The sequence below is a fragment of the Notamacropus eugenii genome, chromosome 7, assembly GCF_028372415.1.
Source record: "Notamacropus eugenii isolate mMacEug1 chromosome 7, mMacEug1.pri_v2, whole genome shotgun sequence".
In the NCBI taxonomy this organism is placed as follows: Eukaryota; Metazoa; Chordata; class Mammalia; order Diprotodontia; family Macropodidae; genus Notamacropus; species Notamacropus eugenii.
Window position 1 is genome coordinate 41,222,809 of NC_092878.1, and position 72,089 is coordinate 41,294,897.

Consider the following 72,089-nt stretch of genomic DNA (forward strand, 5'->3'; position numbering starts at 1 on the left):
TCCCTTCCCTTCCTTTCCTCTCCTTTCCTTTCCCATCCTTTCCTTTCCTTTTTGCCTTTTATTTCAGTGTTTTATTTTTAATTAGTTAGTTTTTTGGTTTAGAATATTCAGTTCCACAGGCTTTTGAGTTTTACATTTTCTCCCCCTCACTCCCTTCGCCCACCCAAAGACAGCCTGTGATCTGATATACATATGCATTCATATTAAATATACTTTCACATTAGTGATGTTGTAAAGAAGAATTATAACCAATGAAATGAACTACAAGAAAGAAGAAATAAAACAAAACAAAAAAGAGAGAAAAAGCAAATAAAATGCTTTGATCTACATTCAGACTCCATAATTCTTTCTCTGGGTGTGGATAGTATTTTCCATCATGAGCCTTTTGGAGTTGTCTTAGAATCTTGCATTGCTGAGAAGAACCAAGTCTATCAAAGTTAACCACTAAAATGCTCCCCTGGTTCTGCTTTCCTCACTTTGTCGAGTCCTTTTTAGGACTGCTCATTCACTTTTGGTGTCCACCTTTCACTCAGCTCTTACCTGTAGCTCCAATAAGTTGTAGCAAGCAATAGCCACACAGTACAATTATCTTGGTAAATGGACTAAACCAAGTTGAGATTAACTGACAGGTCTCAAACCTGTTGGTGAATTAGGGAGATGTCTGCCCCAGGTTTGTGAATAAAAATTTCCCCCAGTGGAATGGGTGGATAAGAACAATTTATTGCAGTATACCTGTGAAGGCATCTGAAGCAGGTGCTGTGGAGCACTTAGAGCTTCTTCGGACATTGAAGACACCAAGGTTGATCCACTACATCCTAGGCCCTCACTAGCCATCTTGAATTTTGTCTTCCTGCTGGAAATTTATGATGCTGGAAGAGAGAGCAAGGTTGATAACTTTGCTCAACTCTACCTCCCTTATATCCAATTCACATACAAGTCAAGAGATCCCTGATGATGTCATTGATCCTCTTGAAAAATGAAGGACAAACAATGGGATAATGTAAAAATTTCTATTTATGTGTAGGTTGAATTAGATGGTCTGTGATGTATCTTCAATTCTGAGATTGTCTAGGACAAGTCACACAGATTACACATGGAAATGGATCTATTTTAGGCATAAATACCTATACATATAGATAGGTGGATACAGGCATGGGTATAGATCTAGATAAATATCAATATAGATATAGACACAGATACATGTACACAAACACATGCACATATATACATACATATGGGGAGAGAGAGAGATAAATATGGGTATAGATACAGACATAGATAGAGAAAGATTTAGACATAAGAAAATGGAGGAAAGGAGAAGAGAGAGAGAGTAAGAGGAAATTACCATATACACACATACACATATGTGGGTGAGTGAAGGTATACACACACATACACACACACACACACACACAAATACTCAAATGGCTCCATAGTCTCATCAGTTAAGATATTTCTTCCAACAGCACAAACCACAGACCACCCGTACCACTCCATCTAGCACACTCTTTTCCATATTTTCCTACAAGTTTGCATAAGAGGTCCAAGGAACATGTGGGAAGTCTTCTCCTCTTTCTCCTAACAACAGGGGAATATTACTGTAATATTCTAGCTTTTTATCTGTTATCCTTTGCCCTCACCACATAACTAACTATGGATAGGCTAGAATTGGGATAAGAGCTCAAGTGCTAATGGTAGGATGTGAAGAGAATTTTTTCCCTTAAAGTAGATTACATGGAACTTAGACCTGGACCTCCTAGCCATCTTAAGAGAGAAGCCTCTCTGAGGAACTAAAGGAGTTACACATCCTTTACCTCCAAGGCTTCTCAGGTCTGATGAAGCCTCTAACTCCAAGCAGGCCCACTTATACATATATTTGCTATATATCTTTGCATGGGCGGTCAAATTAAACAGCTTTTTCATCCTGTACTAAGATGTTGGGTGTTTTATTTTGTCAGAAAGGAACAGATTTCTAGTTTACCCCAGAAAGTGTTACTATGAGTGGCAGGCTCTGCTGAAATGATTTAGAATTTATGGTAATCAGGAGGGCAAAACCACCAAATGAATAGACAACCTAACAGGACTCCAGAATATGGTAATGACGTAAAAGAGTGTCAAACTCAGGCCTACTACTAGTCAACAACCAAAGTAGATCCATTTTAACTCTTTGATCACTGTTACTTTTTAATTATCATTAATGTACCTCCATACTGCTTTCAATATAGTGCCTTGTGGTTAAAAGTATAATTCTTCTCTAACTCAGAAATGGAGTAAGGAAAATGTTTCTTGTGGTTTCTGAGAATGAAGGGTTGGAAAATAATCACCTACATCAATACCTATCTACCTTGATGACACCAGAGGCCAATGGAGAGACAGTTTCTAGGTTATAAGGTTAATATATTTCATCCTAAGTGGGGGTGCTATTTGAAGCAGTGGATGACATAGGTCATTAGGAGAAAGGAGGTAGATTGTGGTAAGCCAGAACTGAATTAAAAATAATTCAGCTAGTGAGAGCTTGAGAGGAACTTATCCCCTAAGTAAACTATCCATGGTATAGGAGTGAGTTTCTGAGTATATGGCCACCTGGAGTACTGTGCCTTCTCTGAGAAGAACTGCCTTCTTATCTCAGGTTTCTCAGACCTGAAAGAAAGCCTAGATATCTATAATCTGCCTCTACCCTGTGTATTTTTGTGCAACTGCTTAAGGAAAGTAGCTGTTTGATTACAAACTTAGACTGTGTTTTCTTTTCTATAGCACAACACAGATTTTAGTTTCTGCCCTAGACACTGAGTCATCTTCTTTTCCTATAGTACTTTCTATAACATTTCACTAATAACATATTTTACTCCTACTTGTCTTCAAAATTCTTCATTGATGATAAATTTTCATGCCCATCATGTATGGATTTATAACAGTGTGTTCCTACCACTGTGGCATAGGAGATCTTTTATTTAATCCAAGTTGAAAAGGCCATCCCTGTGGATGGTAAGATTCTCCAGATGGTCCTTCCTGAACATGACAAGGATTGTGCTGCTATTTGCTTCACAATCTAGAAAACTTCAGAATCTTGTGGAAGGGATCTGTAATTATTCAAGAGTTTTGGGCCAGTCGCTTGAAGAGGAAAGACCCAGTGAATGAAGAATTGCACATCTTATGACATGAAGTTGAATGGACCAGCTCTAGAACCTGTCCATCAATTTGTATAACCAGGAGGGACAGTAAAAATGAACAATGAATTGGATAGAAGCAGGAGAATAGAACAGATTGCCTTTAGGATATTGCTAAATTCCTTTAATGACCCCAATTATGTTGATGAAAGATCTACCAGTACAAAAATTTGCAGTTTATACTCTTGTGAGCTGCTTGACACACTGATGCTAGTTTTCCTTCCATTATACCACATGCATATACATAAATACTTGTAGTATATATGTATATGTATTTATCCTTCCTAATATTCTACATCGGCACTACTCGTGATGATGGCCAAAAGGAAGCCAGTCGAGCAAATGCTGTGGAATGAGATGCACATTCTCAAAAATGGCCTAAATGTTCTTTTCTTTTTCTTATATTAATTCACTTTTCTGGGAAGGGGATGGTGATAGATTCACTTTAAAAAGAGGGTCAGAATTTTCTTTTTCATTCACAGAAGTGAAAATGTGCCTAAGAAAACACAAAGAAAGGAACTTTGTTACAACTTGATAAATTTAACTTAAAAACAAACTGTAAATAACATTCATAGTTTTTTAAGGTAGCCTTTTTCTTGTTCATCTTTGCATGTTAAAACATCTGTGTTGGTTGATGATTGAAATAAAAAGTAAATTAAATTTCAAAACAGGAAGATTTTTAAAATGTAGACAGTGACAACAGACTATGTCTAATTTCTGAGTAAAGAGGCTGTCCATTTGAACATTAATTCTTTAAGCAGTTTACAAAGTGAAAAAAACTATATATTGTATATATCTAGATATATATATATATATCTATATATATAACATGTATATGTGTATGTATATACATGCATAATTAGATGTGTATACACGTATCCTTGTACATAATATTTATGTATGGATTTGGCAAAGCAGTATTTAAGCCTTACAAAGTACAAATACACACATATTCATCCTATTCATTATATCACCTAAGAAAATCTAGCCTTCACTCAGGCTGGACTCATCTGGTTTAAAAAGCATTCTGGCTCATATTGCTTCCTTAGCTAATGAATAAGAACCAAAGAGTACATACACGTATGGATATCCTTGCATTTTTGTGAGCTAATTAAAAGCTCACAACTCTCAACAATTCTATGGAAGAAGCATTGTAGAGGTTAGCAAACCACTATTTTGTGCTCTTTGTCTTTGTAAAAATGCTTGCCAACTGTTTGCCCTCCTAATTACTGATCACTCAATTACCATTCAGTTTTAATCGCGTTGTCTATTAAACAGGTTCTAGACCTGGGGAGTCAGCAACTGCATTATTTAAACCACCTAATGACGTGCTATTTGCAAAGGGTCAAGGCTTATTAATGCAGCATTTCCCATTCACCAGAAAGTTTGAATGCTCTGAATTTGAAGCATTCTTCTCAGTAAAGTAACAAAAATATCACTTTTTCCCTTCTGTGGGAGGTTTAGAGAGGTAAGAAAAATAATGGGTTTTGTTGAAGTCTTGGGTGTTGATGTGTGTGTGTGTGTGTGTGTGTGTGTGTGTGTGTGTGTGTGTGTAGATTAAACAATATTTTCTGAATTCAATTGGAGACCTTAAGAAATGGAGAAGAGCCTAGTTTTGGCTCTAATCAGTATATAATGCATACTTTAGACATTTTTCTAGCTGATCCCTGGTAGACTTCATATCTTTGAAGGAGGATTCTGAAGGGCTCATTAGAGTTTCTCCTGACTGAATACTTTCTCTGGATGTAAGATAAGCAACAGAAGGAATATTTTTTTTGGCAGCCTGGAACTGATTTTTTTCTTCCTCAAGAAGGAATTGTGGTATTCCAGATCTCACATCAATCTGCTTTCCATTGTTAAATACTCTTACCTCCGATCACATGGACTCAATAAAGGGAACTCTATAGGACACTGAACTGGCATGACCAGTTGGAAGATATGAAGAGTTCAAATAAAACTGTTGTTGTTCTTATTCTGCATGATGCCAAATAATTGTTTGGACTGGTTTCCCTCTTCTTCCCCACCCCCAAACTGATCAAGGATTACAGTGAATTGAGTGGATTATTTTATGATGTATAAACATTTCTTCAAACAATGTAAAAACTGTGCAACCCTACGCTGTTCCACAGAACATCAAGGAATATTTTCATCCATTAAAACATAGGTGGGGAAGGGAAAGGGGGGAGTTACCTCCCCAGGAAGCAGAAATACTTGGTGGAGCTTGGTGATACCCTATTTCATGGTACAAAGGAAATGATATAAACTTGACACAATAATTGTGGGATGTGCTATCTTTCTAGCGCTAATATTGAAAACACATTGGAGACCTTACCAAGACTTATTAGGATCATAGATATCTATTCAGTTTTATTAAGTCATACAAGAATAATGACATAATTGGAACAAATTTGAGTGTGATTTCTAGGGGTTTTGAAGTTCTGCAAAGGAAACTGATTTCCCTGGGGCCACATGGCATTATTTCATCTCTTCTTCTAATGATTTGATTCAGTTGGAATTTAATTCAACACCAATTTTTTAAGCACCTTACTCTTTTCAATGTTAAAAGATGTAACTTCCTTGAGCTATTTTTCATGTTTCTTTTCTATATCCATTGCCTAGCATAGTGCTTTCTGCAGTGTCAGTACTTATTCAAGGCTTGTGGGATTGGTGAATTTCTTGAATAAGAAAGACATGGTCCCTTTCTTCAAGGAGCTTAGAGTATAACAGACTGTTAGAACTTTGGAAGGAAAGGTATACATAGGAAATAGTTGGCATATGGAAGTTGTCAGAAAGCAAGATTTCATTTCCTGTACCATAGTTGATGATACCAAGACAATGTGTTCCTGGTAAAGCAGTGTGGTAGATAGTATGGAAGAATGCTAGATCTGGACTTGGAAGAATGAGTTTGAACCTTACCTCTTGTCTGTGTGAACTTAGTATAGTCATTTCTATTGATGTGATCTATAGAATGATGGGAATAGATCAATGCTATTAACATGATGTTTGTCAACTTAAAAAAATTTATAATTGTATTTCAATATGATTACTTCCCTTTGTAATCCTGTTTATCGTATCTTAAACAGGTAAAAACATTCTCCTGACAAGGTGTTCATGGGATTCATCAGATTACTGACAGGATCTGTAACACAAAAATGTTTAAGAAACCCTGATTCAAATAATTTTAAAGTCCCTTACAGTTCTAAGCTCTTTGAGCTATTTCAGAGAGATAAGAAGAAAAAAGTGAAAAGACCTAATTGTACAAAAAATACTTATAGCAATTCTTGTTGTGGTAGCTAAGAACTGGAAATTAAGGGGATTCCCATCAATCTGGGAATGAATGAACAAATTGTGGTATATGATTGTAATGGAAAATTTTTGTGCTACAAGGAATGACAAGCAAGATGATTTGAGAAAAAAACATGGAAATACATGTAAGAATTGATACGAAGTGAAGTTAGGAGAACCAGGAGAACATTGTAGACAATAAAGTCAATACTGTGAATGACTTAGCTATTCTCAGTAATAAAATGACCCAAGAGAATCCCAAAGGACTCATGATGAAAAATGCTATCCACTTTCAGAGAAAGAATTAATGATGTCTGAATATAGACTAAAGCATGCTTTTTGCCTCCCTCCCTCCCTTTCTTTCTTTCTTTCTTTCTCTTTTGTTTTCTTTCTTCCTTTTCTCTTTTGTTTTCTTTCTTTCTTTTCTTTCTTTCTTTCCTTCTTTCTTTCCTTCCTTCCTTCCTTCTTTCCTTCCTTCTTTCTTTCTTTCTGCCTGCTTACACAAAATGATTAATACAGAAATGTTTTACATGATTTCACAAATATATCAGATTGCTTACTGTATCAGGGAGAGGAGAGGAAAAGGAAAGAGGAATAGAATTTGAAATTAAAAATTAAAAAAACAAATGTCAAAATTTGTTTTTGCATATAATTGGGGGTAAATTAAATATTATTTAACAATATTTTTGATTGGTTCATTCATATGTTGAAGTATGATAATGCATATCAGTACTGTGAAGAAGAATCTGGTAAATTATTTATCAAAATAGTTATGAGAATTTTAGATAGGAAGAGAGAGAGGAAAAAACCATGACAGTAAAATGGTGCAGACACCCTAGAGCCTGTCTGTAGGTTCTTTAAAGTGCTTCGTACTGTTCTGTGTACCTGTGACAAGAACTGGGAGCATCTCTTGTTGAAGTGGAAAACTAACAAGGCAAGACAAAGCAGATCTCCAGTGAGTCATTCACTCTTCTATTTAGTTACCACAACCCATTGTGGTGCATCTCATATTACATAATGATGTGCTTACTTTATTGAGAAAATTCCTGTCATTTGCTCTTATTTTGGTCATATATATATATATATATATATATATATATATATATATATATATATATATACATATATATATACATATATATGTACACACACATACATATGTATATATATGTATGTGTATGTATATACACATACATACACAAAACATATAACATACATGTACATTTGCTTAAATACATGTGCACATATCCATGTACATTTTTGTACACATTTAATGAGTGATGGCTAAGAGAAAAGAAATTAAGCAGTCTGACCCTTTCATTACATAAATGACAAAATGGTGACCTATAAAGATTGTGACCTATAATGGTGACCTATAAAGCCTCCCTCATTACAATTGCTCCTTGAGGTCAAGGGATTTGTCTCCACCTTTCTATTTGCATCCCTAGAACTTAGTATATATAGCACTTTGCAAAAAAAAAAAGGGGGGGGCTTAATAAATACTTTTTAATTCATTAATTTTCATTTACTCATTCATTCATTTATAGTTTAAAATCACAAAGCTGGGAATGTTAGGGAACAATTCAGTTCTATTCCCACTCAGTGCAAAGTTCTATCCTTTTTATCAGTGGTGTCAAGATCAAATGGAAATACCAAATTCTATCTAAACACGTCCCTGTAGGCTACATATTATCTTAGAAAACTGCATCTTTACTGTCCTATCTTTTCTATGTTCTATTGTATTTTTATTTATTTTTAAAAATATTTACCAATTATATTTTAATACGGTTCAGGATGCACTTAGGAGTGTTGGCTACATAGCCCTCAGCAGTGTATTTGACAGCTTTGCTTTATGCCATAGTCAGTCTTCTCCATAAACTCCTACCTCTTCTCTTATTTATTACCTTGGGTGGAAGGCCCTTTCTCACCTTCTAGGAGTATAAATTGTGGGTTTTCAAGCTGGATCTAGAGCTTTGGTACACACATTGATATTCCCTCAAATACTCTTAATTCCCTTTTCTTTAATCTGTATAGCTCCTGTGACTTTAATTCCACTCCCCCTGAGCTACAACCTGTAGGTTTATCATATGCACCTTGTTATCACCCACAAGTGTTACATTTCTATGTCTAAGAATTCTTAATTTCCCTTTTCTAATTATCTACTCTTTTCTTTTCATTTCTTTCTAACTCCTCCAAAACCAACTATTTATCCTCACTCTGACCTCCAATTCCTCTCTCCTGAAGTATTATCCCAGGCCATCACTGCTCTTCTAAATAGACCTTTTCATTTCCCAGATGGAACCTCTTGAGGAACCATTTGAACTCTACACAGTCATCTACTTGTAAATATCTCATTCCCTTGTCTTCTTGCCTATTGTGACTTGCAAAACCCCAATGGTGGAGTACTCCTATCATCTGTCTTCTTGGCCCTTATTCATGGGCTACTAAATGGAACTAGAGGAAATCCTGAAGCCAGTTGTTTCCAGGACAGATTTATGCCAACGTATCTCAATTTGGCCCTCATTCTAGAAGGACAACACTACTACTTTTCCCTAATTGGTTCACCATAGTGAATGTTCTAAACCTTTACTTCTCTTTTCAAACTTCTACCACACTTTCCTACCTCATCTTCTCATCTGAGGACCTCGCCTCATAGTTAACCACCACCCTCAAAAGAAAGAGGCTACTCACTGAGAGCTAGCTACCTCTTCTACCTTCCTCCTTTCTCACATTCTTCTGATAACATCCCTCACTACCTCCACCATTACTCCAGTCTCCGATGAGACAGTGTTTTTTCTCATCAAAGCCAACCCCTTTACATGAATTCTTAATCCCAATCCATCTTGTCTTCTTCAGTACATTACCCCGTCATTATTCCTACTCTCTAAACTTCAACGTCTCCCTATATGCTTTCTTCCCTACTGCCTAGAAACACAACCAAATCTTTCATTCTTCAAAAACACTCACTGCATCTTTCTATGACTTCCAACTATCATATTATCTCACTTCTCTACTGCTCATCTAAATTTCTTGAAAAAGTTCAATGACTGCATCTATTTTTCTCTTATTTTTTTTTTCATAAACTCTTTACAAAATGGCTTCTGACCTCAGGTTTCAATTGAAACTTTTCTCTCTACCATGTTACTGATAACTCTGAATTGTCAAATGAAATGGCCTTTCCTTGGATCTCATCCTTCCCAACCCACCTCTCTGAAGCAACTAGCAATCTACTCTAGGTTTTTAAGATGTTCTCTCTGAATTTTCCTCTTTTTTTTTCTCTGACTACTTCTTCTCAGATTCCCCTTCTGAATTTTCATCCATACCATGCCCACTAACTGTAGGAGTCCCCTATAGTCCTCTGTCCTGAACCTTCTATTTTGCTTCTGTGCTTTCCCATTTATTGATCTCATTAGCTTATGTAGGTTCACTTAGCAACTCCATGAAGCTGATTCACAGATCTAAATATCCAGCACAAGCTTCTCTTGACTTCCAGTTCTGCATCAGTTATTTTCCATTTGACATTTCAAACTGGATGTTCTGTAGCATATCAAACTCAACATTTACAAAACAGAATTCGATATCTCCAACCTTGCTATTGTTGTCAATGATACCCCCAAGTCTTCAAGTTCTGTAGGTTCATGGTGATCTTATCAGCTCCCATGAGTTCAATGATCATCTCTATGTCAGTGATTCTCATAAACATTTCCGGCCCTAACTTCTTTCCTTACTTCTAGTATTGTAGCTCCAACTGGTTATTGGATATCTTGAACTGGATGTCCCACTGACATCTTAAATTCAAAATGTTCCAAATTGAACTAAACATCTTTTCCTTTATCTTTTCCTCAAAATCCTTTCTTGCTCTCAGATTCCATTTTACTGTTGAGAGCACCACTATCCTTGAAGTCACATGGGCTATCAACTTAGGCACCATCCTTGGTTCCTCATTCACACTTATCACACCTTGTTTCTAGTTCTTTTTGATTCTACCTTCACAACATCTTTCTTATATGCCCCTTTCTCTCATCTTACACAATTGTCTCTCTGGTGTAGGCCATTATCACCTCGATCTTAGACTATTGCAATAGTCTTCTAGGTGGTCTCCCTCTCTTACATCTCTCCCTGTAGCAGTCAGTCCTTCACTAAACTGCAAAGGTGATATTCTTAAAGTTCATGTCTGATCATGTCACACTCCATTTAAATAAGCTTCAGTGACTTTCTATTACCACTCAAGTCAAATATAAACTCCTGTTTGGCTTTTCATGACTTTTTGGCATCACTCTCATTTCTCTACCCAATTATTCCTATACTTCTCTTACTTGATTTTCAAAATCTTTCTCAGGCTTTTACATGGCCTGCAACCAATTTGTATTTTTCTTGGAGGGTTTGACTGTAGGAGCTTTGATTTTGTTGTCTTTAGGCTGTATGTTTTGATCTTCCTTGTCACCAAAGTAAGATTCTATAGCTTGATTTTTTTTTTCTACTGTTTGGTCATTTTTCTAGCCAATTACTTGACTTTTTAAGCTTTTTGTTAATGTAGGACTCCGTTTCCAGAGTGGAGAGTGCATGGTCCCAAACTTCAGGGATTTTGTGCAGCTGTTTTCAGAGATATTTCTAGGGATCTGTAAATTTTTAGTTGTTCCAAGGTTGTATGATCAAAGGAGAAATGTTTACTTCTTTCCTAATCTGTGCTCTCTTCTGTGAATGACTACAAGCATTCTTTTCTCCCTTAAAATTGTGAAGAGGATACCCTCTCTACCACTGCCACAAGTTTCACCACACCAGCATTCCTCCTCACCCCAGGACTACCACCCAGGACTGTAACTCAGATCCAAGCAAGGGCAAAGAAAAAGAATCCTGCCTCAGTGCCAGCAAAGAGATCCCTGCAGTCCCCCTCTGATCAATTTCTTTCCCCCCATTGTCTGTGAGTTGAGAGCTCCAGAAACAGCTGCTGCTGACCTTACCACCACAGCCACCCCCCTGGGGCTGGGGATGAGCCGGGCAATGCTCTTCTCTCATCTGTGTCCCACAAATCTTTCCTACTGACCTTCTAAGTTGTCTTTGGTATTTGTGGGTTGAGAAGTCTGGAAACCACCACAGCTGCCAGTGATTCAGTCCCCTGAAGCCTACTCTGAATGTTACTCCAACCTGGTCTGTGTCAGTGTGGAACACACTTGACTTGGCTCCTCTTTCAGACTGATGCAACAGACCTTTCCTGTCAGCCTTCCAGATTGTCTTGGGCTAGAAATTTGTTTCATTCTGTCATTTTGTGGGTTCCACTGCTGTAGAATTTGTCTAGTCATTTTTTACAGTTATATGAAGAGGTTTAGGGGAGAGCTCAAGGAACTCCCTGCTTTCACTCTACCATCTTGGTTCCGCCCCCTTTTTGGCTTTTAAAGCCCTTCATAACCTGACACTTTCCTTCACTTTCAGTCTTCTTATACCTCATTCTACTTCTCCAAGTATTCAACATCTACCTTACAGAGTCTTTGACTTCCTTTAGGGACCCAATTCAAATACCACTTCCTGCAGCTGTTGCTGTTTGTCCTTCATTTTCAAATGTGAAAATGTCTTTAATATTGTGTATGTACAGGACCCATATAAGATTACATGCCATCTTGGGGAAAGACAGGGTAGGGAGGAGGAAGAAAATTTGGAACTTGTGGAAGTGATTGTTGAAAACTGTAAACAAATAAATTAATAAATTTTGGGGAAAGAATTTACAGTCTTAGACATATAATGTGGATACTTTTTTAGCAGGCAAAGCAATTTTATTAAGACTATAATCAATAATTAGCTCCTGTTTGGGCTAGTGAATTGACTAACACCATATTATAAGTTCTAATATGTTGGGAAAACAGGCACTCTGATATGTATTGAGACAGAGCAATGATAATGGATTAACTAATTTTGTGCAAGAGGACAGATATGATGTTTTTGGATAGGTTGAATAAAACAATGGCACTTTCTGATATTTCTGTTCCCCTAGCTTCCAGGAACATACAGAATGAAAGGAAATAAGATTATCTGATAAAAGTCTTAGAGAAAATGTGAAAACTGAGTTGCATTGGGGCAAAATTGACTGTTTGGATGGTGCAAATATCTGCATAGGGACTAATTAAATACTTAGAATTGCCAAGGTATTCAATATGGTCACTAAAGTCCTCTTCCATTTCTTTATCATACTTTAGAGGTGACCTTGAGCTCTTGGTAGCTAAGCCAGGGCGGAGTCTGTCACCTTCTCACATTAACAATACTAGAATAGGTTAATTTGTGAACATGGGTTTCAAAAGTAGAGGAAATTTTAGAGTTGAAATGATACACCAGAAGGTGGAGATAGGGAAGGGAGAGTTAAACCAACCCTTACCTTGATCTTCTAGGAAAGACCTGTGGCATGGAGGTGATGTTGATGTTTAAGAGTAGAATTAAAGATTATAAAGCCCAGGGGGAAATGAATGATAAAAAATTATAATCAGATAAAGGAATTTCAGAATCTGTATATCTGTCACTTGAGGCCCCAGTGAACATCAGAGAATCCGACCAACAAATGATGATTTTGGCCAAAGGAACTCATCAAAGATATCAACTAAGAAAGGGAGAGAAGTTATGGTCTATTCTGGGAGAAAAGTAGCGAAAGCATTAAAATGATAGCTTTTTAAAGTAATAAAAGAATTATTTTTGTATGAGATGCTAATATCAGCTTGAAAAACAGTACTTTTAGATACCAAGGGTAGAACCTGGAGATTTTCGTTCCAACTATAATCAATCAAATTATGTGTTGGGCCAACATATTACAGTTAGAATTTATTATAGCCTAGTAGTCTGAAATAAAGGAAACATTAAGACTGATGACAATGATGAAAGCCAGGATTTCTTAACCTGGAGATGCCCTCGAGGAATCCATGAGTAGATTTCAGGGGCTTCATGGACTCAACTGAAAAGGAATTGCATCTTTATTTTCTACCTAATTGGCTTGTATTGTAATCATAAGCTTTGATTTTTTGAATTTCAAAATATTATTCTGAGAAGGGGTCCATAAGCTCCATTAGACTGCCAAAGGGGTCTGTGGTACCAAAAAAAAAAAAAGGAAAAAATAATAAGAACCCCTGCTCTAAGCTAAAAAGTCAGATTTCTACAATTTTTCTCATTGTATTAGTAAAAATCAAAGAGAATACTTCAAAGTCCAAAACATCATGATGTACATTTATGGTGATCTCTGCACAATAGAGCAAAATGTCTACCTAACCCCTTTGCTCTACTCTCCCCCATTCTCATTAAATCAAATGAGTTTTCTCAGCTTTGCCTCTTTTCTCTCCCTGCTGTCTCCTGCATGCCCTGACCACATGCGATATTTCCTAGCAGGGGTTCTCAACTTCTACCAAATGTCCAAAGTACAAAGCAAAACTGAAGGCACGTTACAGAATCTTCTGATCATTTTTTATTGGTTTCCTGTCGCCTTCAGAAAGCATAACCACACACCTCTTCTATCTCCTTGCTGTTCAGCTTCAGTTTCTTTCCCCTTAATTTCCTCCCCTGACAAAAGCGGAACATGATCTAATGGTTAGAGCACCAGATGTGGCAGGAGTTCATTTAGTGGTCCTATTCCCAGCTCAGTGATGAAGTCACCATGTGACCTTGGGCAAGTCAGTTAGCCTCCATTTCTCCACCTGTGGCAGAGTATTAATAACACCTACATCACCAGGGGTTATGCAAACCCATTAGTAAAACATCATTATTGGTCATCATTATGCACCTGAGTGCCACCCAAAACAATTCCTCTTTCTCTAATTGAGGTGTGTGTGTGTGTGTGCATATGTGTGTTTTCCTGTGGATTTATTTTTTTTATGCATAGGGAGGGACCATTGTGTTATCTCCCCTCCTGCTCTAGACAGCTATTAGGAATGGCTGCTGTATTTGGGTAATTTTGCTTATTGGAAAAAATAAAGCCATACAACAACCTAGATGTTGACATTGAGAAATTAAAATGATGATTATTAGGCTGGGCTCCCATTCATTGTAAAGTGACGGGCTCATTTTTCTTTTTTCAAAACTGCCAACTAGCTAGCCCCCTTGCTTCTGAAAACAGCAAAGTTTTAAGGAAGCAAAGAACATTACCCCAGACACAGTGCAATAACTCTAATAAACTGCACCTGTGGATGACTCCCTGGTTTATTTATATACTGTATCACAGGTCATTAACAGAAAATAACCCACTGAGATACAACATTCTTGTTTACAGTGAGGGTCTGGTGGTGACAGCAGGAATATAAAACACAAAATCAACAGGGAACAGTGAACTAATAAAAAGACAAGGGTCTATAAAGCATAGAAAAAAACAAAGCCAACTGTGTAGGCAAAAATAAAATAAAATAAACTTCCATCATAAAACAATCAAAAGCTACGGTATATTTATAGAGACCAGGGAACCCAAAGACCCGCTGAGCTGGGATATTTATGGGTGTCAGATTGAAAGTCAGAAAATATGTGAGCTGTTGAGAATCAAGCCTTGATCAGTAACCTGTATACCTAGCAAAGTAGGATTGGGTCTCGCCTCCTCATTCCAGCCAGCAAAACCTTCCCCAAGCAAGTGGAATTCCAGATTCCTCATGTGAGAGATTCTGAAGGTGACCTTTCAAGCTGGAGAGATTTGGGGTTTTAGAGGATATATGTGGGTCAAGAAAAGGTGTAATAAGAAGAACACTATATCATGGAAGAAGCACTCAATTTGAAATAAGGGCTGCTTACGTTGCTGGTCCCAATCTTTGTGGCTGTGTGACTTTTAACAAGTCTCCACCTCTCTGGTACTCAGCTATAAAATAAGTGAGTAAAGCAAAATGATCTCTGAAATGCAGTCAAATCTAATATCCTCCTGAGAGCTAAATTAGACTGAACTGGATCACTCTCTTATTGCCAGTCTATAACTTTAGTGACCAGAGCCTTCCTTAAAGTTAGCCAACTGTGCAACATCACTTGTACAATTTTAATGTGGTTAGATATTGTTCAGTCATTTTTGAGTCATGTCCAATTCTTCTTGATCTCATTTGAAATTTTTTTTGTCAGAGATATTGAAATCATTTGCTATTTCTTTCTCCAGCTCAATTTCACAGATGAAGAAATTGAAATAAAAAATTAAAATTGAAATAAAAATTGAAATAAAATATTAAGTAACTTGCCCAGGGTCACATAGCTAGTAAGTGTCTGAGGCCAGGTTTGAACTCAGGAAAATTAGTCTTCCTGACACTAAGCCCAACTCTCTGTTCACTGTATCACCTACTGCCCTCTGGGTTGGTATTCCCCTAATTTGTACTCAAACTGGCGGGTTAGATCCTGAACAGAAGTTAGCTACTGTCTCAGGTTCCAGAGGTAACCTGGTGGGTGTGCACTTCTAATAATATAGCTCAAAAGCTCCACCACTGTTTCCCATTCATAGTTATGCCATTAGGTACAACTAGTTGTTAAAAATTGGCCCAAGTAAAAACAGAAGCTGAAAAACATCTCCCCTTCCCCCTTTAAATAAACCTGAGGCATACTCTCTTATAAATATACATGGAATCCATAGGAAGAGTTGACTCAGATTTTGAATACAATAGTAATGAACTACATGTATGAGATACATATATGGAAAAGGCAGTTCACAGATTCTGGGGCCTAAAGGCAGCCACTGAAGTCCTTTGTCTCTTCATAAAGTCCTCCCACAACTACTTTTGGGTGCTGCATTTCTTTTTTTATTTTTTATTTTTAGTGTTCTACAATCACTACCGTAAAATGTAGATTTTTTTCCCCCCTATCTACTCCCCACCAACCCCCTTCCTCCCCAAGATGGCATACAGTTCTATATAGGATCTACATATACTTTCCTATTAAATATGTTTTCACTACAGTCATTCTGTGTAGATGAACTAAAATAAATGGAAGAAATCATATAACAAATCAAAACATAAAACACGTACACACAAATGATCTACTATATTCTGCGAATGAATTTCATATTTCTTTCTCTGAGTGTGGAAGGCATTTTGCCTTAGAAGACCATGGTGAATTTTTTTTTTTTAAGTTCTTGAGTTGTTGCAAAGTTCCAAGTCGACCAGAAAAAAACTCTCACACACTGTGGTCGTAGCTGTGCACAAAGTTCTCCTGGTTCTGCTCCTTTCACTCAGCATCAGATCATATAAGTCCTTCCAGGACTCTCTGAAGTCTTCTTGTTCATCATTTCCTTATGGCACAATACTACTCCATTACATTCATATATCATAATTTATTCAAGCATTCCCCAATTGTTAGGCATCCCCTTGATTTCCAGTTTTTGACAACCACAAAGAATGCTGCTATAAATATTTTTGTACATGTGGGACCCTTTCCCATCTTTATGATCTCTTGGGGATACAGTCCTAGTAGTGATATTGTTGGGTCAAAGGGTATGCACATTTTTGTAGCTCTTTGGGCGTAGTTCCAAACCCTTCTCCAGAATGGTTGGATGAGTTCACAACTCCACCAACAATGAATTAGTGTTCCAACTCTCCCACATCCTCTCCAACATTTATCATTTTCCTGTTCTGCCATGTTTGCCAGTCTAATAGGTGTGATGTAGTACCTCTGAGTTATTTTTATTTACATCTCTCTAATCAAAAGTGATTTAGAGCATTTTTTCATATGATTATAGGTATCTTTAATTTCTTCCTCTGAAAATTTTCTGTTTGTATCCTTTGACCATTTATCAATTGGAGTGGGTGCGGCATTTCTGCTGGACATATCGTTCAGGTGGGAACCGAGGGCCTGGTCTCTCCAAAGACAACTTTTCTTTTCTCCTGGGGGTCACTCATCTTGGAGCTGCTTTCTCCTTTATGTGCCTATCCCTCTTTATCCATATCTGTTTATTGTGGATGTCTTTGTCTCCTAATGGATGCAGTATCTCCTACTTCCCCTGTAGTTCCACTACATGGTCAACGTGTGTGCTTTGGTGGGGGTAAGGAATAGTCAGGGATAAAGAAAAAAAATGCCCTCCCATTCCCTAGAAGCAATTTCCTCCACAGACGGTCCCTCGCAGTTAAAATGACCACTCTAACTGCACCCCCTCTCTTTCACACACACACACACACACACACACACACACACACACACACACACACACACACACACACACACACACACACACACCCTTCTGAATTTCCCCAACAACTTCATCAAACACATCTTGATGTTTGTGATCTTTCTGGCCCAGATGATGTGCTGCACACCAAATCTCTAAAAGCACTCCACTCCTTTTCTACTCCATTGTTGCCAACATTGTGTGAACTCAGCTTTCCCTCCAAGTTAGCAACTGTTCCTGCCTAGAGAAGTGCTATGTAGACATCGTCTTCTGGTTGTCACTTGCCTTGGGGCCACTGCTTTTGTTGAATGTGAATTCAACTTGGAGAAGATAAGTCTATGATCAGTCCAGCACTCTGCAGGACACTCACATCCTGTTGTCTCTTTCCTTATATAGTCTATTAAATGCCAATGTTTGTTGTGAGAGTGTATTCATGAAGTTTTATTGCATTTAGGTAAATGGATGGCAGTGTTGGTTTTCAGTTGTAGATGACCATGGCTATTGCTATATCCAATTCAATTCCTCCCAAGAATTTCTTGCCATGTCTGATAGTCTGTGCTTACTCTGATGTTAAAATCACTCAGAATTGCAAGTCTGTTCTTTTTTGGCATATTGATGATGAGGGTGTCCAGATTTTCATAAAATTTTTCCTCAACTTTATCAGAGTTCATCATCATAGGAACACATGCACTGATGATGGTGCCATGGTACTTTCCTGCAAGTGGCAATTGTATTGTCATGAACCTGCTGTTATTCCTTTTGGAAGGCATACAATCTTTTCGACTAGATTAGTTTTGATTATGAAACCTATGCCAGCTTCATAGCAGACACTCCAGGAAAAAACAAATGTATCCAGTTTGTTTGGTAAACTGGTTCTCATTTCCCAGCCTTATTTCATTCAGGACTATTTGGATATGAAATCTGATGAGTTTTCTCACAAGAGGTCAGGTCTACTGGATTTCTTTTGTTTACAAATACATGCACTCCATGTACCAATGGTGAGTGGAATCATCTTTAGAAAAGTTTTTTGTAATGTGTAAGAGTGTGCAAGTGTGTGAGTGTGAGTGCGTGTGTGTGTGTGTGTGTGTGTGTGTTTGTTTCAACCATAGGGTAGAATCCCCTCCTGCTGCAGTAAGCAGGCCAGGATTGGGTTAGGTGAAACAGACAATTTTTTAAGGTACCTTTTCTAGCCCCTTCCTCATTTCGGGAGCAAAGCAGTACAATCCTTTAAAAAACGCTGCTTAGATAGAGAACTGACTGAAATATACAACTATACAAGTCATTCCCCAATTGATAAATGGTCAAAGGATATGAACAGGCAATTTTCAGAGGAAGAAATTAAAGATATCTATAATCATATGAAAAAGTGCTCTAAATCACTTTTGATTAGAGAGATGCAAATCAGAACAACTCTGAGGTACCACATCACACCTATAAGATTGGCAAACATGACAGAACAGGAAAATGATAAATGTTGGAGAGGATGTGGGAGGGTTGGAACACTAATTCCTTGTTTGTGGAGTTGTGAGCTCATCCATTCATTTTGGAGAGCAGTTTGGAACTATGCCCAAAGGGCTACAAAAATGTGCATACTCTTTCACCCAGCAATAGCGCTTCTAGGACTGTATCACCAAGAGATCATAAAGATGAGAAAGGGTCCCACATGTACAAAAATATTTATAGCAGAACTTTTTGTGGTTGCCAAAAACTGGAAATCAAAGGGATGCCCATCAATTGGGGAATGACTGAATAAATTATGGTATATGAATGTAATGGAGTAGTATTGTGCCATAAGAAATGGTGATCAAGAAGACTTCGGAGAGGCCTGGAAGGACTTATATGATCTGATGCTGAGTGAAAGGAGCAGAACCAGGAGAACTTTGTGTGTGTGTGTATTATGTTTTGATTTGTTATATGATTTCTTCCATTTATTTATAGTGAAAACTTATTCAATAGGAAAGTATATGTAGATCCTATATAGAATTGTATGCCATCTTGGGGAGGGAGGGGGGTGGTGGTGGGGTAAAAATCTAAGTTTTATGGTAGTGATTGTAGAACATTAGAAATAAAAAATAAAAATAAAAACACTGCTTAGGCTGTCGAATCCTCCTGCTGTTTCAATCCAGTGAGAAGACAACCCTATATCCTGGGCTGCCTGTGGGCAAGGTTGTTAATACAGTTCTCAGTATATCTCCACCTGTTGTTTCATCACTTGCCTGTCCCCATATGACTTTGAGGTAGCTAAAAATGGTAAAGTGGTGTGGGTGATGTTTGTTGACTTGTCCATAAATTGGATTTAAGTGAGAGAATTGCCCAAAGTGTTGACCTCACCTTCTATTCCAGAATCATGAGAGTCTAGTGCTAAGACAAAAGTCAAGACAACTGGCAATGGATGTCTAATTAAGTTCTACGCACTCCTCTGTACCTGCTTCTACTGCCTTCGTGTTCTGTTGGAACAAATTGTTCTTAATCCATCCATTTTGCCAGGGGAAGTCTTCACATGCTCGGGGTAGATACTTCCTTAACTCAGTGAAGGGTTTGAGACCTGTCAGTTACCCTCAACCTGGTTTAGATCATCTGCCAAAATGATTTACTTGAATGAGACTGCTGCACAAAAATCTACAGCTTTTTGGAGCTATATTTGAGAGTTGGGTAAATCAGATGGACACCAAAGGTGGAAAGTAGCCCTGAAAAGGGCTTTGTAGCCCTTTGTCAGGCTTTGCTGAACACCCACATATCCCTATAGTTTGTAAAATAATGGCCAAGGAGTAACTGCATTATTTTCTATACATCTGTATGTAAATAATTGGGATGAAACTGATTAACATTTAAATTCTAAGTAATTGAAGTATAGGAGATGAAATTCATGAAATTTACTTGATTTGGTACCAATGTGGTAAACACCTTCATGTTTTCAGGTAGTAATCTTATATGATTTTGAAAACCCTATTTTTATAAGAAATATATTCTAAAAATCTAGAAATTCCTGTATTCCTACATGAGTATAAGACAAGGTTTAAAGTTGAGCTTTTAAATCCTAGACTGTATGGGAGATAGGTTGCCTGGGTGTTGGTTTCTGATGAGTTATTTCTAAGTTAAATGACTTCTTTGTCATTTAAAGAAAGTGAATGCCTTTGGGTCCTACTCAGGCTTGGAAAATATGTAAATGATGGTTTTTTCCTGCAAGTTTGGGAGTAGTAACTCTATAAGCCCTTCATCCACATCATCTATAGTATAATAGCATTTTAATTTGGAGAGATTTTTTTTTTTTTTTTTGCTTAGCTTATATGGATCTTGTGAATTTAAAAGGGAAACTATTTACAAAAGTCCCAGGAGATGCAACATCTCATTTTCAGTTCAGTTGGCAGGAATACTAATTATATTATCACATATTCAGCATCATTCAGCAAAGTTATTTATTCACTCATCCTTTAGACCTAGGATGCCTACCAGGTCAGTTTCAATAAGCACTACCTTGAGAATATTGGTTGATGGTATACACAGATAATTAGGTGTAGAGTTATGTAAAATATATCACCCCAAGAGCTAAACCTTAGAGATTTATGTGATCCCTAGTTCTTAAACTGAATACAAAAAGAAAATCCACTTTTGCTATAAGAAGAGAGGATTTGACTTTAACTTTTTCACCTACAATACAACTTCTTCCCACAACGGTCCCACACCCTGATTTTGTTGGTGCTATTTTGCCTTTCTCTGTGAAAAGGAAATTGCTAATGGCCCATAGAGGAATCAAGTTGAATGGTCTTCATGGAAGTTATCCTCAGTTTCACCACAACCTAGAATTTGAAGCTCCTTTACAATACATCTCCAGTTTACTTTTTCAAACAATTGAAATTATTCCTCTTCATAAACTTTAATTCCAGGCAAAATGCATAATAGGCTATTTTTGAACTTATTTGTTGACATGTACATCTGTGCATTCATTCCTACAGGCCACCTCACATAACTGGAAAGTTCTCCAGCCTTATTTCTGTTAGTCTCCTTTTTCTTTAAGGTTCAACTGAAATAGTAACTTCTCAAGGAAAACTTCTTTGAACCTGGTCATTACCTCATCATGCTCTCTATACTTGGGCCATTATCTTCATCTCCATTCCCACCACTCCCCAAAACTTGGACTACACTTTTGGGTATCTTGGTCCTGATAGATGAGTTTTCTTATATTGCAGGGAAAGTCCATGCCGCTTCCTATATATCCCCATGCCATATCTTTGTTTTGTTCTTAATTCTTCTTCCTTTCCTCTCTAGTTTCCTTTATATATTGTTTAACTCTTTCCTGTGAGTATGTAGGTTGCTTGAGGGTCTTTATTTCTTCAGTGCTTGTTGATAGTAAGTGCTTAATGAATATTCTATCTATTCATTCATCCATCTGTCCCTCATCTAAAAGGAATCTCTTCTCCTTCAAATATCTGCAAATTGTTTAGTATAGATCTTTCTTTTGCCCCTTTATATTTTACTTAACACCATACTTATTAATGAGCATGCCAATCTACCATGATAGAAGGTGAGCTCCCCTGAAGACAAGGACTGTTTCATATTTTGGAGGTTGTAATCTAGAATCTAGCACAGTGCCTTTCACATTAGTAGGCATTTAATAAAATTTTGATGATTGGAGTTGGATTGTACTGGAAAAAGGCAAAATACCATGGGTAGAAATATTTCACTTATCTGATGCTGATGCCTAGTGTACATAATGCAAAACACCTTTTTAATCTCTAATCAGTATTGGCTGATGGTTTCTGAGCATGTTAGCTTTTGATAATATCACTATTATGAAGCTGATAAAGGACTTAGAGGAATGTTGTTTTTTTTTTTTATTCTGCTAAAGCTCTCATCTAATGCCTCATCTAATTATGGAGGTGACCTTGAACTCTCAAATGGCAGCAGAACATAATCTCTAGGAATTCCAATCAAGCAGGAAAATCTTAAAATGTCAACCTATCAATAACTGTCTTCTGAGGACCAGCAAACTAGGTTCAGAAAGGTTCATTGTTGCAAAGCTGGATGCTGTATGACCGACCATAGGAGGGAGGGAGTATATTTAGTCATAGAAACTAGAAACAATAGGTCGATCTACTAAACTGAGGAAGGGAAAGGGGAGGCAATAATCATGTATATAGTGTGTATTCTGTGCCAGCTCTATGGTAAACGCTTATAAATATTATCTTATTTGATTCTCACAAAAACTCTATAGGCAGATGCTATTATTATCCTTATTTTAGTTCTGAAGAATTTGAGATGGGGACAGATTTCAGTACATGTCAGTGAGTGACTGTATCTATTAATCAAATTACACGTCAGTTAAAATGTTAAAGAAGTAGATTTGTGTGTTCAAACATCAATATGCACACATGCAATATATATCAATATGTAAACATAACATGGAATTTTAAGAAAACAAGTATTGAGCATTTGAAATAGAATTATAGAATTTTAAAAGAACAAAATTTAAAAGAATTTTAAAATGTTGAATAATAGTACCCTCCATTAATGGATCATGGTAAGACTTTCATTGAGTTGGTTTCAATATTAGCTTACACTTATGGCTGACAAAATGTTTTCTATGCATTATCTCATTTGAAATTCTCAATAATCCTTTGAAGTATTATAGATAGTGTAGACATTGCTATCATGTCCATTAAATAGATGAAGAAACATATTCAGAGAATTTAAGTAAGTTATCCAAGGTAACTTTCCTGCTAGGAATTGGATCATTCATCTGATCCTAAATTAGCATCCTTTCCGCAATTTGTTTGGTACCATGCTACTTATTAATGGAAAAATGTATCTGTCCTTTCCTCACAAGGAGAGAGAGCTAATGCAAATGGAGGTGGATGAAAAGTATGCTTCATTACTTAGTTTTATTAAGAAACAAAGATAAGATTGTTTATGAGTGAGATGTGAGTATAGGGACACACTTCTTAAGTTTAGTAATCTGAACCTTTGAAAATTGTTTATTTGACTGAAAAGTTTAACAAAGTAATGAAAAAAAAAAATAAAGTGATTACTTTACGCCAAGAACTGTGCTCTTACTTGATCCACTCATTCCTGTTACCTATCATTTTATATCTTTGTAGCTAAACTTCTTGTTTTTTTATTTAATTTATCTATTTTTAGTTTTCAACATTCATTTCCACAAGATTTTGAGTTCCAAATTTTCTCTGCATCTCTCCCCTCCCCCCACCCCAAAACACTATGCATTGTGATTATCCCATTCCCCCAATCTGCCTTCCTTTCCCTTATCCCTTTCTTCTCGCTTTTCTCGTAGGGCAAGATAGATTTCTGTACCTCATTACCTGTATTTCTTATTTCCCAGTTGTATGCAACAACAATTCTCAACAGTTGTTTCTAAAACTTTGAGTTCCAACTTCTCTTCCTTCCTCCCTCTCCACCCATTCCCACTGAGAAGGAAAGCAATTCAATATAGGCTATATATGTGTAGTTTTGCAAAAGACTTCCATAATAGTCATGTTTTGTAATACTAACTATATTTCCCTTCATTCTATCCTGCCCTCTATTTCTTCTATTCTCTCTTTTGACCTTGTCCCTCCCCTAAAGTGTTTGTAGCTAAACTTCTTGAGAAAGCCATATATAACCAGTTCTTTCACTCTTGCTTCTCTAAGTTTCTTCTAAACTCCCTGAAATCTGGCTTCTGATCTCATCATTCAAAGATAACTGACTCTCCAAATTTATCAATGATTTCTCAATTGCCATATCTCAAACCTTATCCTTCTTAACCTCTCTGCAATATTTGACACTTCTAAGTATCATCTTTTCACTGATACCATCTTCTCTTCCCTGGGTTTTCATGACACTACCCTCTTGTTTATCTAATTGCTCTGTATCTATGTCCTGCTCACTAACTGTGGGTATTTCCACAGTTATATCCACAAGGTTCTTCCTGGGCTCCTTTCTCTTTTTCTCCTGTACTATGTCACTCAGGATCTCTTCATCTCCCATTATTTAGTTTATATTATCATCTCTATGCAAATGATTCCCAGGTCTATATATCCAATATTATATCACTAACCATTTTTTGAACATCTCTAATTGGATGTTTTGTAGACTTCTGAAATTCAGCATATCCAAATCAGAACTCATTATCTTTCCATCAAAATCTTTCTTCTGAAATTTCTAGTTACTATTAGAGGACACCACCTTCCTCCACATCCTTGCCTACAACCTCAGTGTCATTTTCAATTTCATATTTTGATTCATCCCACATGTTAATCTGTTGTTGACTCTTGTTTCTACCTTCACAAAATCTCTGGTATATTTCTTTTTTCTACTCACATAATTTCCATTCTTGTTCAGGACACCTCATCACTTCTTGTCTGGACTATTAAGATAGCCTTCTCACTAGTCTACCCACTTCAGGTTTCTTTCCAATTCAATCCATCCTTCATTTAGTTAAACAGGTACGTTTTCTAAAACACAGATCAGATTATTAGGATCAAATTAAACTTATTTGTTCTGAACTTTAATATCTTCATAACTTGGCCCCTTCTATATTTCCAGATTTTTAATACTGTTCTCTCAAAAAAATCTATGGTCTAGCTACACTGATGCCTCTTCCATACAGGAGTGTGCTAGCAAGTATTTAACAACTGATTTTTGGGATGGGAGTGGAACATTTAGCGGTAATGGCGCAGCAGATAGAACACCAGGCCTGAAGTCAGGAAGATTCATCTGCCTAAATTCAAATCTGACCTCAGACACTTACTAACTGTGTAGCACTTGTTTGCCATCCTTTCCACATTGAAAATGAGCTGGAAAAGGAAATGACAAACCACTACAACATCTGTGCCAAGAAAACCCCAAATGGGGTCACAAAGAATTGGACATTGACTTTGGGGGCAAAAAAAAAAAAGGACATGACAAACTTGATTCAATCAATAAATCAAGCCCTGATGTGAAGTGTTTGTTCATACCCAAGGTGCAAATGCTCACACCAAAAATTTAACAATTATGTTTACCAAAGGAATTTGAGCTGGCTCCAGCCCACCCATGTTCCCATATGACCTTCCATTTCACATATGTGTGCCTTTGCACACTTGAAATGCTTTGCCATTGTCATCTCTACTACTTCTCTGGCTTCCTTCAAGATTCAGTTCCAATTCCACCTTCTGAAAGAGATATTTTCTTTCACCCAATTCCCCAGCTATCAAGGCCATCTCCTTTGGGGTTACTTTCCATCTACTCTAAGTATATCTTGCAATTATTTAAATATCTAGTCATTTATACGTTGTCCCTTAAATGAGATTCTTAGATGGCTGTCTCTGCCTTTCTTTGTATCATTACGGTGTACCACAAAATAAGAATTTACGAAAGTCTTTGAAAGTGACTCGGTGGCTATATTCTGCAAATACAGAAGGATAATGCCTGTCCTTAAGGAGATTATATTTTAAGAGAAAAAAATAAGAAAAATGGGTAATGGTGGCTAAGAAAGGTAGATTTGTCCTGAGATATCAGAGATGCTGAGATGATATATAGTAGATGCAACTGATAGGCACTTTTCAGAATTAATGTTACTATGATTTAATTATCATTCCCAGAGGTGGGGATGATAAAGGGAAGGGAAAGACGAAAGGGAGTGCCAAGTAGATAATAAGATGACAAGGAAGTTAGCTAGATGATTGGATGGCATATAGAAGTAAGCAGCGGTCAGGGTCTGGATTCAGATAGTAGGTGAAGCAAGTGAGCTAGTTCATATTCATGATCAACTAAGCTATCTGAGCCATCCTCTAGCATCTAGTTGGCATAGTGGATAGAACGTTGAACTTGGAGACATGAACTTGTAAATTCCTCAAGTATTTCCTGGCTAAATGATCCTGGGCAAATCACTTAACTTTTCTGTGCCTCAATTTCCTTATCTATAAAATGGGGACAATAATAGTACCTACCTTCTAGAGTTTTTGTGAATATCAAGTAAGTTAACAAATGTGAAGTTATTTATAAACCTTAAAGAGCTATGTAAATGTGAGTTGTTATTGTGCTATGGTTGTGAAATGTGGCTGTGGCTGTGATTGTAGTTGTCAATCAACAGGGCCAGGCCCTAAGATGTTAACTCCAAAGATAAATGGATTAATTTCCCTAGGGACTGAGTTTTGAATTCTGGAGGTATAGACATTGGTTCAGGATTGTTAATATTCTAAAAAGCCAGGGATTAAATATGCAAATCACAGTGGGGAAAAAAATCTTCCATTTCCTGATTGCCCTTTCTTAATGACATCTTTTTTCATAGGTGCTAGGGATCATTAAGTCAAACAGTCAGCCCATTCTTAATGAAACATTAAACTGACCTTAGAAAAGTCTAGCAGGATACAAGTTTTGTTTAGAATTTTTCTCCCCAGAATTTGCTACATACATATTTTACTCCCAAGAAAGCCTTCTTGAGATAGGGGCAATTAGCAAAACCAGCACAATTAATCATTCAAATGTTTAGGAGACCCCTCTCAACCCCCTAAGATTGCTCATTTTCAATCAGATTAGGGAAACTGAGGCCCTATGTTTACTGGCACTAGGTGCCCTTGGACACCCTATATTATGTGCTAAAAGTGGGAGTATTTGTTTTCAAATATCCCATATTGGTTTTTCTTGAAACTAAACTTGGAGGTTTTTTCCTTGAAAACCTTATATACATTATCTATATAAACATTTGTTACTCCAAGTGGGTAAATAGAAATTCAAGTCATTGAAATGAAGAGTTACAGATTTAGTAAGAATGGGAGCATCAAATCTCTTAGCTAAAACATGAATCCCAGTTACAACATCTTAAAGTAAAATGGGCTACTTCAAGAGGCAGTGATTCCCTCATGTTAGAGAGTCCTTGAAGGAAAAAAACAAACATAGAACTAGTTGACCAACTGTTGGGTATGTTGCACTAGGGAAACTTTTCCATGTATGTATCGAGCTAGTAGGCTACTGGATTCTCTTTAAACTCAAAAAATCTACAGTATACTGAAAATGTTCATCTAGCCTTTGTTTGGAACTCTCTACCTAGAGTGATGGGGCAATTACTATCCTGCAAGTTTTTGTGTGCCAATCTAGTTTCTAGGAATTTCTTTTTTCCAGCATTCTAATTACTTGGTTACTTTGGGGAAATTATGTAGCACTCTGATCCCAAACTACTTTTTGTCACATATATTTTGGTACAATAGAATCAGAGAACCTAGGTTCAAAATCTGTCTCTGACCACTTATTACCAAAGTAACATTAGGAAAATTACTAAATCCATTGAGCCTCAACTTCCTTATCTATAAAATGAAGACATTAGCCTACACCTATGAACTCTCTTCCAACTCTAGGTCTATTTTCCTATGACCCATTATTTTCCAGTCATGTTATATAGATACAATTGCCACTTTTAAAGGATCACAGAATTTCAGAGTTAGAAGAGAGCTATTATGCCTTCCCCCACCCACACTCTGCACAAGTCTTCCCTTGTTCTTCTCATAGCATTCTCTTGTTCATCCACATAGCATTCAGCTAATCCTGGAGTTGTTTTCTCTCTCCTCATTTCCCAACTGATCATTCCAATGATGGTAACCTGATTAAGTCTGGAGATATGGCAAATACATAGAATTGGCAGAGTGCTCAAGTAACCCAAGTCCCAGATGAACTTTTTGACTAATAGGAAAATATCTTCAAACATAAAAGGTTTTCATGCAGGGGTTGGGGGCGGGGGGAGGTGATGGGAATCTCTCCCTGGCAAAATGTATCAGGGATTTGGAGGCATTCTATATGACTTACATGCTACATGGATGCACATGCCACAGAAGATGATCCTAGCATTCTATTACTCAAATAACATATCTACCTTCAAGAGATAATGTTCCCTCTCTCAAAAGTACCATTAAAGCATTTCAAGGACAAGGATGGCTTAGTCCCTGCATGGCCATTTCAAAGAGTCATGGAATCTTAGAACTAGAAGAGACCTTAGATAGGGATTATCTGGTTCAACATTTCCATTTTGAATACTAGGAAACAGAGACCTAGAGAGGTACAATGGTTTCTCCAGTGTAACAGTGTCACTTACATGACAGAGAGAGAAACCAAATTCTTCCTCCAAATATAGTTCTCTTTCTACTATATCATGATTTTTTATTTTGTAGTCTCTGAAGGATAGAATATTAGGTCAATTTTTGCTGGAGATTTAACAAGAAGACCAATATATAATAACTTGGGTTGTCTTCTCTACCTTAGACACTGGAATGCACCATGAATCATAGAGTAAGAGAATCACAAATTTAGAGATAGAATGGACTTTATAGGTCATCAAGTCAAAAACATTCATTTGTCAATGGAGAAAACTGAGGCCCAGAGAGGTAAATATGATTTGTCCAAAGTTAAGTAAGTTAGTAAGTCCCAGAACAATGATTTTAATCCAGATCTTCTAACTGAAAATCAGGGCAATTTCCATCATACCATACTGCTTCATGGCTGAGCTCCAAATGTTGATCCTATAACAGCTTTGCTGGGAGTTCTCTGTCATTATACATACATACATATATATGTATATATAAAATCTATTACATTTGGTGTGGATCCATTTTGCCATTGTATATTTACTTTTGTCCTGAAATTCATGTGAAGAACTTTCCATAATGTTCTTTTTTTAAATTTCCATTCAAATATGAAAATGATCCTGACTGATTTCCATATCCTTGTCCTGTGGTCCAGTGTGGGGGAGAGAATTTAGTCACTAAACAAACTTGGGGTGAGAATTTGAAGATTCTGGAATTTCTGTGGTAAATTTCCTTAAAAATGAACGGAAGAGGGGGAAGCTAGATGACAAAGTGTATAATACAACAGCTTTGAAGTCAGGAGGATCTGAGTTCAAATCCACCCTAGACACTTAATGGCTGTGTGACCCTGGGCAAGTCACTTAGCTCCCATTACCTCCAAAAGCAAAAGAAAATAAATTTTAAAAAAGTGAATGGAAGATTGTTGATGTTTCAATTCAAGCAATGAACAATTAGATCACATGCCAGCATGTTTCCACATCTCTTAATGGGATCTGGAACATCTTCTCCATGTGAGAGGTGAGATCTTCATATTGTATGTGATAAATGTCTGCCTTGACAGAATTGAACTTATACATCCTATATAGCTATAACCAGCTTCTGCAAAAAATTCATAAAAAGCTGTGTTCAAAAGTTTACTTAGCTTGTATAGGCTTATCAATAATAGTGATATTTCATATTTCCATAGTTCCTTAGTATTTTCATATCACTTCATACATCTTCGAATCACTTCTTGCAGCTTATGTGGTAGATATCCTTACTTGCATTGTGTAGATGACAAAACTAAGGATCAGAGAGGTTGAAAGATGTTTCCAAGGTCATATAGTCAGTCAACAGCAAGCATTTGTTGAGCACTTTTAAGTGTCAGAAATAATGTAAAATGCTGATTGTATAAAGAAGGGCAAAAGTATAGTCCCTACATTCAAGGAAGAGATATTTTGAAACCAGGTCTCTTGACTCTTTTCCACTAAAAAATGAGATATCTCAAGGTATCAGTTGGCATTGGGCTTTTGAGCATACCTGGCATACTTGCAAATTTCTTTAAACTCTTCAGGCATCCTAGTCACTAACCCATCCTAGTCACAACTTACCTTTCCTTCTAAAAACAACGGCTACAGATTTTTTCTTCTACTATATTAGGACAGAAAAGAGAAGTTTTATAATTATTACATTTGTCACATGATTTTTATTTCTGGATAAACCACAGTGCAGTTCTTGTGACTGCACACTGTAGACTGTTTGGTCTGGCAACTAGGTTTGACTTCATCATGGGACCTGGACCGCTTGTCACATATAGCCATACTTCAGAGGAAAAGAGTGACAGGTCTGTCTCTAACATTCAGCTCTTCCATTGAAGTCATCAATTAAAATTTCCAGCATTAAAGCTCTCTATCATTTTGGGGTTGTTACAAATAAAGTTTATTTGCTCTGTGTGAGTGTCAGTAGAGAGAAAGGTTATTCTGGAGCTACCCTTAATTGACTCCTAAGAGCTGACTATTAAATTTTAGGGCAAGCATTTACACTTCAGAAATCAACAAATGTTACAAGTCAGGGCTTTATTTATTGTTTTGTTTATTATCTAGACTTAAGAAACTGTTGGAGAAAATATGAATAATACATATTAAATTTGAGTGTGTCATGGGCACATTTTCTATTATTTTTCACCAGAGAGTCAGTTGTTAAACATTTACCAACGCATCTTTGGAGAGATGCCTGCAAGAACCAGTCTTGCTCAGTCTTGCTCCATCTTTCTTTATAGAAGCTCCTATTGAGTCTTTGCTTTCACATAACTGCTTTTGTTTGTTAGTTTTGGTCTGATGTCTACCTTCCGCTTCTGAGAGACAGTGTGGTACAATGCAAAATGCTGGATTTTGAGTTGTGTGATAATTGGGTAAGTCAAGCATCAGTTTTCTCAACAGTAAAATGAAAAGCTAAAAGTAGAGGGCCCTTAAGGTCCCTTCCAGCTCTAAAACAATGATCCTGTGATCATCCTACTGTCTATTTCCCAAACAAGCACAGTAGCTACCTTGGGCTCATGGGTCTGACCCATTAATTTAGAAAAGGCCTTAATAAAACCCTAGTCCTTTTTATAGAAACATTGGTATCATTCCTTGTTCTGTGATTTCCCCCCTTAGCACCTATGTGTACTTTGAATTATTGATCCTTGAATCTTTAACTTTTAATAGCCTTCATCTCAGTCAGTCAGGCTGTTTATAATGTCCAAATCACCTATCCTCTACCTGACATTTTATCAATAAAAAAGAAAATTAGTCACATTTATATACAGTGGTAAAGTTGAAAAAAGTGCTCTCCTTACAACTCTGATAGCTAGATAGTATAGGAATTGTTACTCCCATTTTATAGATGAGGAAATTGAAGTTCAGGGAAGGTGAGATTTTCTTTCCGTAACAGAGCTAGTCAGTGTTGAAGGTGAAATTTGAAATGAGTGCTGAATTCTAAACCCAGCTACTTAGCACAAATGGCAGATGTTCTCTTTTGCCTTTTCTGCTCTAGCCAGGAACTAGAAAGTTTGTACTGACTGTTAAACATGGTGTTCCAGGTCCTGAGTTTCGATCTCAGCTCTGGCAGTTACTCTCTGGGTGAAGCTGGGCAAGACACTTAACCTCTACAACCTGTTTCCTCATCTGTCAAATGAGGGAGGTTGAACTATGAGAGACGACCTTGAAGATCCTTTCCAGAGTGACATCTATGTTCTTATGATGCTTCCAGGTCTACAGACTTCATTCTTTCTCTTTCTTTCTAGTGATGATATCCATAATTATCCTATCTTGGGTAAGGAATGTTAATTTTGCATTTCATAAATCCCATCTCCCAATCTCAATCTACACAGGGACCTTCAAATTAAATGCCCTCCATAAATGTCCCCTATGTTCTGGGGCATGCTACTAAAATGGACTTCTGATGATTTATTGTGCTTAGTGGCAAGGGGAAAGAGCCAAAGACAAAAAGGGAGATAGAGGGAGGAGAAAGAAGGGAGAAAAAGAGACAAGGAGAGATAAAGAAGAAAGCAAGAGAAAAAGAGAAAGAAGAGACAAAAATGAAAAAATAGAGAGAAGAGAGGGCAAGACTGGGAGAGATACAGAGAGACAGATAGACGAAGGGACCGGGATGTCTAGATATTACTTAAGAATTGACTGCTTTTCCTTAAAATGATTTTTATTCATTTTAACAGCCAATTTTTTTCCCCACCATCTAATTAGGTATGTTACATCTGTCATTCATTCATTCTTTTATTCAACAACATACATTCACTATGTGCCTACTACATGAGAAGAACTATGTTAGGTGTCCTGGGAATATAAAGAGAAAAAAATAGTCCCTGCTCCTCAAGATGATTATATTCTACTGGGAAAGATACAACTTGTATATAGGTACATCATATATGGAATATAATTTCAAGGGAGGGGAGAAAACACTAAACTTCAGGAAGGGGCATCAGGAGACATCTCATGTAGGAGATGCTACCTGATTTGAGCTTTTCAGAGCTCTTAGGATGTGAGGTTAGTGAGAGAGAGAGGGAGAGGGAGAGGGAGAGGGAGAAGGAGAGGGAGAGGGAGAGGGAGAGGGAGAGGGAGAGAGAGAGAGAGAGAGAGAGAGAGAGAGAGAGAGAGAGAGAGAGAGAGAGAGAGAGAGAGAGAGAGCACCTTATGTGTGGGCATCACCAAAGTAGAGTAGTTGAGTTCCATTCAGTTAATGAGATGTTCCCAAACCATAAATAAACCATTGGTTATTCTTGTATTTTTCACCTCACAAACAAGTGCCAAACTTGGATAAATGCCATATCTAGGAGAAAAAATTCCCCTTGTCCTCCAAAGGTTTTCTCCTACAACTAAGGAGGAGAGAGAACAAAAATTTCCACTTACCTCCAGCATCCACCATTGTCCCTCCTGCTGAGATTCAAGTGCACACCAGTGGATCCTTCAAATTTGTGTTGCTGCTGTTTTCACTGTTGTTAGATGATTCTTCAGGGACCCCAGGAATAGCAGCCCCCCTAGAGGCTTCATCTACTAGCCTGCTACCTGCCTGAGCTTTGGTTAATCTTCTAGAACGTGTGCAGTGAAGGTGAAGAAGTGGGTGGTAACACACCTGAAAGTTTTATTTGGAAGAAATCAGTACATTCTTTCCCTGTCTTACCAATAAAGCTCTGGGTTTGCTTCTCCCTTCCAAACATACCCAGTCCTGCTCAAAACGAGATCACGACATGATCCCTTCACAGAACATTGTTGTATGGTTTCAGGGCTCTCTTGCCCTCTTTTTCTCCTTCTCCATGCTGCCAGGCTTAGATCAGTTTGAACTGTCTAAAAACAATTATGGGAGCTTTTGTCTAAGCAAAATTTTTATTTGAAGTGTCCATTAAATCTTATCATTAGTGGCCTTGATGCAGCCTAAGGTAATGGAGCCTAAGCTAAAGATTCTAAGGAGGAAAAGGTTCATTTTCTAAACAGGCCCTCATGGGGAAACTGTGCCTTCATAACAGATGACTGATAGAATTCAGCAGAGGAGCAGCTTAGTATGAGTATTTTGGCCTCTTTGTAGTGTAATCTGATAGAGGATTCTGCTATTTGTACTGACAGCTACTGCAAGAGATGCCACTCCATTACATTAAGAAACAAACATGGTTGTTTTTCATTTTTACTTCCTTTTGTAGTGGTTTTAAAACATGACAGCTGCAGTTACTAACCTTTCCTAGAGCACCAAACCACTATCTCCATGCTATATACAGCATGTTATGCAAGAGTTAATAAATTTTCAAAGCTAATAAACATGAAATGAAGCACAGATAGAGGATGAAAACTGCACTGTTCTAAAAGAACAATAATGCAAATGATCATAAAATGGTTATTTTTATACACACATCAATCTATTGGATATAGGTTACTTTTCTTTTCTTTTTTTTTAGTAAACTCATGTTCTCAGCAAATAGAGACAAGGACTTTGACCTGAGATTTCAAAGAGGGGACTTTCAGGTGAGGAAACTCCCTTCATTAATATATGTTGGTAACTTTCTCTGCACTGAGGGTTATCATATAAAACTCAAATAGCAACATGGGTCTATAATCCACGTATAAGGATCCCTGTGGACTGCATATTGGCTTATTTTTAAAATGCAATGCCATTTATATTTATATATAGAGAGATATATACATGTCTATCTATATATACGTATACATATATGTGCATATTTATATATATAGTTATATATGTACATGTATATATATAGTTTCATATAGAGTACATATATAGTTAAATTCAACATAACATGTACATATACACACATGGATATTTAAATATTTCCCAATTGTGTTTTAATCGGATTCAGGCAACACTCTTGGGGGGGGCGGGGCACATATTTGACATTTTTGATCAAGAGTACAGAGAGGTTACATGACTTGCCCAGATTCACATAGTCAATATCTGAAGTGGGACTTGAATACAGCTCTTTTTAGGATTGAAGCTGGTACTTCAGTTGCTTTTCACCTACGTGAATAGTGAGTGAAGTCAGGGGGAGCAGAATTTGACTGCTGTACATTCAAAATAAAACTTCTCTGAGATTTGATTGTGAGGGGTTCAAATCTGACCTCAGACACTTATTAGCTGTGTGACCCTGGGAAAGTCACTTAACTAAAATTACAGAGAGGCAGACGGAGAGACAGAGATTATAAGGAAACATAGCATAATAGAAGACAAGTCTTGATATTATAAGAAAAAAAAAACTAGATTCAATCCCATCCTCTAATACATACTTGTTATTACTTGTAGATAATCAACCACTCAGTAGCCCTGGTAGCTTAAGAAGACTTTAAGCTCCAGAGTGTGGTTGATTCGCATCTATGAAGGGAGAGATGACTTTTCCTATACCAAGAGTTCTCAACCACACAGATTAAATCACAAGTCCAGATCAAAAAATAATTCTTCTGCAATTTGCGCAGGTGTTATAAACTGGCAAAGAATCCCTCATGAGAGGTGTCTAATGAGCTCCATCCCTTCCAAAAAAGGCTACTTTTAGTAAAGTGTTAAAGGGGTAGGAAATCATATAGGAATAACTCCTGAGATCCAGCCAACACTGAAGAATTTATTCAAAGTTGTTTATCAAAATGAATTCACTGCCACGGTTGAGGGCATTGGAAGGTGGCTGCCTGAAGGCAGTGTGGCTCAGGAAGCATATCTTGATGTTAGAGTGCCTTGCTCATTGTAGCAAGTGAATGGGTGCCAAGCACTTTTATTTCTACTGAAAAGAGTAGAATGAAATCAGCCTTTTTTCTGGGTTTTGGAGAGAGGTAGGCCATGATCATTTTTTTAATGGGATGACATCATCACACTTTCACGCAATTTCAACAAATGGACAAAGGGTCATAATATCATGTCAGTTAGTGAACAGCCATCTTAAGGCAGTTGGAGAAGAAACCTCAACTTCAGTGTCAGGGTTGGTACTATTTAGCCTTGCAGAGAAATGGAATTAAGGAAACCATTATGGACAGGAAATCTCTCCTGTGGTAAAACTCATTTTAGTAAATACACAGTAACCAGGGACCCCGAGGTACTGTACCAAATTCTCCTAATGCCTGTTAGATACATTTGGAAGGACTAACTTCCCAAATGGACCCTTGGAAGGCTGAATGAATTAGCATAGCTTCCAGTGCCACCTACTGCCAGCTTGGGTGCGGTTATGTCAATTTGGTCTACTTCCGCTAAGAACTAGATCTTGTCTCATTTGGGAGTGACCAAAAATGACTTGATATTGAGACAGTGGTCTAGTGTGTGTTTTCAAACCCAAACTTTGGGAATCTCTATCACTAACAAAGCCTCGTTTCACTTCTCAGAAGCTTCCCAGGAAATGACAAGCCCAAATCCTGTCTCGTTTGAGTTTTCTTTCTTGTTTCCTTCCCACACGTATTTTGATTAAGAAAATGATTGTCCAGGAAGTGAGTCTCTCCTTCATGTGATTCCCATAGTTTAGCCTCTTTGTTATGAGAGAATATTTTCCTCTAAATTAGATCTCCTGTCTTCATCAGCGCCCTTACATAAATTTAATATATTACAAATGCACCAGCTCCCTAGAGATCCTGTGATAGATTGTGGTATTTGAAACCCATATTTCCATGCGAAATAAAAGCCCAGACCATGGCCAAATATTTTATCAGCTTAGCATTATCTTGAGATAATGGCACTATTAATGCTTGTCACTACTGTCTGCTTCCCTGGGATTTTGTTTGCTCTTTCCCTGCTGTTGAGAAAGGTGCTGAAAGTTTTTAAGAGTGTGCTTCTTACTTCCAATCACCAACCCAGAGAGGTGCTCTTTGCTCTATGAAGCCTGGCTTATAATCATCCATGACTGTAGCCCCACTATTACTTTTCCCTCACTAGTTCCTAATCTGATTACCAATTACCATACATGGCATGGGATCAGTGTGTGCCAGAGCTCAGCCGTGCTGGGCTTGTGAGACAATGACAAGACAGAGTTTCACAGCAGTGAAGTGGTTACTGGAGGGTGGATAGAAGGAATGTAATAGTCTGAGAGACAGACTGAAAACACACTCCAAAGACATGCTGAAGTGCAATCGGAAGCAATGAAACCGCCAAATTACTAGCTAAGAAATGTCAGAGGCACTGAGATTGCACAGAGAAGGAGTAATTAGAAGCAAATCTTCCATTGGTATATTCAGTTGCACTTGAATCCATGGAAAACAACTAATAGCATTTTCCTTGAATGTGAATTAATGTACATGGAAACCCACAGAGGGCATGTTGGCTATCAACTCTTCCTTTCTCTCTCCCTGGTACAGCTAGCTCTCTCTCTCTTTCTCTCTCTGCTCTTCTCCCTCTGTCACACATTTCTTTCCCTCCATCTTCATTCTTCTCTACTTCATTTCTGGAGCGTTGATTCCTTGTAGGTGAAGAGGTCATTTTTGACCTACCCTTTCATTCACCTTACTCTTTGTCCCATATTTGCTCAAGTCTGAGCCAATGAAATAATGGATGTCTATGCACATGAATACTGCTCCAGAAAGGACAGAAACAATGATTTTTCAAGGCTTTGCTCATGGAAATTTAGTGTACCGATTTTAAGTTAACTAACATATTAGCAATATATGTGTTGCAAATGGAATGGCAATTACAAAACACTATTTTTCTCTTTGTTTAGATCCTAAAGATCTTCAAAAACAGCTAAAAACTGATATCTAAAAACCCACTACATGGCTCTGCATTAAATACCATTTAGTAACATTACAATTGTATTATTATCATCTTTTGTTTTCCTTTTGAGAACAAATTGTGGTACAGCAGATAGAATACTGGATTTATAGTTGAGAGACCTAGGTCTAAACACCTTCTAGTACAATGACTAGGTTGGTTATTGTGGGAATGTCATTTAACTTTTCAGGTTTTCAGTCTCTATACTTCTAAACATGCAATTGAGCAAAAGAGATCTATGATTCCTTCTATAGGGAATGCTCAGTGTGATAATTCCTTTCAACAATGCAGATTGCAACCCAACTGTGATTAGTAGATAAGTCTTAGGAAGCTAACCAAGATACATATGAATTAAATTAGTTTGCCTAGGATAAAACATCTATCAGTGTTAGAAATAGGTACTTGAACATGGGTCTCTATGAATCTTCCTCATTTTTATTTATTTATTTTTATCATTCTTATATTTTTAAATTTTGATTTTCAAATTCTCTCCCTTCCTCTCCACTCCTTTCCTTCATCTGCTGAGAAGGCAAGTAATAAGGTATCAATTAGACATGTGAATTCATGCAAAACATATTTCCATATTAGCCATACTTTTTAAAAAGAAAAATGTGAGAAAATCATAGTTCAATTTGCACTCAGAGTTCATTAATTCTGTCTTTGGAGATAGCATTTTTTTTTCGTCAGGAGTTCTTTGGAATTGCCTTAGATTATCATATTGATCAGAGTATGAAAATCTTTTACAGTTGGTCTTCATTATAACATTGTTGTTATTATGCACAATAATGTACTGGTTCTTCTCACTTCACTTTGCATCAGTTTATATTTGTATCACTTTTTTTTCTGAAATTACTCCCCCCCCCCCATCATTTCTTATAGCAAAATAATCCACCACAATCATATGCTACATCTTGATCAGCCATTCCCCAAATTGATGAGTATTCCCTGGATTTTTAATTCTGAGTCAGCTCAACAAGAAGTTTTTGTACAACATAGGTTCTTTTTTTTCCTCTGATTTCTTTAGGATACACACCTAGTGAAGGCATTGCTGGTTCAAAGGATTAGTACAGTTTTATACCACTTTGACCTTAGTTCCAAATTGTTCTCCAGAATGGCTGGGCCAGTTCACTATTCCATCAACAATTCATTAGTGGAGGATTCTGGGAAGATGGCAGATGTCACAAAAATTTGGGATCTCCAAATGTCCTCCACAAAAAAAGATAGAACACTACCTCAGAGAAGAAGAAATAAAGACAGAGTAAAGCAATTGTCTGCCTAAGACAATTTGAGGAGACACCTGGAGGGAGAGGTTAGTTCTGAGTGAAAGTACTCTCCAGGCCAGCTCTGCAGAATCAACAAACAACAAGACCTGGGGAAAGCAGGCTTGAGACACAGCCTTAACCTTAGAAACTGTCATTTTAGAGATAGTGTGGGGATCTGATAGCTGAGTAGGAGAAGATTTAAAGACCTTCCACTGTCAAGGGATCCCAAGCACAGCTGTGCTGATCAGACACTTTCGGGGCTGTGGCTGCCTGGAGAAGGAGCTAGCACACCTGGCAAGTACAGGAAAGAACCCTGTTGGCTGTGAGCACTTGCAGGAGAGCAGAATCCCTGGTTTCAATTTGAAGGCAGAGAAGATAGCTTTAGTTTGTAGCCATCCAAGGGACCTCCGGGAGTAAGATCATTTGTGTGACAGTGAGACTGGGAGCCCTATCTGAGATTAGGAGTGAACAGTCCAAAACTAGGCCCTGAGACAAACCTCAAAAAGGAACACTAAGAAGAACCTGAGGCTTGGGGCATCACTCCCCATACCTTGGGACTACAACTTGATTACACTAATAGCTGCTAAAAATAAAATAAAGCAACAAAAAAAGAGTAAACAAAGAAGAAAGAACTCAACCATAAATAGTCACTATGGGAAGAGAAGGTCTGTTTCATATTCAGAGGATGATACTGAAGCTTAAGAAAAGCCACTCCTTTTTCAGTGAAAAATGTCAAATGGTCCCAAGCACAAAAAATGTTCTTGAAAGAACTTTAAAAGTCAAATAAGAAAGATCAAGGAAAAATCAGGAAAAAATAAGAGCAATTTAAGAAAATTATGAAAAGAAAATCAATCAATTGGAAACAGAGAATCAAAAACTTAAGGAAGAAAATAATTCCTTGAAAACTAAAATTCAGAAAGGGGAAACTAATGATGTTCCAAGACATCAAGACATCATAAAACAAATTTTTTAAAAAATGAAAATAAAATAGAAGAGAAAGTAAAGCTTCTTACCCCTCCCTCCCAAAAAAAACAAAACTGGTCTAGAGGACAGATCATGGAGTACTTATACAAAATATAATCAGATTACATGAGAATTATGATAAAAAGAATCTTGATGAAATATGACAAGAAATTATCAAGGAAAATTGGCCTGAAGTTCTAGAACAAGAAAGCAAAGTAGAAATAGAAAAATAAATCTACTATTTACCACCTGAAAGAAATCCCAGGAGGAAAACTCACAGAAATATTATAGTCAAATTTCAAAGCTCCCAGGTTAAGGAAGTAATGTTGGAAGCGACAAAAAAAAAAAAAATAAATAAACTGTTTAAATATCATAGAGCTACAGTAAGGATTGCACAAGACCTACCAGCTACCACATTAAAGGACCATAGGTCTTGGAATACTATATCCCACAGAGTAAAAGAGCTGGTGTTATGACCAAAATTAACTTGCCCAATAGTTAAGTGTAATACTGAAAGGAAAAAAAAAAAATATTTAAGAAATTCAGAGACTTTCAGGTTTTTGTGACAGAACTCCCAGAATTTAAGGGAAATTTGACATATAACATCCGGGAGAAACATAAGGTAAACATTAAAGGTCAATTATAATGGATTAATGGGGTCAAATTGTTTACTTCCTATATGTGAAAATTGTCATCATTATTTGGGTAGCTTGAAAGAAAGACATTTGAAGAAAGGTAGTTTGAAAGAAAAGTAGCCTGAAATAAAGGGGCCGAGTATGATAGCATGATTCTAAAAAAAGAAGTAAGGAATAATTATCTCATACAAATGTGGCATAAAAGGAAAAAAATGATATAGAAGAAGCTATTGGGGGGGATGAGTAATATTGTAATCTAACTCTCAAAGAGAATAGGTTAAATAGGGAACATGTATATATATATATATATAGATAGATAGATAGATAGATATAGATATAGATATATATAGATATATCAGTGTGTGCGTGTGTGTGTGTGTGTATTCTTAGACAAGTATAAAAGTCTTCTAAATTCAGAAATAAACAAGAGGGCAAGGTCATAGGGTGGGGGAAGAGTATAAGGAAGGGACTCTTGGAAGGCTTGGTAGGTTAAGAAACAGGAGGGCAAGGTAGTGGGGTAGAGGTAAAGCAGAGGAGTCAGGAGGGATAGAGCACATAGAGTGAGAAGGATAGTGAGGAAAAATAGGAAGAAGGAAAATAAACAAGTAACTTAGAATGTTAATGGGACAAATTTACCCATAAAATGGACATGGACAGCAGATTGAAACTTTGTATTTAATAATATGTTGCTTTCATGAAATGTAAACATACACACAAAGATAAAGGGCAGGAGTAGAATTTGTAATGCAAATAAGAAGCAAAAAGTGAAATATAGAGAAACTACACTATGTGTCAGCAAAATTATTCAATATTGTTTTAGACCATCTAAAATACCTCCTAGACAATATAAAATACCTGAATATATACCTGCCAAAACAGACACAGGAATTATACCAACATAAACATAAGATACTTTTTAAACAAACTCAGATCTAAATAATTAAAGTAGTATTTATTGTTCATGGGTAGGCAAAGCCAATATAATTTTTAAAAAGACAATTTTACCTAACTAATCTATTTTCAGTTACAAAAAAAGAAGAAAGTTCATTTGGAAAAAGAAAAGGTCAAGAACTTCAAAGAAACCAGAGTAGAGTCAGTAGTATCAAACCTTAAGTTATGTTTTAACATAAGAGCATTATTGAAACACAAAAAGGATAATTTTGATTATTTTAAATTAAGGTTTTCTTGTATAAATAAAACCTATATAGCCAAGAACAGAAGGAATGTAGGAAATTTGCAGGGGCGGTACTTTCATAGATAATCTCTCACATAGAATGTGAATAGGTTGGAATATGTCTGTGGTATAGGACATGAGTTGGTTGATTTAGAAAAACATGGAAAGAATTGGATTTATGAAGATATTATCTACCTTCTGAGAAACAGGAGGAAATACATATATATGTCAATGTATGCACACATGTATGTTTATAGGTATCTGTGTATATGTGTAGGTAAAGAGAGAAAGAGAGAGAGAGAGAGAAAGAGAGAGAGGTAGATAGATATCCATACTTAATTGTAGACTTCTTTAGGGTTGATGGGGGGAAGGAAGAGAAAGGAAAGCAAAAAAATACAGGGCAAAAAATAAAAAAACAACAACAAGGAAGCAAAGAAAAGCTGGGCTGTTTTGAAAACAATATGGAGTATTTCTTCTAGAGGTTTTCTTGAAATGGAAATTTATTAGTCTATATTGAATCCTGTCTTATTGTTGGCTGTGTATATGGCAATACTCTCTTTTTCTTTACTCATTCAGAATTTAACTGTAAGAAAAAATAATTACAAAAAATGTAGCAACTATACATTAGTGTAACTTGTTTCCCCTCATTCCCTCTGGAATTTGTCATTTTGATAGGTGTCGCTTTAATTTGCATGTCTCTGATCAACAGTGATTTAAATGTTTTTTGTATGACTATAGATAGCTTTGATTTCTTCCTCTGAAACTGCCTGTTTATATTCTTTGATCATTTATCAATTGGAGAATGGCTCTTACTTTTACAAATTTGACTCTGTTCTATACTCAGCACGTATTTCAGAAATAAGGTCTTTATCAGAGCAACTTGCTATAAAATTTTGTGATACGACTCCATTGTGATGGTTCCTTTTAGTGAAATGTACCTTCCCTGATTATTTGTCTTAAGTCTATTTTTGCTCTCACTTTGTCTGAGATCATGATTGCTATCTTTTTTTTTTTTGGCTTCACCTGAAGCATATTATATTCTGCTCTAGGCCCCTCCCCTGACATTTTTTTTTTCTTTTTGCTTCTGTGTGTGTCTTTTTGTTTCAAGTGTGTTTCTTATAAATAACATGTTGTTGGGTTCTGGTTTCTAATCCTACTGTCTGCTTCCATTTTCAGGGTGAACACATCCCATTCACATTCACAGTTATTATTAATGTGTATTTCCCTCTATTAAATTTTCTTCTGTTTCTTCTCTCTTTTCATCCTGTCTCTCCTCAAAAATTTATTTTGCTTCTAACCGCTGACTCCTTATTGTGTCCCCTCTGTTATAAGCTACCTCCCTTTCTATTGTTCCCTTCTTCTCTTATTTCCCTATTGGGAAGTTAGATTTCTGTACAAAACTGATTGTGCGTATATATTCTTCCCTCTTTGAGGCAATACCAATGAGAGGGAGCTTCAAGCTGTGGCCACCATTTCCCCTCATTTTCCCCTCCATTGTAAAACTTCTTCCTCATGTAACTTTTCTGTGAGAAAAATTTTCCCCATTCTACCTCTTCCTCATTGTTTCTCACATTGTATTCCATTTTTTCACCACTTCATTTTTCTGAGATCGTTCCAACATGATCAACTTACATTCACACCCATGCCCTCTTTCTACGTAAACTCCATTTAATAGCCCTAATAATGATAAAGTTCTTAGGAATTACATGTATAATCTTACCACTATTTATAAACAGTTGAATCATATTAAGTCTCTTATGATTTCTCATTCATGTTTACCTTGTTATGCTTCTCTTGAGTCTTGTGTTTGACTGAGAAATTTTCTATTCAGCTCTGGTCTTTTCATCATGGATGCTTCAAAGTCCCCTATTTCATTAAATTTCTACTTTACCCTGAGAGATTATACTCTTTTTATTTCTGAGTAAGTTATTCTTGGTTGTAATCCTATTTCCTTTGCCTTCAGAATATGCTATTCCAAGCCGTCCACTCATTTAACATGAAAACCAGTAAATCTTTTGTGACATTGAGTATGGCTCCACAATATTTGATTGGTTTCTTTCTAGTTTCTTTGACCTGGAAATTCTGGAATTTAGCTATAATATTCCCATGTGTTTTCATTTTGGGATGTCTTTCAGAAGGTGATTGGTGAATTCTTTTAATTTCTATTTTATTTTCTGTATTGAAGATATTGGGACAGTTTTACTTAACAGTTTCTTGAAATATGGTGTCTGTGCCATCCCCACTCCCCATTTTTAGATCATGACTTTTAGGTAGTCCAATAATTCTTTAATTATCACTCCTCAATCTGTTTCCCAAGTTAGTTGTTTTTTAGTGAGATATTTCACATTTTCTATTTCTTATTCATTCTTTTGGCATTGTTTTCTTGTTTCTTGATGTCTCATGGAGATTCCATTTGCTAATCCTAATTTTTAAGGAATTATTTTCTTCTGGGAGATTTTGTACTTCTTTTTCTATTTGACCAATTCTACTTTTTAAGGAGTTCTTTTCTTCAGTGAATTTTTGTGCCCCTTTTACCATTTAGTCAATTCAATTTTTGAAGTATTATTTTCTTCTGAATTGTTTATACCTCTTTTATCATGCTTTTAATTCTTTTCAGAATTTTCTTGAATCATTTATTTCTTCTCTGTATTTTTCCTCTAACACTCTTATCTCTCTTTTTAACTTTCCCAAAAAGTCTTCTTTTGCCTAGGTCCAATGAACATTTTTTCTTTGAGGCTTTGTTTTTAGTTTTTTTTCAAGTTATTGGCTTTTTTGAATTTATGAATAAGTTCTTTTCTGTTTTTCTTGTTTGCTCATTTTTTTTCCTAGCCTATTTCTTGACTTTGAACTTTATGTTGAAGTTGGACTTGGCCCACCTGGGGTTGGGGGTGCACTGTCTTAAGCTTCAACATTTTTCATGCTACTTTCTTTAGAACTAGTTCTGTGGGACTTTAAGTTTTGAATGCTTCCAAGGTGCTATGATCCTAGATGTTTTGCACATAAAAGGCACCTAATAAATTCTCACTGAGTTGGATAGAACTGAGTTATTATTAATCTTAATATGACATAGCCTTAGTGTCCTTTGATTGTACCCAAATGGATGGATTTGATTCTATGTGGATATGTGACTGTTAAAGGGAACTTCCAGTTTAAAACTAAAATGCAAAAACAAATCTTAAAATATAATTAAAATCAGATTGAGTATCTGGCCTCTGTCAAATGTCACCAGAATTGGAAAGGTAGAGGAGGAAATGTATCATGTAATTACAATGAGTCAAAGTCGTCCCAGGATATATGTATCAAGGGTGGTCTCACATGCTTATGATTTGGAATGCTTCAGTTTTCTGCAAAGAAATATTTGCTTACAGATATATTCATCAGATTAGTCATGCACTAAGACTCAATTTAATGAGGCTTATGAGATTTTAATTTTTTAGTGGGGAAAACCAAACCCTGAAGTAATAATTGAAGGAATGTTTGTAGGGAACTCAGTGAGAGGTGGCCAGCAAAAACAAGTTTGCAGCAAGCTCAAAATGCTCCTGACACATACTAATCATTTATTGTGTGTGTCGGGGGGGAGAATTCAAGTACACTTCATACACTACGTACAGATATAACTTCACTCTTCTCTGACAGTAAGGTAATTCAGGCTAAAAACAAACCAGCAGATGAACATTAACCAATTAATAAATATTGATCAAGTACTTACTATATGCTAAATATTGTGGTACTCCTCATGGGGGAAACAAGTACAATGCAATCCAATTAAACACATATTTCATAAACAGCTATTGCATTCAAGGACAGTGCTAGACATTAGTATAACATATGTCCTCCACCCTTAAGGAGATTATGACTGATTTAAAAACATAAGGCTAGTGCACACAATACGGTAATGAATGACACAAGACAATATACCATGAAGGTCTATGAGGATTTAGAAGAGAGGGAATAGATAATATGTGCTGCAAATGTTCAGAGGCAGTAAGGAAGAGAGAGGAAGAGAGAGAAGGGGAATGGGGGGCAGGAAGATAGAGGGAAAGAGAGAGAAAGATAGAGGGAGAGAAGGAGGGGTGGAGAAGGAGGAAAAAGGAGAGAGGGGAGGAAGAGAGAGGGAAAGAGAGAAAGATAGAGGGAGAGATGGCAGGAGAGAAGGGGGAGAAGGAGAAGGAGAGGAAGAGGGAGACGGAGAGAAGTGCATTTGTGGCTGAAGTAATCAGAGAAGGCTGCATAAATGACAGAAGAGAAAGGGAAGAATAAGCCAGATGAGAGAAACAATACAAATGAAGGAATGAAAGAAACATGAGCATAAAAGAAATTATGAATAGGCAAGAGACTGGATTGAATCAAACAGAAAGTGCATGTTGGAAAAGAGTGGAAAATAAAGGTGACTAAGTGGAGGCCAAATTATGTAGGTCCTTAAGAACCAAGTAAGGATGTTAAGATCTAAGATAGGAAACCTTTGGAAGTTTCTGAGCAAGGATACAACTCAATGAAAGTAGTGTTTGAAAAGAATTAGTTTGGCAGTGGTGATGAAGACAAACCAGGGAGATGAAAAGGAAGGTTTTTTCAATAATCTAGGTGTAAGATAATGAGGGTTTGAATTAAAGGAGCAACAGCAGAAGTTGAGAGGAAAAGATGATCATAAGAAAAATTTCAAAAGGATGGGTGGACAATGATAACTAAGAATTAGTGACTGAGCAGATATTGATCATTTTGACATCTGACCTACTTCAAGTTATGCAGCAACTATAAGCTGTGCTTCCAGAATTCATACCCCCATCCCTTGAAGGTCAATCCATTCAACTTTGGCACTCTGAATATTGAATTAAGCTAACTTAATTGGTGGTCAGTAAATGCACACTTATCTAGAGAAGGATGGTGCTAGACTTTAGTATAATATATGTCCTCAACCCTTAAAGAGATTATGACTGATTTAAAAAGAGAAGGCTAGTGCACACAAAACTGTAATGAATGACACAAGACAATATACAATGAAGATCTATGAGGATTTAGAAGAGAGGGAACAGATGATATGTGCTGCCTCAGACTTGATCACTCTTCACATTTCACACTACCCCACATACCCAGGCATCAAGCATCTTGCTGTGCCCAATCTGTGCCCCCCTTCTAACTCAGTTCTTACTTTCTATCTCTTACACTGAACATAGGATGATTATTTCACTGCTTCTGGAGAAGACAGATCAATGAATTCCTCTGCAAATCAATTCACCATCCCTTGACTCACTAAACTAAAACTCACTTCTCCTCAGCACTACTCTTTAAGACATGCTTCGTATGCCCAAACTGATTGCTCTACCCATTCAATGGAAAAGAGGGAAGAGAGGCACCCTGTTTGAAACTATTGGCTCTCAGTTGTCCATACAATTTGAAGGCATCACATTAGAACTCAGGTAAGATTATGAGACTAGAGACAGATTTTGCAGGTACAAGTATCGAGGTGAAATTGAAAGACATGAGAATGGACAATTTTTTTTTTTTCTGTAGCATAATACAGAACAGAGAATAGAATATTAGGCTAAAGTCTTAAAGAATAATTGTATTAAGGGTGGGAGAGAAAAAAAAAAGGAAGTCCGTAAAGAAAACTGAGTAACTTAACTGCTATGTGTTTCAATTTTCTCATCTGTAAAATGAGAGAGTTGTATTGGACCACTGTAGTCCCCTCTAGCTCTAACTGTATGATCCTATAATAAATATCAAATAATTATAATGACCTAGGTGTGGTCATGTGGGAGGCTGTTATGGAATGGAGATTTGGGTCATGGTCAAGGAGAATGGGAAATTACAAGGTCAAAAGTCAATCAGTTGTCAACAAGTATTTTGAAGTCCTTATGGATGTTGACTGAGAAATGGACAAAAATTGGAAAATTAGAATCAAGTGCTCAAGTCACCAGAAAGGTGGAAATGAATACTAATGACCAGTAGAAAAAAGAAAGTACTATCTTGGAAAGGGTAGAATAACATTTCTTTCACTCTGAGGCAGCTAGGTGGTACAGCGTATAGAGGGCTAAGCCAAGAGTCAGGAAGGCCTAAGTTCAGATCAGACACTCTAGCTATGTGAACCTGGTCAAGTCACTTAACCTCTGTTTGCCTCAGTTTTCTCATCTGTAAAATGTGGATAATAATAGCATCTATATCTCATGAGATAACAATTGTAAGCATTTAGCACAGTGCCTGGAACATTGTATTTTATAAATGTTAGCTATTATTGATATTGTCATAATTAGGCAAATTCTAATTGAGTTTCTTGATTTCTTTTCCAGTTTTATGCTCTTCCTTCTAATCACTGCCACAAGAGAATATCATTCAACATAGTGGGAATGAATACCCAGCTCTCCAGTTCAGGTTTGAGCCTTTGGACTGAACCCAAATAAAACATTAGTATTCTATATGAAGAAAACCAAAAATTTTCAGTTGTTTTCAGTCATGTCTGACCCTTTGTGACCCCATTTGGAGTTTTCTTGTGAAGATACTTCAATGATATGCCATTTTATTATCCATTTTATAGATGAGGAAACTGAGGCAAACAGGATTAAGTGACTTGCCCAGGATTATACAGTTAAGAGGTCAGGCAAGTCTATCCACTGCACCATCCACCTGCCCAAAACATAAATAACTACTTCCAAAAGCAATTCAGGAAGCAATGTATTCATTTTAATCATCTATAAATAGCAATATAAAAAGATAAAGCCAAAGAAAGTAAAGTTAGCAGAATACGTTCTTTGGTTTCTTGACTTAGAACAAACTTACGGTGACTAGGCTTCTCACAGCATGTTCACGATGGAATCCAGATTAATAATGTTTTTCTAGTCATCGCTCTGTTAAGAGCCACAAATTAGGAAACTGACTAGGAATTTTGGTAATCATCTGCCTTTTGGTTTATGCAACCAAATTTGTGCTTTCTGGAACAGTTTCTTGATGCAAAGCCACTCCTTTGGAGCAAAACTCCCATTCTGTGATTCTTTCTGGGTAGATCCTCCCTCTTTAAGCTTCTTTATGAGCTGAATCCCTGAAATGTAGTCTTCCATCCACTTCTGCATAGGTCTTGGCTAAATTTTCCTCCACGGCTATGGCCTTCTTGCTCTGTCTCAGCTGATTTCAATTAAACCTCTCAAGCTTAATAATCTGTAGTGAAAAAAAAAAAAAAAGAATTGACTTTATTTTCTTAAAAAGAAAACTTACTCTGGTACAGAATCAATATGCATCATAGAGCTAGTTAACCATTTAAGAATTATAGCCACATGCACTTCTGTATAGAAGGGTACCAAAAAAAAGCATGGAGTTTAAATAAGAGAACATTCTCTGGCATCAGGGAATCTTAAAATTGGAAAGAATTGATGATGTAGGACTACCTCCAACTCTTCCAAAATATATCTGATTATCTAGTCTCCGTTCAAGTATATACCATTTCCTTTTGGGACAGTCCTAATTCAGGGGTGGGGAACCTGCAGCCTGGAGGCCATATGTGGCCCTCTAGGTCTTCAGGTATGGTTCACTGAATCCAAACTTTACAGAACAAATCCTTTTATTAAGGGGATTTGTTCTGTGACGTTTTGATTCAAAGGGCCATATTTGAAGATCTAGAAGGCCACATGTGGCCTTGAAGCCACAGGGTCCTCATCCCAGGACTCCTAATTGTTAGAAAGCTTTCTCTCATTTGATCCAAAGTTTTTTTTGTTTGTTTCTTTGATTTTTGTTTTGTATTGTTTTGTTTTTACCAAGAAGGTCCAGTCATACCTATTTTTGTCCTAAGGAACATAACAGAATGAATCCAATATAGGGAAGGGAATTCAGTATCATCAAGAGAGAGCTAGCCTCTTCATATTGTAAGTGGATGGAGAGAGGAAGTAAGAAAGAAAGTGACTGGAAATGAAGGTGCATTTGTGCACAATGCAGTAGGAGAGAAGAAAGGTGGGATGGGATGGTATGAGGGTTCAGGTGAAGGCAAGAGGAGCCATAGATTTCTGTGAAGACAAAGTGAATTAATTATAGGAATACAATATAGAATATAATTATAGGAAACAATAAGAAGAGTAACAAAATATCAGCCTATGTAATAAGAAGGGTATCCATTAAAACTATATTTGTTTTCTTTCTCCATAATCTTGGCATGATACACCCACTTCAGTCATTTCAGTTGTGTTCAACTCTTTGTGTCTCCATTTAGGGTTTTCTTGGCCAAGATACTGGAGTGATTTGCCATTTCCTTCTCCAGCTTATTTTAAAGATGAGGAAACTGAGGCTGTGCACAGGAAACAGGGTGCATAGAATACAGTTGTATCCCCCTCTATACCCTTCAAGTCATTCTTCCATGCATATAGTTTCTCTAGAATGTGAAACTTAGCATCAAGTAAATGAGATATCTGTATCTAAAGAAGGGGATCCTCCATGGGCAGTGGTGGGTTAGGGGGGTGGGGGGAATGTCCATGGATAGATTTCAGGGAATATCTAAACTTGCATGGAAAAAGATACTTATTTCAATACAATTTGTTTCCTTTATAAACCTATGTATTTTATTTTACACATTCAAAAACATTTTTCTGAGGAGTCCATGAATGTCAACAAACTGTCACAGGAGTCCATCACACACACACACAAGATTAAGAATCCTGAGACTAGAGAATAATGGAATTAGAATCTCAAAGTTGGAAGGTACCTCAGATGCCTTTTAGTCCCAGGTGATACATGAGCACTAATGAATGTCCTCTATATTATTCCACCCCTTACTACAAAGTAGTAAGCTATCCTTTTCTTAAGATTTCCCAAGATGGGGGACACAGTTTGCTCCTAAGCCAGCCCATTCCATTTTCAAAGAACTCTAATTCTTAAAAGATTTTTTCTCAGATTTATCCAAAACATGTCTGTTCCTGTTAGAGTTGACTCTTTATAACAACAAAAAGTGGAAATAAAATGGATGTTTATTAAGTGGGAAATGGCAGAACAAATTATGGTATATAGATGTAACAACTCATATTTCACTATAAAAAGTTATAAATCGAAAGGATGTAGAGAAACTCGGAAAGACTTGGATGAATAGATGTAGAAGGAAGTAAACGGATTCAGGAAAATAATTTTTGCAATTATTTGAAATTGAAAAACATATAGGGAAAGAACAATGAAAAACTTCAAAATTCCAATCTAGTGACCTAACATGATCACAGAAAATTAAGAAAGAAGGACACCTACTACCTTTCAGCCTGGATTGTGCTAGTTCAAAGAGCAGGCTTTCAGAATATACACATTATGTATATATATGTGTGTTCATGTGTGTATGTGTGTGTGTGTGTGTGTGTGTGCGTGTGTCTGTGTGTGTGTGTAAAGGAAAATGTAAGCATACATACATATACTTTTAAGCTTAATCTGATTAATTGTTCCTTAAATTTAGCTGATCAATGAAACAATAAATCAAGCATTGGTTACTTTTGAGATATAAATGTTCAAACCGAAAATTTAACAATTAACTTTCTCAACCTATTTAGAGCTGGCTCCAACATACCCCTGCTTTCAACAAAAGACAATGAACTAGAGATACAGAATAAGGCAAACAATTTCAGATATGAAAATTGATTTATTTGTTTTGCTTGACCATGTTTATTTATGATACCAGAGGGTCAATCAAAGAGCTTTTGAAGAGAACTTGACCATCACATTGACCATTACCCTTTATTGTTTTTCAGATGTCATCAGTTCTCAACTTAACCATGGTCATGGCATTCTCACTGAGAAATGCTTTGATGGTCATGTGTAGTAAATAAAGTACTGGACTTGAACTGTTAAAACTTTGGTTTTGAGTTCCCAGTTTTCCACTTTCCAGTTTTTCAATCCTAGTGGAACTACATTCTTTGTCTCAAAATGGAGGAACTAGATTAGATGTTCTCTGGGGCCCTCCCTTTCTTCATTGCTCAAATGGGAATGATAAGAGAAACTACTTCCTGGAATTGTGAGGATGAGAAATAGCATTTCTAAAGTACTTTGGGAACCTTAAAGTGCTACTTAATTTCTAGATATTATTTGGAGGTACTTAGGTGGCACAATAGATAAAGCCCTGGGCTTAGAGTCAGGAAGACCTGATTCTATTGCCCTAAACAAATCAGCTTATTCCATATACTTCAATGTCCATAACGATAAAGTGGAAATGACTCTTAATGTCCCAAATTGTTGTGAGGACCAGATAAGATAATTCTAAAGTGCTTAAAATAGTACACAGTAGTTGCTTAATAAATGTCTCTTCCTTTTTTTTCTTTTCATAAATATAGCATTTAAAAATCTCTACCATTTATGTAAGATTCTACGTTTTACAAAAACATTTTTCATACATCAGGTCATTTGAACCTGAAAATAACACTGAAGAATAAACATATTTGGTCTAGACCTATAAGACAACTCCTCTCATCAATGAAAAACAGAGAACCTGAAATTTGGAGTTTTAGGAAGTTTTTTCTCTTTAACTTTTGAGGGATGGCAATAAAACTCTAAGTGACTTGTCTAGGTTCATACAGCCAATACATATTCAAAAGTAAGATTTGAACTTGGATCTTCCTGACTCAAAAACTGGTGTTCTATCCACCCTTTAATGCAACCTTATTAACACTTTTACAGAAAAGATAACCAAGGTAATGGGAGGTTCATAGGATTACAGATTTTTGAACACATAGGAACCTTAGTGGTCACCTAGTCCAAACCTCTTCATTTTACAGATGATAAAACTCAAAACTAGAAAGGTTGTGACTTGCTCAAGGTTAACACAGATACTAAATGTTGAGCTGCAATTTCACCCCACAACTTTCAGGCTCAATTCAGTTCTCTTGCCCACTCTTTCACACTGTCCCTATTACTGTTTCAAGTTTAAACCAGCATACGATGCCACCTTGGCATTTTATGGATAACTTGCCTGCCCTTCTTCCCCTCCTCCAGTCCCCATGATTTTGGGAAAGGATTTCATAAGCAATAGCTCTTGACATTTCAAACTTATAATAAGATGGCAGCTGGACTGAATGTTTTATTATATGTAAGCGCTCCATGAAAAATGGCATAAATCAAGCATGTCTATCAATGCCAAATATCAAATGCTAAGCAGTGGGAACCCAGGACAAGGATCTGGCTGTATATACTTAATATGAAAGAATTCTATTCCCACTGGACTTTTCTGTATAAAAAGAGTGATGCTCAGCCTGCCATCCCTGTCATGGGGATTCTTTGAGTTCTGAGTGTTCAGAAGAGAGTCCCTATCTCTTGACACAGTTCTGTCTCTTTGACTGAGACAAGCTGATGTTTTCTCTTCAGCATCCCTATCTCCTACAACTTCATGCCTTCAAGGGCTATGTAAAGTGGCTAGCACACCCCTCCCCCAGTGATTAAATGTAAACATTGAATTGTTTAAACAATTTTTAATTGTTTATTAAATGTAAACGTTGAATTTCATGAGTCCTAGCAAGGATCAGACAGCAGGAAATCTCTAAAAGCAACTACTACATTCAAGACACTAGGACCAATAGTACAGATACCAAGATCAGACTAGGTAGTAAAGTGAAAAGAGTTGAAGTTCTGCCTCAGACACATACTAGCTGTGTCACATTGGGTTAGTTATTGAAACTCTGCCTGACTTAGTTTTCACATCTGTAAAATGGTACTAATAATAACTCCTACTTCCCAGGATTGTTATGAGGATAAAATGAGATACTACCTATACTATGCCAAAGTGCTGTAAAATCCTAGCTATTATCATTATCACCTTACTACTTTCTTTTTTAAATTAATTTATTTGAAACTTAAATACTGAAACTTAAATATAAAATAAGAAAAAAAGCATGCCACATGCACATAAAAACATGAGAAGATTCAAAATACCCAGAAATAAATTTCCATTTCAAAAAGGCCTATATAATAAATACTATACATTGTGTTCAGAGCTGTCCATATTTTCTTTGTTTCTTTATAAGTTTTTTTCCTTTGTTATTTGCTGTGCACTTTTTCACTTTGCTTTTTCACCCCTTTCTTCCTTACCTCTTCAAGAAGGCTACAATTATTCCCCTTTCCATTTACTTCCTTGAAGGGCTAGATAGATTGTATTGCCTGTATACCTTATTTCCCAGTTGCATGTAAAACCATTTTTTTACCATTTGTTTTTAAAATTTTGAGTTCCAAGTTTTCTTCCTTCTTCCCTCCCTACCCACCCCCATTGAGAAGGTAAGCAATTCAGTATAGGTTATACATGTGTAGTTATGCAAAACACCTCCATATTAGTCATGCTGTGAAAGTAACTGTACTTCCCTCTATCCTCTGCCTCTCCCCAATTATTCTATTTTCTCCTTTGACTCTATCATTTTTCTAAAATGGTTGCTTCTGACTACTTCTCCCCCAATCTGTCCCCCCTTCTATCATCCCCTCTCTCATTAACCCCTTATCTTCTATTTTCCTGTAGGGTAAGATACCCAACTGAGTGGGCATGTTATTCCCTCCTTAAGCCAAATCTAATGACATTAAAGTTTACTCATTCTTTCTCACCTCCCCTCTCTTTCCCTCCATTGTAAAACCTTTTTCCTGCCTCTTTTATGTGAGATAATTTATCCCATTCTATCTTTTGCTTTTTCCTTCTCACAATATATTCCTCTTTCACCTCTTAATTTTGTTTTTTAGATATTATCCCTTCATATTCAATTTACATTATGCCCTCTATCTATCTATCTCCTCCAACTATCCTAATACTAAGAAAGGTCTCTTGAATGACAAATATCCTTTTTCCATATAGGAATGTAAACAGTTCAACTTTAATAAGTCTCTTATGATTTCTCTTTCCTATTCACCTTTTCATGCTTCTCTTGATTCACATATCTGAAAGTCAAATTTTCTATTTAACTCTGGTCTTTTCGTCAAGAATGTTTGAAAGTCCTCTATTTCATTGAATGTCCATTTTTTCCTTGAAGGATTATACTGACTTTTGCTGGGTAGGTGATTCTTGGTTTGGGCTAGATAAATCTGAAGGTCATAGAATCACAGGAGATGAGACCTAGAAGAGAACCTTCCACCTCTTGAGAAAGCCTGTCTTACTTTGGGATGGCTCGAATTGGACAAATCCGAATAGAATACAACAATACAACAAATCTAATTCCCCTTCCACATAGCAACCCTTTCAATACTTGAACTCAAAGTTACATATATGTAATGGGAGGGAGGGGCATTTAGAAGGTAGAGTTTTACCTGCGATTTAAAGAAAGACAGAAGTAGAAATGAGAAGGGAAAAAAATTATAGGCATAGAAGAGAACTCATGAAAATGCACAAAGTCAGGAGATACAGTGTTTTGAGCAAGGACAGTAAAAAGACCAAAAGAATCACAAAAGCTGTGTAGTAAGGTGTAAAAAAAAAAAAACAAAAAACTAAAAAGGTATGAAAGACTATATTTCAAACAGAAGATTTTGGTCCTGAAGGTAATAGAGATCCACTAGAGGTTAATTAAATAGGGGTAAATTAAATAGACTTGTACTTTAGGAAGATCAATTTGATAGCTGAGTGGAGGATAGAGTAGAGTAGGGAGAAACTTGAGGTAGGGAGACCAAGCAATAAAGTACGGACATATTCTAGATATAGGACAATGAGGGACTAAACTAAGGAGGTGGTATCAGAAGAGAGAAGGGGGCATTTATAAAAGATGTTTCCAATATAGAGTTGAAATGACTTGATACTATATTGAATGTAGAAGTATAGATGAAGGGTGCAGGTGGTAAGAAATGGTGAGGAGTTGAGAATGACACTTAGGATGTGAAACTAGGCATCTGTAAGGATGGCAGTACCGTAAATAATAATAGCGAGGTAATGGATAAGAGAGGGTTTGGGGAGAAAGATAATGAACTCAGTTTGGACATTTTGAGTTTAAGATATCTATAGGTCATCTAGTTTGAGATGTTCAGTGGGAAGTTAGAGATGTGAATTTAGAAGTTAGGAAAGAAGTTGGAGCTAGATAAACAAATCTGCATCAGCATAATGATGATAATTAAATCCATTATAATCTATGATGTTTATAGTAGTTTTATGAAATAGGGACAGTGGGTATTATTATTCTATATTATATATATAATTCTATATACATATAATATATATAATAAAAATATATATAATAATATATATACATACACATATGAGGAAATAAATTCTAATCATAGCATTTTAGAAGAGAAAGACTTCAGGGGTTATTTAGTCTAATCCATATTCCACACAGCATGGATCACAGACTATATATTTATATTTATATTTTGATAAGGAGCGATTCCTGAATTTTACAGAGAAGGAATCCAAAGCCCACAGAGATGATATGACTTGTCAGCGTCACAGATTTGAACTCAGGCTTTTTGACTCCAAATACAGTATTTATTCAGCTGTATGCCCCCTCCCCCCAATGCTATCTCCCTGGTAAGTAATTATCCACCTGCTTGAAGAACTTTAGTGAGGAGTAATTCAAAATCATCAAAGATAACCCATTGCTCTTTTTAAACAACTCTAATTTCTATGAATTTTTTCCACCAACTAACGTAGATAGATAGATATTTTTTTCTCCTCTTCCTTCATTCCTTCCCTCTCTTCTCTTCTCTTTTCCTTGTCAAATATACCAGTTCCTCTTTCAATTCTTGTATACCATAATATCAGATCTCTAGCAACTCACTGAATTATGAACACATTGATGTGGAAAAGACTTTAGAGTCTATCTGTGCAACCACCTTGTTTCATAGATGAAGGAACTAAGCTTTGCTTACTCAGAGTAAGACACGTGGTAACTATAAGGAGAATCTGAAGACATGAGAAACTGACAATCTCCATTAATCCCCTATGCCAGTTTGCAACACTTGAGACTTTGTGAAAATCTACCTTGAATGAGATCTCAGACACTTTCTTGGTTGATGTGAGGTTTCTCCCAATGAAAAAAAGTATTGTCTAGTATCACTTTTCCTACATATAGCTTCTTTGATTTCTATTTTACTACCTATCTGGATAAATGGTTTTTCTTGACTAAGTGCTATTTGATTGTGAAAGGGGTCAAGCCTTGGATATAAAACTTAGGGTCCTGCTTTCCCCCAATAATGAATATCTTTTAGAAATTAGTTTGAACTTGAAAACATCATTCCTCTGAAAATATTTTAGGGAGCAGATAGATATTTCCTATCCCCGTAACCCTTCTCTGGGGAGATCACAGTGGTCTCCTACTCCAACTTCCTGCTTCCCCTCCTGGCAAGACTTAGACTCCTTTAGAGAAAGGTAGTGGGAGAAAAAAACTAGAGATGTCTATTTTTCCTCCCTTCAAGCCATGTCATTGACACCCCTAGGCTACATGTGAGGGATAGCCCTTACTATATATGTGTCTTTCTACAGTAGCAAGAGAGTGCTGTATTCAAAGACAAAAGATCTGATTTCTTGTCCTAGTACTGTTATTAATTGTATCTATGACTATGAGTAAGTCATATCATCTCTCTATTTTTCCATCTATAAAATAATATCAACCAGATCGTTATGTTCCCTTACAGTTCTAAGATTCTACATACTTAGATGTCTAATTACTAGTAGACTTCAATGAACTGATCTATGATGCCATCAATGTGGATACTCTCTCCAGGAGCACAAATCACAGCCTGTTCACTCTTTCCCATTCTTTGTGACCCTTCTCCATAATCTTCACACAAAATCTCTTTATTAGTGGCCCATCTATAAAGTTGGAGGTCTTCTAGATTTTCTTATATTGAAGTTCTTCAGTGATTCTTGTTACATGAGTGACCTTTTCTGTTCATTTATCCCTCTAATTATATCCATTACAATACTTCACCCAGGCAAATTCAGACCAACTGCACACTTCTCCCTTCTCTCTTGTGTGATCCACTGCAATATTCTATACTCATAGCCATTCAGAACTGCAAAAAGGTGGTGAAGTTAAAAACTCAGGCCTCTGTTCCAACAGAAACCTTTGGTTATTAAGTATGCCTTTTATTTTTCCAAATGCAATCCATTCTGCTCTCCCGATAGACCAGTTCAATGGGCTTTCTATCCAAAAGGGCTTCTAAGTGGGACAGTCAGATAGATTACTTGATCTGACATCAGGAATGCAGGAGTTCAAATCCAGCCTAAGACACTAGCTTTCTGACACTGAGCAAGGCACTTAATTTCTGCGTATCCCAGTTTCTTCAACTATAAAACTGAGATAATAATAGCACCTATCTCTCAAGGTTTGTTGTGAGAATCAAATAAGATAATGTTTGTGAAGTACTTAGCATGTTGCAGACGCTATATAAATGCAAGCTATTATTAAAGGAATATCAGGCGCTTTTTTGGGACCTTTCCTCTTCTCTCTCAATATTTTTTCACTTAGTGATTTCATGAGCTTTCTTGGAATCAGTTTTTATCTTTTTTTCAGGAAACTGCCAAATCTATCTCCCCTTAATCTCTCTACTTGAGCTCCAGTCCCATACCACCAATTAAGTATTAGTCATTTCAACATGGATGTTATGTAGGCATTCCAAACTAAAGGTTTTCAAAATAAAAATCATTCTCTTCCCCAAAACCCACCTTCTTCTGAACTTCCCTATGCACAATAAGAGAACCATAATCCTTTGAGGTTTGTAACCTCAGAATGATCTTCAACTTCTCATTCTCACATGCCCCACATATTCAAATGGAGGCAAGTCTGACTCCACAGAATATCAGTCCCTTGTCTCAAACAGCTACCACCATAACTCAGGATCTCATCACCTCTTGTTTGGGCCATGGCAATAAACTCCTAATGTATTTCCTTCTCAAATCTATCTTTGTCTCTAACCCATCCTAAAAATAGATGCCAAAGGGATATTCCTAAAGTACAGTTATGGCAATATCACTTCTCTGCTATCTCTTCTCTCTAAGCTCAAATACAAACTCCTCTATTTGGATTTTTAACAATGATAAAGATGATGATGATGAGGAGGAGGAGGAGGAGGAGGAGGAGGAGGAGGAGGAGGATGATAAGATTTATGTAGGACTTGAGGTTTACAAAATGTTTTATAAATGTCTCATTTTATCATCTCTATAACCTTGAGAGGTAGGTGTTACTATTGTCCCCATTTTACAGATAAAAAACTTGAGGCAGACAGAGGGCATGTTATTTTCTAAGGGTCACCATTAGCATGTGTCTGAACAAAGCAGTAAGTATCCTGACACATACAGGATGACCTGCTAGCACAGGTTCTTATATCTGCGTTTCTAAAAGGAAAGCAACTTTTTAGGGGTCAACGATCTTCTTAAAGAATTAAATTACATACCAACAGAGAAAATACAAGCAGAGAAATAAAGACCAACAGAAAGGGCTCTTGTCTGACCATAAACATTACATACATTACAGATCAACAGGCAGATCCAACTGTCTCACCATTTTATACATACATAGTTACGCAAGAGAGAGAAGCACCAAAACTTGAATTTTCAAAAGGGGGGCTCCTTAACAACTACTCAGAGTTTCATCTGGTACACAAACCTTCTTCCAAAGAGTAGGCCCCCAAAGCAAAACCTCACCTCAGAGTACGTACATACACACACACACACACACACACACACACGCACACACACACACACACACACACACTGACATGCTTTTTGGAGCCAGAAGCCAGAAGTCCTGACCCAGTACCTTACAAGTAATTAACAAAAGGTGTGCCCCCTAATCTGAAGCCCATTAATTGGCCGGGAAGATTTTTCATTAACATAAATCTCATTAAGATTACACTGAGGCAAAATTTGAGTTCAGCTTTTCCTGTTTTTTCTGACTACAGGTTCAGCACTCTAGCCTTTGGAGTAGCCATTTTACCACTTAGCTATCTTTTAAAGGTGATTACAACCAGATTGTAGCCTCATTTTCTATATTTGTTGCATATTATTTCCTTCCATGCACTTTACAATCCAGCAAAATTGGACTGCTTCTTATTCTCTCTCTTCATGGTATCTCATCTCCAGTCTTGATATCATTGCAAAGGTTGTGCCTGATCCCAATTCTCACCCTCAGTCCCTGGAATATACTCTATCCTTGCCTCCATCTCTTAGCATCCATGATTCTCCCCAAAATTACCTTGTGTATACATTATATTTTATTTTTCATTCACTTGTCTGTGTCTATGTTGTTTTCCCCAACAGAATTTAAGTTCCTGGAGGGGAGGAGTCATTTCCTTTTGATCTCTGTATTCCCAGTGAATGGTCCAGAGCATTGTCATGGTCCTTTTCAAGAACAAAGGACAAACCACACACCTACACCCACTGAGAGAGAGCCACAATAGGGCATAGCACATGGCATATCCTTGATAAATGCTTATTGAATTGATTTGAATCAAGCTGAATGGAATGGAATTGAAAAATATTGAAGTCAGAGCATTTATATGTTTTTTAAGCAGACAAGGAAAAAATAATGTAGGGCTGAGCTGATTTAAAAATATTTTCAATTCTTTGTGTGAATCTAACATCTACACTAGCAATGCAAGTTCACGGGGAAGGGGGGGGGGAGTGCACATCTGTAATCAGGCTTTAAAATTCTTCCTTCTCTCAGTTAATCCTCTCTCAACCCATCCCCAAGAAAAGAAGAATATTATCCCCTGAGAATGACTTGATGGTTTATTTGTTTTGCATCTAACCTGTGTACTTAGGCAGGCAAAAATAAACAGTATCATTACCACATTCCCATGTTTTTCAACTTAGGGTTTTATAAAGTTGCACTGTGTGCAATTTCTTCTTAAAAAAAATAAAACTTTCACTTCTTTCCCAGTAATTTGCACAAATGAATGAGAACAGAAGGAAAACAAAGGACAAACACAAGTGAGATGTTTGGGAAAGGCACTCCAATAGAGGAACTTGTTTTTTAAAAAAATCATAGTTATCAGGCAGAAAAAAATAACACATTTGAATAAATATTTATGTGTGTTTTCACAGTTTCCTGGCTTGTGCTCCTGCGTATACCTTGCAGGCAGTTAAGGAAACAACTATAAATCATAAACACGACATGAAATGAGCTTTATGAAAGTCTCCTATTACTCCATTGCAGAAATCCAGCTTAGCAACCCTTTTCTTTCCTTCTTTAGTATGTTTCCACAAACAATTCCAAATAAAGTTGTAGTATTAACAAAATATATTTAATGTAAATGAAAGCAGCAGCACAAAATTATATACAGCTGGGGAGAAATTAATTCATCTTCCCCTCTAGCAAAGGAGACCTACACTGGAATAGCTGCTTATTCCTAATAAAATATCCCCATCAAAGAGATTTAAAATTACTTCAGAAAAAAGTGGCACCATGTGTTTGGGTGGGTTACATCCACAAAGCATTCTAATCATTCTCTGCCAGTGACTCACTGAACAACCTTGGGACAGTCATTCTACCCTGGTTTGTTTAATGAGCAAAGTGACTAAGTATGCACTCATCAGGCTGGCTAACTAAAAAAGAAAAAAGAAATTAGGTTTTAAATAATGAATTCTGTCCTATGATCACAAATTTGCTGATAGATGGCAAATACTGCCATTTCTCAGAGTCAACAATAAATAATCTCTAAGGGATATAGAGCTTTCATTTAAATCTTCCACTTTATTCCCCTTAGATTACTATCTCAATTTTATATATCTTTACTTAAAGCCCTACAAAAGAATCTAATCCATATCTTGCATCCCTGAGGGCTTTGGATGGGGCCACAACTTTATTATTCCTGCTTTAATGACATTGCAAGGAATAGCTTTTAACCATCCCAGGTTCCATAGAGGAAAGCCCTGCCTCTTCATAGTTCCCATGTAATTCTGTGCCACCCCACATTTCCATCATCCCAGCCTTCTACCTTCCACCCTCCATCAGTAGTGCAGAAAATCAAGTGATTTGCTGTGAACAAGTAACTGGGTTATGACCTTAGAAAGCCTCAGGATAGTATTAATAAGAATTGATATACAACTTCTTATATGTAGTCATGATACAGGAGAGAGAATCACAGGCAGAATTCTCTTGCTTCTTATTATTGAAATTTAATTCCAAATAAGTTCCAGTTATTAATGTCACACCATACATTCTGGATGCAGTTCCATTTTCTTTATGAAGAAAACTAGCAGACATTTTCCCTAGTGAGTTGACAGCAAGGTGGGAACTAAAATTTATTGTTCTCAATTTTGTCAGATGAGGCCACTGGAGAATCATTTCTGCTTCACTGTACTTTTCAACTTGGGCACTAAATCCAAACCAGTATTTTAAGTATTAGTTAATGAATATTGCTTTTATTCATAAAAATGCTAAAGCATGATCAATTAGTCAAAACAAATAAGGCGACCCAGATAATTTGGCATCAAGGTAGTGAGCAGAATTTAAAGCAGATGGATACAAATTAGGGAGTGTTGAAAGAAACAATTTTGAAATATCAATTTAAGAGTAATTGACAAGTCTGTTCAACCTAGAGGTAATGGAATTTTTCTCCTTGGAGGGCTCCAAAAGAAAAAAATCAAAATAAAGAAACAGAAAAGCTGGTTTAGAAAGAGTAAGTACCTTGAGACAAAAGGATGCACCTACTGACCTTCAAAGTTCCATTTCTTATTACTCATTTTAAAATCCACAGGAACAAAATTGTGTTACTCACCAAATGTCTGCTTGTACATTGATGGACTTAGGTTTTCAACAAAAAAAAAAAGAAAAAAGATGGAAAAGAAAGGTATGGAAGAAATCAAAGTGCTATTTGACCACTGAATAGATAGTCTTTGTCTAGACTAATTCTACATAATGGGGCTAAAATTTTGTTCATTAAATTCATTCATTCAATAAACCTTTATTGAGCAACTACTATATGAGGCATTATACTAAATATTATGAACCAAAGAGTAGTACAAGATTACTACCCTTAAAGAGCTTATGGTCCAGAAAGACATACACAAATAAACAAATAACATACAGAATTTAAAGAAAATTAAATTAAATTATTTTTAAGGCAGTTACAATAGTAACTTGGAGAGGTCATGTTTACACAGAACTGGATCAATTTAGGGTCCACTGGTAACATGACATTGAAATAGGCCTTGAAGGAAAAAATTAGGCTGAACTAGCAGGGAAGGACTTTCTAGGAAGAAAGCATAATATAAGCAAAGTCACAGAGGTGCAAAATAGAAAGTCTCTTAGGAAGGGAAATATTAAGTAACTGAATTTGGTTATATTAAAGAATGCCTTAAGAAGATATGCCAGAAGAAGATAAGGTTGGAAAGGCAGTATGGGTCAAAACCATGAAGGGACTAAAGGGGCAGGCAAAAGAATTCCAGCCTTTTTCAGTAGGTTAATGAGGAGTCATTGAAAATTTATGAACAGCAAATTATGCAAGCACAGCCAACACAGAAAAGTAGTAAGAAGAATTATTACAAGTTCCCTCCTCCTCCCACACCCAACTCCTTTAAACAGATCTAGAAAATGCACAATACTAAACCTGATTAGGAAATCTAAGAAAAAAAATCACAGTGAGTCATTCTTTTTTTTTTTTTTTTTTTTTTTTTTTAGCCCAGATAAACTTAGGGAGAACTTCAGAAAAGTCTGCAGATGGAGGTGGGTGTAGGGGACAAGAAAAAGAAACGGCCAGAAACCCCGTAAAGCATGAAGCACTTTTAGTACAACGAATAGCTATGTACCAAGGAAAGAAGACGTCTCAGTTCCAACACTGAGAGGTCTGAATTTGAATAGGGTGATAGATTAGGTGCCAACTCATGGTTCAGCTAATCACTGCTCTGTTTTGGATCATAGATACAAAGCTGGTTAAGGAGGAAACCAATAACCTGGTGGCGGAGGGGATTCAAGGTTGAGGAGTGGTTACAGAGTTTATCAATTAGCAAATTTGGAAGCAAGTAGCAGTTTTGTGGCTTGAATCCCAGGTGTGGATCAGGGTCTTGGTTCTAGTTTCTAGCCCAGTCTGAAGTAGAGCAACTGGGCAGGAATTCAAGATTGAAGGGGAGCTTGCATTTCTGTTATTGTAAACCAGTAGAGCTTTCCAGCTATCTGATGGTAACTGATTAAAGCAGCTATCTAATAGAATTCCAAATGGGCCAAGCCCATAGTCATGTTGCTTAGACACAAATCTAGGTCAGGAAATGTCAGAGCTTAGAGCAAGAGGCTAGTGTTAATACTTTGCTATGGATAAAGTCACTTTGGGAGAGCTGAAAGCTTACAAGTCCCCACCATTATCTGTTTGTGAAATCTTGGAATATACAAGAATACAAAACTTAGTATCCCAAGAAAGTAGCCACAAAACTAGCTCAGACATCTCTTATGTATGTGTGCAAAACCTAGCCCTAACAAGAAATCTGAAGTCAGGGAATCAGCTAGAAGAATTAGCAAACAGAAAAAAGAACCCCATCATAAAGTACAATCATGGTGTCAGAGGCACTGAAAACATAAACTCGGAAGAGGAAAATGACTCCAAAACATCTACAAGCAAAACTTCAAAGACAAATGCAACTTAGGTACAAGGTCAACTAGAATTCCTAGAAGAGGTGCAATAAGAGTTAGAAGAAACTGATTAAAAAAAAAAAACTTTATTAGTGAAAAGAGGCACTAAAGGAAAAACTGCAAAAGAAATGAGAGTTATAAGAGCATTAGAAAGGAAAATAAGCAATTTGACAAGAGGTACAAAACTTTGTCTAGGGCAAAAATTCCCTTTGAGTTACAAGGGGCCAAGTAGAGGTTAATGATTGTATGAGACAAAAGGAAACAGTTTTAAAAGGACCATGATTAAGAAAACAGAAGAAAATGAAAAAAACATCTTATAGTAAAAACCACTGATTTAGAAAAAATGATTGGAGAGATAACTTAAGAATTACTGAACTACATTAAAGTTATGACCAAAAAAGGACTCTAGACATCATATTTTAAGAAGGTATAAAAAAACAAAAACTGCCCATTTGATTCAGAAAGCAAAATAGAAATAGAAATCACCAGTTGTTTCCTGTCTGAAAGATACTCCAAGATGAAAAATTCCTAGGAATGTAATAGCCAAAATCCAGAGATTGCAGGTGAAAGAAAAAATGATATTTTAAGCAGCTAGTAAGATCACATGCACGTGCGTGTGTCTGTGTTCTTGGCCATGAGAGCACACACACACACACACACACACACACACACACACACAATATTGGGTGCAGAAATACATTTTGCCCAACAGTGCAACAGGAAAGAAAGGGGAGAAGGCAGAAGGGGTAATAATTGGGAAGACAGATGAAAGTATCAATTCTAAGCAAAATAAATTATTATTAAGAATATATGAAAATAATTACAGTACCTCTTTTTATGTTGGTAAAGAACCAGAAATTAAGAGGATACTCAATCTAATCCAATCCAATAAACATTCATTAAGTGCCTAATACACACCAGACACTGTGCTTAGCATTGAAGGACACAATTAATTAAAAGAAAGATAATCCTTACCTTCATGGAGTTTACAATCCAATGGAGGGAGACTGCACATAACAAGATGGAGGAAAGCATATTGGTCTATGAGAACACCAGGCGCTGCATGGCTCAGTCTCTTGTTCCATGAAGGGAAAACCAAGTAGAGCATCAGATGCAAAATTCAGTTATCTGCAAGACCAGTTTCTACTATCTATAAAGGAAGACACTGAGGAAAGTTTGATACTCTATCTTCCAGCCCTGCAGTGAGAGGGGAAAGGAGATTGAGGGAGGTGGTATCAATTAAGGCTTAAATTAGCAGTTGGGGGATGAGATTACAAGTGATGAGTTTATCCTGGGATATTTAGTGTTGAAACTAGGTAGGGCAGCAGCGATACTTACCATCAGTTAGGAAATGGCTAACAAAAGTATGGTGTATAAATATAATGTGATACTACTGTGCTGCAAAAAGATGGCTTCAGACAAAATAAGGAAGACATATGAACTAGTGCAGAAAGAGAACAATTTACTCAATGACAATTTTGTAAAGACAAACAACTTGGGGAGAATTAAGAACTCTCATCAGCATAATAAGTAACCATGATCTGAGAGAATTTATAATGACACATCACATCTACCTCCTAATAGAAAGGTAAAGGACTTGATGCAGAATAAGACAGTTGTTTTGTTTTGGGTTTTTTTTTTTTTTTTTGGACATAGGTAATACAGTTTTGCTTAACTGTACATGTTTTTACCAGGTTTTGTTTTTCTTTATTTCTTTGTTGAGAGAGGGGGAGATGAAGGTAGATAGCATAAGAGACAGATTTTTGCTGTTGGAAAATAATGAAATTTAATTTAAAAAAGGAAAGTTTATGATTACAAAGTTGACAAGAGCATCACAGTACTTTAGGGAGATTAATCTGGCAGCATCGTTTAGAATTAATTTGAATGGAAAGAGAAAAACAAACCAGGGAGACCAGCCAGGATGTTCATGTAGTAATATGGTCAAGAGGTAATAATGTTCTAAAATCAATATTCTCCAAAGTGATCGAGAGGGATCCCTAGGGGTTATGACTGCACCTCAAGTGGTGTGCGATCAATCAATTAAAGGGCAGAGGGATTTGTTTCCTCCTATCTGTAATATACAATTACTATGTTTATATCCAATTTAACCACACCTATCTTCACCCCACAAGCTCTATCAACTCTTCCCCTTTTAAGAAATAACTATTAGTTCCTGAGAACCATTATCCCCCAATCACTACCCAAGTACCCCCATTAACAGTGGCTCAGGAATGACTGGGAAAATTTCCACTTCTCCTCAGCACGCCTATGCATAACTCTCAGATGTCTTCATTGTGATACTATATAACTGGAGCAGATGCCTTTTGAAGAACAAGCTCTCCAATCAAAGGTATCCTTTGAATTATAACATGACCTTCCTGTCCCTTTTCATATCATTTTGAATGAAATAGAATGATTCTTACTGAGTGAGCAGGAATGGTAGGTTGTTACTACATCACAGCTCTAATTATACAATCTTTCCTCCAATGGACCCTTCTTCCAAAGTTCTTTATTATTTCTCTATAAACTTCTCTTCCAAAATTGTCTACTGTTGTATTTTGTAGAAAGAGCAAGTAGAAAGTACAGCAATGCTTCCTATCACCCAAACTCATAACCTAAGTCTCATCTTCCACTTCTCTCTCACCCTTATCCCATGTATTCAATCAATTGCCAAAGCTACTGATGTCAAAAAACTCTCTCTCTCTGTCTCTCTGTCTCTCTGTCTCTGTCTCTCTCTCTATCTCTATCTCTTTCTCTCTCTCAATATATAGGTATATGTGTGTGTGTGTGTGTGTGTGTGTGTGTGTGTATTTGTATGTATATGTATATAATCTTGGTCAATTCAGGTTTTCATTTACTTCATTACCGCTCACCTGGACTATAACTATTTTTCATCCATGCTACACAGTTCAATACAGCAAGCATATATTAAGCACCTACTATATCCAGTTAGTTTGCTATAGGTATAAATACAAACAAAAAAACTTATCTTTCTTTCCTGAAGTTTTGCTTGGTTTTTTTCTTTTGAGAAACTTGAATTCTGATGGAAAGACAATTATATAAACATAATGGGAGACTACTCAATGCGGTTCTAGTCCTCAAAGCAGGCAGAACACTCCCTTCTGGTTTCAATTCAACATTTGTAGACTATGTAAGTTTACAACCAGTCTTGAATGTTTTGGGGCCCATACTATATTATAATGAAAAGTTTTGGGTTTTTTTCAATTTTCTTCACAGGTAAAAACATTAGCAATGGAACCAGACCCAAGCTCCATAGCAAAAGATCAATAAATCTCTCCCTCTGCCCATTTTGGGCTTTTCTCTGTGAGCCTCCAGGTGGGGGGAAGGACAAAGATTTGGTTTATCTTATGTCCCACCTGACCACAATGCTTCTCTGAGCAAATAGTATCATATTCTGTTGGATTTTTGTCTTTTTTGGTAGTTGGTGAATAAGTATTTGGAGATTGATTGGATCACTTATGAACTTTGAAATACTAAAAACACTATGGGGGGGGCAGAGCCAAGATGGCAGAGTAGAAAGACGCATATACACATAGCTCCGAACCCACAATCCATAGAACATCGGTAAAAAGGAACTCACGGAGAATTCTGGAGTAGTAGAGACCACAGCACAGTGGAGCAAAGGAGATTTCTGTTCCAGAGGGACCTGCAAACCTCTCGCAAAAGGTCCGTCGCTCTGCGGACGCGGAGCCCAGCCCAGCCCTGCCACGGCCGCGGCACGGAGGGGAGCAGATCTGAGTGGGCGTCAGGGACAGGATCTCCAGCGGCCGTGTGGGTCCCTCCACCCACAGGTGACGGGGGTCAGTGAGAGGGTCATCTTGGCAGGTCGAGAGGGGAGTGGGGTACCCCCATAACTCAGGCCGTCGTGGGAGGCAGTAGCTGACACAGCAGCAGACCAGGGCTCCCCAAGCAGGCAGGAGCCTGGATCCATTGTTGAAGGTCTGTGCATAAACCCCCTGAGGGAACCGAGCCTGAGAGGTGGCCCTGCCCCCACCTGAGCACCTGAATTTAATCTCACACTGAATAGCAGCCCTGCCCCTGCCAAAGCCCCGAGGCTGGGGAGCAGCATTTGAATCTCAGACCCAAAGCGCTGGCTGGGAGGGTCAGGAGGCGAGGTGGGTGTGAGGAGAATATTCAGAGGTCAAGTCACTGGCTGGGAAAACGCCCAGAAAAGGGAAAAGAAATAAGACTATAGAAGGTTACTTTCTTGGTGAACAGGCATCTCCTCCCTTCCCTTCTGATGAGGAAGAACAATGCTTACCATCAGGCAAAGACATAGAAGTCAAGGCCTCTGTATCCCAAACATCCAGACTAAATATTCTGTGGGCTCAGGCCATGGAAGAGCTCAAAAAGGATTTTGAAAATCAACTTAGAGAGGTGGAGGAAAAGCTGGGAAGAGAAATGAGAGATATGCAGTCAAAGCATGAACAGCAGGTCAGCACCCTGCTAAAGGAGACCCAAAAAAATGCTGAAGAAAATAACACCTTGAAAAACAGGCTAACTCAATTGGCAAAAGAGGTTCAAAAAGCCAATGAGGAGAAGAATGCTTTCAAAAGCAGAATTAGCCAAATGGAAAAGGAGATTCAAAAGCTCACTAAAGAAAATAGTTCTTTCAAAATTAGAATGGAACAGGTGGAGGCTAATGACTTTATGAGAAACCAAGAAATCACAAAACAAAACCAAAAGAATGAAAAAATGGAAGATAATGTGAAATATCTCATTGGAAAAACAACTGACCTGGAAAATAGATCCAGGAGAGACAATTTAAAAGTTATGGGACTACCTGAAAGCCATGATCAAAAAAAGAGCCTAGATATCATCTTTCATGAAATTATCAAGGCAAACTGCCCTGAGATTCTAGAACCAGAGGGCAAAATCAGTATTCAAGGAATCCACAGATCACCACCTGAAAGAGATCCAAAAAGAGAAACTCCTAGGAACATTGTGGCCAAATTCCAGAGTTCCCAGGTCAAGGAGAAAATATTGCAAGCAGCTAGAAAGAAACAATTCAAGTATTACAGAAATACAATCAGGATAACACAAGATCTAGCAGCTTCTACATTAAGGGATCGAAGGGCATGGAATAGGATATTCCAGAAGTCAAAGGAACTAGGACTAAAACCAAGAATCACCTACCCAGCAAAACTGAGTATAATACTTCAGGGGAAAAATTGGTCTTTCAATGAAATAGAGGATTTTCAAGCATTCTTGATCAAAAGACCAGAGCTGAAAAGAAAATTTGACTTTCAAACACAAGAATGAAGAGAAGTATGAAAAGGTGAACAGCAAAGAGAAGTCATAAAGGACTTACTAAAGTTGAACTGTTTACATTCCTACATGGAAAGACAATATTTGTAACTCTTGAAATTATTCAGTATTTGGGTACTGGGTGGGATTACACACACACACATGCACACGCACACGCACACACACATAGAGACAGAGTGCACAGAGTGAATTGAAGAGGATGGGATCATATCTTAAAAAAATGAAATCAAGCAGTGAGAGAGAAATATATTGGGAGGAGAAAGGGAGAAATGGAATGGGGCAAATTATCTCTCATAAAAGAGGCAAGCAAAAGACTTATTAGTGGAGGGATAAAGAGGGGAGGTGAGAGAAAAACATGAAGTTTACTCTCATCACATCCCACTAAAGGAAGGAATAAAATGCACGCTCATTTTGGTATGAAAACCTATCTTACAATACAGGAAAGTGGGGGATAAGGGGATAAGCAGGGTGGGGGGGATGATGGAAGGGAGGGCATGGGGAGGAGCGAGCAATTTGAGGTCAACACTCATGGGGAGGGACAGGATCAAAAGAGAATAGAAGTAATGGGGGACAGGATAGGATGGAGGGAAATATAGTCAGTCTTATACAACACAACTATTATGGAAGTCATTTGCAAAACTACACAGATTTGGCCTATATTGAATTGCTTGCCTCCCAAAGGGAAGGGGTGGGGAGGGAGGGAGGTAAAGATGTTGGAACTCAAAGTGTTAGGGACAACTGTCGAGTAATGTTCTTGCCACTAAGAAATAAGAAATACAGGTAAAGGGGTATAGAAAGTTATCTGGCCCTACAGGACAAAAGAGAAGATGGAGACAAGGGCAGAGAGGGATCATAGAAGAGAGAGCAGATTGGTGATGGGGCAATTAGAATGCTCAGTGTTTTGGGGTGGGGGGAGGGGACAAAAGGGGAGAAAATTTGGAACCCAAAATTTTGTTAAAATGAATGTCAAATAAATAAATTTAAAAAAAATAATAAAAATAAAAATAAAATTCAAAAAAAAAAATAAAAACACTATGAGAAGTCCCCTCAGCTTCTGGAATTGATAATAGAGACTACAAAAGCTGGTAGGGGCTGAATCTAATAAGGACCCAGTGCTGAGGAGTAACTTGTTTAAATCAATCCATCAATGTATTGACCCTTTTGAAACCCATTCTTCCCAAGGACCTTGTGTGCATAGAGGAGAGAAAGTACACCCTTGTGGTAGAGAAGATGTTCTGTACCAACCACTATCAGCTTAAGCACAACTTTTCAGGGGACAGTACACTTCAGGTCTGAGGGTGCAATTGTTTTGTGCTACTGAATTTGCTATACCTTTTCAGTATGTATCCTTTCTGGTCTTCTTCAGCAATGGACTAACACACATACATCCTCTCTGTAATATACAATTATGATGTTTATATCCAATTCAACCACACCTATCTTCACCCCATCCTTTTATAAAAACTGATGGTTGTCAACTTATTAAGCAATTTTGGAGGAGCGTATTGCATGAGTACTCATGATCAAATGCATTGGGAGTCACTGTTCTTCTGATCTAATCCTGAAGGAAAAAGTGCTAAACTTCCTCTGGAGTCCCAATCTTCCTGTTGAAGTAGAACTTGGGAAGGAAGGAAGGAAAGAAGGAAGAAAAAAAAGAGATGTGTGTATATAAATATATGTGTATATATACATACTTATGAGAATAGATACAAAATGTATGAAATAGTTAAATAAAAGAGAGTTTGGGTCACAGGGTACTAGCTGTTTGTTGGTGTGATCAGGAAATGTTACATTTAGAAGAAACATTAGGGCTGTGCCTTAAAGCATCAGAAAGATTATTTCAAGTAAAGGTGAGAAGGGAGCACATGTCAGTCATATGAGAGACAGTTCAAAGGCCTAGAGACAGGAGGTAGAATGCCAGGTGTGCTAAAGAGAAACAAGTTCAGTTTGGTTGGATGTCAGGGTGCTGAAGAGGAAGTAACACATAGAGAGAATGGAAAGATAGGTGGTATCCTACCCATGAAGGACTTTAAAAGCTAATCAGAGAAGTTAAAATAGGTATTCTAGAGACAATAAGTGGAGTTTACAATGAGGAAAGTAACATGGTTTAATCTACCCTAAAGGAAAATCATTTTGATATGAAGGATCGATTAGAGAGGGGAAAGACCTGAATGACTTTGGGGCCCATACTATATTATAATGAATAGCTTTTTTTCTAAATTTTCTTCAGAAGTAAAGACATTAACAAGGGGACCAGACCCAAGCTCCATAGCAAAAGAGGAAGGAAGATCACTTAGAAGGTCATAGCAACCATCCTGTCAAGAGGTGATGAAGACTTGGACTAAGTTGGTGGCATCTTGCATTGAAAGAAGGGGACAGATACAAGAAATATTATACAGAAGAAGAAACAAAGAGATCTGACAATTTATTGGGTATGTCAGGTGAGGGAGACTAAAGGGTCAAGGGTAACACTGCTGTTGTGAACCTGAGTGACTTTAGGGATGGGGGTATGGAAGAGGGGTGGGTATATGATGATGACTTCTGCTTCTGAGTTGACTTTAGCATAACTATGAATGATCTAGTTTTAAATTGCAGATGCAAGCTTGCACCTAATAAATTCATTTGTATACATAGTTATGGGAATCCTCTGCACAATGATGATTACTAAACTCATAGGAGCTGATTAGGTCACCCAGGGTCAGAGTATAGAGAATTAGTAACAATAGCTAGAATATATATCATATGTGTATATATATATATATATATATATATATATATATATATATATATATATATATATATATATATACACACACACACATATATACATATATATGTGTATATATGTATATATGTGTGTGTGTTATATATGCACATATATACATACATACATATGTATGTATGTATGTATGTATATGTATGTAATACTTGCAAAGTACTTTACAAAAATTAGCTCAAACATCAGAACATTGCCTTGGAGGTAGGCACTATTATCTCCATTTTTAAAATGA